This window comes from Crinia signifera, chromosome 2 (assembly GCF_055691185.1).
Source record: "Crinia signifera chromosome 2, ASM5569118v1, whole genome shotgun sequence".
NCBI lineage: Eukaryota > Metazoa > Chordata > Amphibia > Anura > Myobatrachidae > Crinia > Crinia signifera.
In genome coordinates, this window is record NC_139218.1 from 185,201,399 (window position 1) to 185,262,346 (window position 60,948).

The 60,948-nt window shown below is 43.4% G+C and overlaps 1 protein-coding gene across 3 annotated transcripts; it reads right to left on the reverse strand.

The window, feature by feature from the left end:
• Positions 1 to 8,900: 8,900 nt before the first annotated feature.
• SYTL1 (synaptotagmin like 1) lies at positions 8,901 to 60,635 on the reverse strand. Of its 3 annotated transcripts, none has more exons than XR_014470408.1 (16): positions 60,493 to 60,635; positions 41,218 to 41,436; positions 37,546 to 37,694; positions 36,224 to 36,314; positions 35,018 to 35,063; positions 33,467 to 33,503; positions 32,725 to 32,813; positions 32,543 to 32,647; positions 29,967 to 30,133; positions 29,361 to 29,463; positions 26,457 to 26,618; positions 14,010 to 14,088; positions 13,728 to 13,827; positions 12,530 to 12,735; positions 10,248 to 11,294; positions 8,901 to 9,930 (listed from the first exon to the last, which is right to left on the reverse strand). XR_014470408.1 is itself a non-coding variant. In XM_083173317.1 (15 exons), exons 2-15 carry the CDS (start codon positions 41,340 to 41,342, stop codon positions 11,158 to 11,160), a joined length of 1,596 nt encoding a protein of 531 aa, XP_083029443.1. In that variant the 5' UTR covers positions 41,343 to 41,436; positions 60,493 to 60,635; the 3' UTR covers positions 8,901 to 11,157. The 3 variants fall into 3 exon arrangements, 1 of the variants encoding a protein (XP_083029443.1); XR_014470409.1 differs by having other exon boundaries at positions 60,460 to 60,495; XM_083173317.1 differs by having other exon boundaries at positions 8,901 to 11,294.
• Positions 60,636 to 60,948: the final 313 nt, after the last annotated feature.

The window sequence follows — 60,948 nt, forward strand, 5'->3', positions numbered from 1 at the left end:
AGATTCTAAATAAATAAGAAGTAGAAACTGATTGGTTGCTATAGGCAACATCCCATCTTCAATAGAACTCCCATCATAGTAAATGTATCCCTGTCTATCTACTTTATGGATCCTGTATGTTATATGCTTATATGGCCAATGAAAAGGGAAAGTATTACACCACGCTGAATATCACCTCTCTAAACATGACCAAAGAACTCCACATGAGAGGAAATGCTGTATATGGTCGCAGTCAGCAAGGGGATGGCGCATTTGGGTTTAATGTAAAGAGGAGTAGGTAATTTTCAAAAGCAGTAACCAAGGTTTTCTATTCCATATCAATATGTACTCAAATATCGAAGCATGGATCTACAGCCATAATAATGAGAAGGGGGAGGGATGACAACTCAATCTGTGGTCTTTGTGAAGCAGAAGGTAGGGGAAGTAATAATAATAATAATTTTATTTATATAGTGCATTTCCTGGGTGCCGGATGACTGACCGACAGTCGGGATTCAGACAGTCATTACACCAACGTCGGAATCCCGACTGTTAAAACCCCAACAGTTGGGATCCTGATGGGCAGTGACTATTCTCTCTACATAGGAAGAATGGAATAGATGGTGAGTGCAGCGAGCCACTGTGCCCAAAGCGTGGTGAGTGCAGCGAGCCCGCAAGGGGCTTCGTTGCGCTCGCCCCACTGTCTGAGTCCCGGCAGTTGGGATTCCGACTTCAGGGTAATGACTGTCGGAATCCCACCTGAAGATTACATGTGAGGTAGCCATCTTGGGCGCACTATATAGCATTATACAAAGTGGAATAGGTCTCACTTAGATTAGATTATGCAAAATGTGGTCCAGCATCCCAACGCTCACCGTAGGGTCCTAACACAACAGTCCATGGGTGAAATGTAATAGGATGAGAGATTCAGAAAGTGAGAGATTTGGTAAGAAATCTCCAGGGTTTTTTAAACCGGCAATCATTTACTCTGCACAGCCAGTTTGATTTTGAAGTGTAATCATTTACACTTCAAAATCAAACTGGCTGTGCAGAGTAAATGATTGCCGCTTTAAAAAACACCTGGAGATTTCTTACCAAATCTCTCACTTTCTGAATATCTCACCCTATTACATTTCACCCCATGTGTTTTTCATACCACGCACAAACCAGGTAAAGCAGCCAAGTTTTGGCACACTGCAAAGGTTACGCTGTAAGAGATAAACCAACAAGGAAAAGTCATATAGTATATGGGGGAAATTTACTAAGATGAATTTGTAGAAAAAAAAATTGTATTTGTATTGATGGAACAGTCGTATTTGTATTTACAAATACGAATGATTACACCATCGATAGAGTACAACAGGAATCACCATTCAAAAGAATAGTGATTCCTGATTTACTAAGCAGCCGTATCGAAAAAACTCTTGGTGTAAAACGGCCGTGAATGGCCAGGCGAATACAGCAAGAAAATACACTTCATTTTCCTGTTGTATTTGGCTTTAGCCTGCATGGATCAGTCAGATATATATATATATATATATATCAAACGTTGTAATGAGGCACTCGTCAGTCTTCTTAAATGTGAACAGGTATCTTTATTCCAACATGTTTCAGAAGATATACTTCCGTCGTCAGGGAATAAATGAAATACAGATTTGACACAACTTTATTGCAACAGAAAATTACACTTTCACCAATCACCGACGGCTATCCAATGCACACCCTCTTACCAACACACCTGTGTCCAGTCTAGTACAATCTACCCGACTGCAACACAGGTTAGTGGGAGGTCCTGTTCATTTAGCTATCAACTAAACCTAATAAAAACACTTACAAGACATGATTAAAAACAATAGCAAGGTCTGACTATGATTCATGATAATGGCAAATATAATTATGCACACATACGTTTCAACAATAATATTACTTAATGGTATATAGTCAACTTCTGCTACTATTGGACCAGTGAAGAGCCTGGTTGTTAGCCCATAACCTCATAAGAAGCAGTGCAATCCTGCCTTCTCATTTAACCCCTTTGGTGCCAATGAGTCTAATTTAATGATCCATTTGCTCTTAAGTTTCAATAACAGTCGACCCCTATCACCTCCCCTTCTCAGTGGGGGGATATGATCAATGATCCTAGTGCTTTGACTAGCGACAGTGTGTCCACAGGTCGGTCGCTGCCTGCTGTCAAAGCAGCTCAGATGGCCGACCTGTGGTTGGCTAGTCTCTCCTTTAAGGTGGTCACCGTCTTGCCCACGTATACCAGTCCGCAAGGACAGTAGATCGAATAGACTATAAATTTAGTGGTACACGTGAGTACATGATTTATCTTATACTTTTGGCCGCTATAAGGATGCCTAAAGTGATCACCACATAGCAGTGAACTGCATGTGGTGCAACCTAAGCACCTATAGCAACCATTAGGTTTTGACAAAAAATTTTAACATTAGCTTGTTTGGTTAAATCTGTAACGTGAAGTTTAACAAGTTGATCTTGCAAATTCCTTGCACGGCTGTATGCCGACATTAACCTAGTCTTGTGTCATGCTGTCAGTATTAATTATAGGCCACATTTCTTTCACAAACTTGCTGGTTTCCTTGCTGTTAACTTCATTCCCTGGATCAATAAATACTCAGTTATCAGTTCTGTCAACCCGTGTCGATTCAGTAAGACACTGCTGCCTAGATAACCTCAACACCTTGTTTTTAGAAGCAATCAGATCAGTCTTATGATCAATGAAGCGGTCCATCATATTGTCCAATGCCCGGACAATCTCCTCCGGGTCACTAGTTATACGAAGTACACGGAGCATTTTGGAAAATGGCAGTCCCCTCCGTAGGGGCAGTGGGTGGCAACTATTATGTAATAGGACAGAATTGCGATCCGTGTCCTTCACAAATAAATTATAAGCTTATAAATTTAGATTTCAGAAATGCATATCCATAGGCAATTCTGCAATATGCACTCAGTATGACCAGATTACAGCCTGATATAATGTAATGCACCACATAATCTTAGAAAATAAAACATAACAAAAGAATGTTGATAGTTCAAGTTTACTCTGGTGCAGTCCTGGATTATGACAGAAAGAGGTAAAGGGTTGTATTGATGGATAGAAGAAATGTATTAGATAAAAATATAACTTAAATTACAGTAACATACAGTTAAATATTACTACAGAGATTCCATTCAGCATAACAACAATAAGATAAAGATAACATCACTTTAAAAAAAACCTCCAATACCAAGGTCTGAATGTATAATTATAATGTGGAGTCACAAATAAAAAATATATTGCGCCAAGTAAATAGGTAAGAGAAGGGGGCAGGGAGGAGACAGTAGGACAGCTGTTTCCTGAGGAAGGCAAATGATTTTTCAGAGGCAAAATATTTGAGAGCTTTTCTTACTTCGATGAATCGCTATGGGTGGCAAGATGGTACATCTTGCCACCCATAGCGCTGATACTAATTCATACCTCCCAACTTTCATGATCATTGAAGAGGTAAACAGGTGCGCGCCCGAAATTACGCCAACATTTTGACGCTGTGAGGGGCTCTGTGAGCCTCTAACCATGCCCCCAGGGGTGCCGAGAGGGGGGGGAGGTACAGGTTACCCGGGACCGGGCCTGTCAGGGGGGCCCTGGTCTGGACATAGTTTTTTTCCTTTTTATTTGGTAGCGAGTGCGCCGGATTCAGCTGTTCAACAGCGGCACTGGGAGTGCGGATGTTGGTGGACGTGGGCCGGCGTGGGGGCAACAGCATCACAGAGGTCCTTCTGAGTGTCGTTCCACTCTCCGACTTCAGGGCGTAACTTGGGAGTTTACCGTGGCTCGGCGACAGGAGGATACTGAGGGTAGGTAGTCCCTGGGTGCCGGGAGGAATTGGGTCAGAGAGAGGCCACCTCCCGCTTTAGTACCAACCACTCCGCAGAATCCAGCCCGCCCCGCTCCCCACATTCCCACCCCAACCGCCACCACCAGCAGCAGGTGCCGGTGCCATATCTCTAGCCCAGAAGTCCCAGACCTGGTTCCCCAGCCATGTCCAGGTCACTGTGTTCCAAGGTGGAAGGTGGGTGGCTGGTTCCTCTGTGTCTGCTGCCTCCCTGCATGCTACTGGGGCTGAGATCCAACTCTGGAAGTCAGCATGTAACCAATGACAGAGCATGTACTGTAACTCCATGACAACGAGCATGTTAACCCCTGACAGAGAATATTAACCCCTGGCAGAGAATGTTAACCCCTGGCAGAGCAGATTAATCTCATGGCAAAGAGCATGTTGTCCCCTGGCAGAGAATATTAACCCCTGGCAGAGAATGTTAACCCCTGGCAGAGCAGATTAATCTCATGGAAAAGAGCATGTTGTCCCCTGGCAGAGAATATTAACCCCTGGCAGAGAATGTTAACCCCTGGCAGAGCAGGTTAATCCCATGGCAACGAGCATGTTAACCCCCTAATGTGAAACAAGCATTACGGTGTGTGGAATTAACGAGTAATGGGAATCATGGCATGTGGTAAAATATGTAATAGGTATTACGGTGTATGGCATAATGTGTACTTCCCACTACAATGTGTGGCATAATATGTAATGAGCATTATGGCATGTGGTATAATAAGTAATGGGGGCAGTGGCGTAACAACGGGTCCACAGAGCTATGTTCGTGGGGGCCCCAGGAAGTTGTTGTACCGGGGCCCAGGATTTCTCTTGGCGGCCCTGATGCCCCCAGCCCCTCTGGCTGTGGGAATAGACGCTGCACACAGCGTCTATTAATGTTGCTCAGCAGCTGACAGGGGGGACTCCCAACAGGCCTCCCCCTGCCGCGGGACACTGCCGGCCCCGGGCGGGATGCGGGAACGTCCCTGAAAACTAGGATGTTCCCATGGGAATTGGGACTGTTGGGAGGTATGCTAATTGCATATGTACTAGCATATGCAATTAGTAATGCAAAGGGCAGCTCTCCCGAAAAGAGCTACCCTCTACCATGCGCCAGTGCCAGCAGTGTTGCAAGTAAGGGGGTACGGCGTGGTACGGAGTACCTGTAAGAAATATGTTGCAGGTACGCAGTACCACCTACCCCTGATCCACTGTCATTTCTATTTTCATTTTAAGTCTAAATATAATGCATCCGCAGCCCACCCACCCAGCGTTATGATTGGTGCTGTATGCAGCTACCGGCTACTGTTGATTTAGCCTGTCACACTGACAGGCATCAGCAGCGCCGACAGCATGAAGAGCAGGCTCCACTATTGTAAGCACAAGCTGCCTGGCTCTCCCCCAAGCAAGAGCCAACCCACCCCCAGTCATTCCCTGTTTCTCATTCCCTGTCTCCTGTGTCCACGCCTCTATTGTCATTTAGTCACTCCTCTAGCTTTGTGTGACCACGCCCCCTGATGACAAATGACCATGCCCATTTTTGGTGGAGGCTATCAGTACCACCAAGAAAAAAATTCTACTTGCACCACTGAGTGCCAGTGACACATTTGGCCACAAGCAGCCTGGGAGAGATTCCACTGATCCCTCACACAGCCTTGTAGAAAGAAGCCCATAGGCTTCTATAGGGTAATGCCAGCTATAGCATTAGTTCATTCAGAAAAGCAGTAAAACCCAGAAAAAAACAGGTTTTACCTGCCTTAGTACATCCTGTCCACAGAGCTGGGGCACCGCTAGAGAAATCGGAACCATTTCTATGAATAGGAGGAAGCACAGAAAAAGCCATGTTATCACTGATAAAGGTTTTTCACTGTTCATGAACAGATCCCATTGTCTGCATATTTGTGTATCCATGTCCTTTACTGCCATCTAGTAGTGGAAGCTAGAACTGAAGCTGTTTTATTATCTATTTTTGACAATGGGTCTCATTTACAATGCATCGCTATGTAGAGAAATTGCAATCTGGCCGATTAGCAAATGACTGCATGCAGTTGCAGTTTGATTGACATGAAGCCAGCGTTTAAGGACAAGTACATTGTGTTTCCTTAGGCCCCGTACACACACGGGGGGAGATATATTGCTCAGGAATATATTGCTAGCAATATATTCCTGAGCAATATATTGCCCAGTGTCTCCTTTGCATCAGCGACCAGAGATGGTCGCTGATGAAAAGGAACCTCTGCTGGGGGAGCCGCAGAGGTAATTAGCTGGTCGCAGGAGCAAGCTCCTGCGACCAGCGATTACAATGGTGCAGAAAACGGGAGCGCGCACCCGGCGATTTATCGCTGGTGTGCACTCCAATCACTGGCAATATGGTCGCCTGCGACCATATTCCCAGCGATTATAGCCCCTATCGCCCCCGTGTGTACACAGCATAAGTGTGTTTGTCAAAACACAGATTTGTGGTAGCATTAGACATCCTCAGATGGAAAGTACTTTTCAATGTCCTAGTTTTTGTTACTGGATCTGTGAATGCATTGCAATTTTGTAATGGGCGACTTTCTTTCTCTGATCCATGCTGAATCAGGTCTAATATGTTTTACTATATTTTTGGGATTGTTGGGGGATCACAGTTCTTTAGGTTATTTCCTCTGCCAAGCTGTTTCACATTCTGGCTCTAGTGAACGTCTTGCAATTGTGGTGCTGCTCGCCTGCTCATGTCACATGTTAGGCCATATCTGGTATTACTGTAGTTGTTGCTTTCAATCTATTTCCCCTTTCACTCTTCTGTTGTATATTTCCCATGTTCCATTATATTAGCGTTTGTAATTACTTACTTGTTTTACCTGTCAGACTAATCATCTTCTAAATAGCTTTGTATAATCATATGTATATTGTTCCCTTTGTTATTTGGAATCCCCACCCTCTACACTGCACAGCATCTGGAGACCACCTCTCGCTTGGATTTGGCCTATCCCCCATACGATCTGTATGACTGATGTCAGACACCCAGGACCCTCTTATCTTCCTTACCCATGGGTCTGATGCTGCAGACAACAGTTTAATCTGCTTTCCCTATTCATTTTACCTTCTGTGTCCATTTAGTTCCCTGTACCTTTTCTTTCCTAGGGTTGCCAATTCAAGCTATAGGATACACTACTGTCTGCTTTCCTTGACTATTTAGATGCGTCTTAAAATACTCTAAAATGCAGTTGGTGGATTAGTATCAGAATCAGCTTTATTGGCCTTCTCGAGCACCGGACTGTGTAGCCAGTATGTCCTGCTGTATCCTCGCTGCCAGCGCGTTCCTTACTGTGTGCGTTATATTCAACATATGGGGCCGGCCGCATATTAGACCTATTTTGCATTGTTCAGTTGATGGACAGCTATTGGGAAGAAGCTTTTTGTAGTTCTAGTTTACTTTACAGGGAAGGACCTGTAGCAGCTGCCTGATGGAAGCGCTTCAAAAAGGCTGTGACCAGGGTGCAGCTTGTCCGTCGCGATTTTCAGCATGCTTCTCTTCCCTGGACAATACATGGGGAGGTCGGTCCCTATAATAATTTCTGCTGTCCTCACCACCTTTTGCAGGTTAGGTCTGTCACTCTTGTTGGCAGCTCCAAACCAGACTGTCAATGTGAATGTAAATTTTGGTTGTGCAAAAAACAAAATTTCTCTCTGAGGAAGCCGCTGAGGCTTACAGCAGGTGGGGAAACGCGTAAGAGATTTAAAAGAACATCCAATCCCTATGCATTGAGACTGAAATCTGGTATCTGCAGACATCCCATAATCTGTGCATACTCCGGATAAAGTTGCCAATCAAAGACATCTAGCGTCAGCAGATCCTGCAAGGTACCGTACAACTTCTGTCTGGCCAGACCTGAATATGATGACCCTGCAATAATGTAACCTTATGGTGTGATAATATCAATTTACATCCACCTGCCTAATACCAACACTAACCTGATGATCATGTCACGGCAGTGACGAAACATGACTGTGCATAAATATCAGCTTATTAACTAAGGACTAACTCACTAACATCCATATGCTCCACAAATAGGAGTACTAAGCTTACTAATAAGCAAAGCTTCTAATCCTCAGCAGTGTGGATATATACCCAAAAGGGCTTTTTAACTATATCAATGTGATTGTTACATTTTCTTTTATGTAATCTTGTTTTTATTGTTGTATAATTGTGGCCACAATTTAGAAGTATAGCTATATTTTTATATCAGTCAAACAATAATAAATTGATATACTGAACATTAATACTCCGATTCTGCGCAGTTTATTTTTCCCTATTTCTATCTCTTATCTGGGATTTCAGCAGTCCCAAAACAAACAGCAGTACTGATTGGAGTATTCTTACCATACAGTAACTAGCAATAGCACTGTTTTTAAATAGTGTCCTCAGATTTTTTGAGCGCCGGTGTATCGATAGTCTTTTGTCTTCATGTTTCATATTCTTCTCACAATGGAGATATGAATGCATCAAAAAGATATCCAGATGCGAGTGTCACTGAGTTTATTCATGTAAACCAGAGTGTGAGCATCATCTGTCAATATACATTTCCCCTTGTTAATGACGAACGACGAATGATGATGCGCATACCCGCCAGTTGTTCATCAAGATTGTTCGTCAACTGTGCATGCAGCTCAATTTGGATATCTTTCAAAAAGAGCCTATAAACTGTAGCTAGATCTTTTGTCTTTCGTCTGTCGACAATATATTTCGTCCAGGACCCTGGGTTCAAGGGAAATGTCTTTCAACGAAATTGGTCAAAAAAATTGTACAGTGTGTATGCACCTTTACACGTGGTGAAAGACGGGATTGAAAGATACCTTTATGGCTTTATATACACTGTGTTACATGTAAGGTTTGAATTAGTCCCTGCGTTAGGGACAGATTATGTGGCATTTCTAACACTGTCGACATAACATCACTGTCAACATGCTGGATGTTGCATTGTGACTGCCTAACACATATACCAAACCCTATATAGTTTGATTGTTAAGTGCCCAGTATTATCCACCAACCACTATACACAAATATACATCCAAGATTATGTTTTTAATCTGATTTTCAAATTGCTGGGGCAAAATAGAACAACTAAACATGGAATTTGTCACACTTATAAAAAGTTAATATTCTACATTCTGACACAATAGATTACTTGCAGCATAAGCATAGCATCATAGCTCACTGTGATTAAAAACATTTTACAAAACTGTGGTTCTAAACCATATAAAATGTATCTAATGTATTTGTTAACCAATTTCTCAAAACCAGAATTATTTTAATGCCTGTAAAAATAAAGTGTTTTAAAACATTTTCCAGACCACTTAGCTGGTGCACATTTTCACACGTGCGGTGCATTCATTCCTAAAGGCCCATACACACTGGCCGATTATGCCCAGCGTGTATGGAAAACAATGACCGCTGTCATTGCTGGGGGAAAGCCGCTCTGGACATACACACTCAGTTGCTTTACCCCTGCCTGGTGAGGTCAGCTGGGAGGCGGATGGCTTTGCATAGCGCAGTGCTGGGCTGTACACAGTGGGCGGCTTTGTGCTGAAAGCCGCTTAAAATTGGTGTTTTTAGCTCCAAATTGCCCAGTGTGAATGGGTCTTAACTGTTGCTAGATCTCGAGGACCAGTTTGGGCACCCCTGTGGTATCCAGATAGCTGACAAGGTCTAGGTAGCCAGTTAATCAGTGGACACCAAAAGGTGAAAAGGTCAAAAGGTCAACATGCTCAAGGTAAACATTGACAAAAAGCTGACATGCATTTCTTCACAATTGATTTTTCTTCTTAATTTTTTGTGGCTTTTTCATACTTTCCCATCCACGTGTACTCTGACTGGAAATGGTAAAGTGTGCCTTGCAGAGCAGGGCAGCTGGCCCGGTGTATGGAGAGTGACGTAAACCAATGCTGGGGGCACCGTACACAAACAGAGTCCACATACTCAGGCAACAACATTGATAACAATAAAACTTGAAAAGCCCATGTTGACCTTTTGCTTGTGTTGACCTTTTGGCAATTTGTGCATGTCAACCTTTTGCTTTTGAATGAAAGTCTTGACCTAGACCAGGGGTTCCCAAACTTTTTCGAATCACGGCACCCCGGAGCATCAGAATTTTTTTCACGGCACCCCTAGGCTAAAACTTTCTCATTGAGGAACTCAGAAACAAATATTAAGTTAAATAAATTGTGTTTATATCTCATCCTTAGGATCAGTTATGTGGTATTGGACAAAATTGACTTCTGTTTGTCCATGATTTGACTATTATATTGGACATAGATAACTTTAATTGGTCCTGGACCACCAACCCAGGGCACCCCTGCAAGTCCCCCAAGGCACCCCAGGGTGCCACGGCACACAGTTTGGGAACCACTGACCTAGACATTGTCTGTGAGCTATACAACACCCATCTTGTTTACCTAGCACAGGCATAGGCCACCTGTTGCTCTCCAGCTGTTGTAAAACTACAAGTCCCAGCATACTGTGCCACAGATTTAGCACTCCCTATTAGCAAAACTGTGGCAAAGCATGCTGGGACTTGTAGTTTTATAACAGCTGGAGAGCCACAGGCAGCCTATGCCTGGCCTAGCCATTTAAATGATTACTTATTCACAATTCTTTATATTTCTAAAACAGAGAACATCTCTTATAAAGTAGGTAGTGAGGTCCTGATTTAGGGGTGGACATAGTGGCAGTATTGGCTGCATCTGTATGGTAATGCTGGAGCTTATGGGCATCCTACTGTGATGCCCAGCTGCTGCACCATGAATCCACCGAACACAAAGATGCAATCGGACATCAACCACACCAACAGACATTACAGCAACTCTTTGGTTGCTCAGAATGTCTGACAGAACATGGAACTTCACCTTTTGACACAGTCCCTGATGCAGTTATCCAATCATCACCAAGGAACACCCTCCGAAATTCTGCACTCCCAGCGATAACCATCTGGACACATACGCATTGTGTCTTGGAGGCATGCGCCCAATATTTTAACTTCCACGTCTGAATCACCCCCTCAGTCTTCTAGTAACACAGTTTTTTCCCATGTGCATTGTCTCTGACCTAATAGTGAGTTATCGTTCTGTCTAGCAGACATATTTAGGTGACTCAATGGGGTTACATAATTTCAGAGTAATATAGTATTCCAAACTAAAAAATGACTTATTTTCCAGGATAATGCCCATTGTATAGAATCATATTTGACAATAGCCATATCAGTCGCTCAGTATTCGGCAAGATTTGTCTGCTGGCGACTAAGTGGGATCTGTAGACCCCTGGAGATCAGCGTGGGGTTAGATTCTGTCTTAATGGCAGTGTCACTTCTGTCCATTCTCCTGGATTTGTTATAACGGTCTCCCAGAATGTCTTTTCCTGTTCTGTAGAATCCATCCAGCTGACCGGAACATTATAACTGCTGCCTGCAATATTGAAGAACAGTTTAATCAAAGTTCAAAAAATCACTTGCCTTAGGTATAATACTGATAATTGAAGAAGAACATAGGCAGGCCACAATGCTGGGTACACACCTACAGATTTATCTATAAAATCCGTCTGGTGGGAACAAAAACCTGATAATGTACAATCAACCATTTGCTCCCAAATACTGGAAAATGCACAGAAACAATTATTGATAGATTTGTTAAATCAAATGGATTTAATGAATTTGTCTAAATGACCATTGTCTGTTTTCCTGAGTTTGGGAGCAAATGATTTATTGTCATATGCTCCCATACATTACCAGATTTTTGTTCTCACCAAATAGATTGGCCAGATAAATCTTTAGATGTATACCAAGCTTTAAACAGAGAGGTTGGGGCCGAATCAGCCTGATTGAGCAGGTCCGAATTTGTCCCTGTCCCCGATGGTGCGGGACTGCGCATGCGCATAAGCGATAATGTGCATGGGCAGACCCCCGCAGTGAGCAGATTCGGCAAAATGTTATTATCCACTGGGTCAGGGACATGCATTCAGGGGAGGCCCAACTTCCCCTGCAATTTTGTTTAAAATAATACAAAGAATATACCTATGACACATATTATGTGTCATAAGTATTTTCTTCATATTATTTTAGTAATTTGTACTCATTTAAAGTAGTTTGGGAGGCACCAATAAGTGTGCCTCCCAAACAAGCATAAGGAGACGAAGTGCCGGTGGGCGGGGCTAAACTGTAGGGTTAAAAAGCCCATTAAAAAATGGCAAAAGAGGCACTTCTAGAAGTGCTTCACTGACAGGGGCATGGTGGAGCCCTGGAGCAGGGAGTCCAAGGTGAGTGATTGTCAGCCAGGGCAGTAGTGGCAGACCTACCCCTGCACATTGGCCGGGGGGGGGGAGGGGTTAGTGTGTTAGCGGCGGCGATCAGGATGGGGGGGTATGTGGTGGTGGCTGTGACAGTGCCTCCCTGTACACAGCCACCACCGCACCTCACTGCACTGGGCCAAGCTCTGGAATGTATTGAATTCCAGAGCTTAATACATAATTGTACATACATTTTTGTAATTCAAAGCATTGTTTTTGTTTTGGCATTATGAGTGAATGTGTTTGCATTTGTTTGAGCTCATATCATTTTTTTACTATCATCGGAAATAAATAACTGGTATAGACTGGACAATTGTTGTAATGTCTTAAAGAAAGAAATCATATAGGTAGATTTTACCTCGGCCAGTGCTGAGACGAATTCCTCCCATTGGTCGACTAGACATAGTTCCCTGATCACAAACTCGGAATTCCACACAAGCTTCAGTCAGGTCCTCTATACGGAAACCATCATATACCATAGTGTGATTGTAGATAGGTCGTAAGCTACGTGGGATCACTCGTGTGCGCTGAATACTGGATGCACTGTCATCTGGGAGAACACAGCTAAGGAAAGGATATAAAGATGTGTCACATATAAAAATGTAGAGAAAAATAGGAGTAACACATATTAATGATTTAAAATGTACAGATGTGTCCACATGCATCTTGTCTCCTTGACAGGTGGGGCAGACTTTCAGCTTAAAAAGAGACAGTCAGACCACTTTGGGGTTCTCCGTTCGACGTTTCAGTTGGCTAGACTTTGTGTATGCCCAAAGTTCTTGATAAAAGTCTAGCCGACTGAAACGTCGAACGGAGAACCCCAAAGTGGTCTGACTGTCTCTTTTTAATCTGAAAGTTCTGGTGAGTGCCGCCGCATTGTCTCTCTATATCAAAAGGTTCTGCTGTTCCTCGGAAGGCACCCAGGCAAGTAATTATTTTCCTAAACAGTGGAGCGCCAGCCTGCTGAGATATATATATATATATATATATATATTTTATACACACGCACACACGCATGACTGGCAGTGGGGATGCCAGTGGTCAGACTACAGATTCTGGTATCCTGAAAGAGAGAATCTGGACATGGGTCAGGTAAGTATACTTACCCTAAAACTGCCACCCTCTTCCCCCACAGGCCTGACCCCAAGTCCCCACACTAGTGCCTAAACCTAACCCCCACATCCCGCCAGTTAAACCTAACCCTTCTGCAGCTGAACCCTATTATCCGTCGCCCCCTCCCCCCCCCCCCCCAGTGGCGCAAACGCAGGATTTCTAAAGGGGGTTTCCACACGGGGGTAATTGTTTGGGTGGGTGGGTGGGTGACGTTTACCTGTTCACTAGACTGCTAAAATACACAGCCTAGCAAACAGGTATAAATCAGGCCTATTATCTGTAAAGCGCTGCACTATATAAATAACTTGTAATAATAATATGAAGTAGCAGATGGAGGATAGATGTATAAAGACACATCAGTATGAAGAGACTAGAAGTAAGGATGGAAATGAAAAGTACGAGAGCACAAAATGCTGTAAAACAGATCCCTTCTGTCATTTTACCATTTTACATAAGAACTGACATTCCCAGCTTTATGGGGAACCAGCTGCTGAGCCTCCTTCACCCAAATGTGGAGCTCTCCTGAGGGTGGAAGCCCTAAACCTGCCAGAAAGGAGAGAGGATTATACAGTATATGGAGACATAAACATTGCCGGTGGAGGAAAACACACCGACTAACTGTATATTACTGTATACCTATTTGGGTTAATCAATAGATGAGACTAAGATAAAACTACTATTATGGAAGGCATGAAAACTACTACATAAAAACAACCAACACTTACCATCAGAACCCTGTGGCTTGAATTTGACAGCCAAATTGAGTCTTCCGCGACTATACAAAAAGTCTGGTGAAAGTGGAGTCTGTGGGAGACATAACAGATCAGAGAAGGTCACCAGCATGTTAACCAGTGGATCAAAATGTCTTCATACTGTATTATAGAGGAAAGTAAAACAAGTTGCAATAGATCAGAGTATTGCTGGGACTTGTAGTGCCTCAATCTCAATGGATTCAGTGTGACCTTTATCCATCTTTATGAGGGCAGAAACTTAACCAAGTTCAACATTCTCATGACTTCAACCCTTCTTTTGTATTTAGTGTGGAGCACACCGGACCTGGCAAAATTACCCATCTGAACGTTGTATCAGAGAGATAAGAATCTTATGTAGGTAGACACACACTCTGAAATAGGTTTATTATAGATATTTAATAAACCAGCTATCTACTCTATAAAGACAAATGTGACATGAATGAATCCACGCACAAATAATTAAAAAACTTCAATGTTTATATATTGTCATTTCGGAATGACCAGTCATGAATCACATATTAGAAACTATTACACATGGAATACATTTATATTTAAAAAAGAAAAATATTAAAGAAAAAGACAAAAAAAGATCATGAAAAATAATAATATATGTAAATGATGTTAATACTATAAGGGAGGTCTTAAAACTGACTCCGAGCAAAAGGCTTTGATATAGATGAATAATTTTACATATAGGGCTGTCCACAATAACATCCAAGCTAGAAGCACACCTATTAATGTGAGTACAATAGGTGTTTAACCACTTGTAATAGACAGGGGAAAAAGTAGTGGAGATGTTAGGGTGCCTACTGGTGCTTATTTTGCTATCCAACTGATTGTAACATGATCTTAAAATAGAACGTTTATTAGTATTTTACTAAAACAGATGTGAACAACACACCCTCTTCTTTAAAACAATACAAGAGTTATAGATGGGCAATAAAGTCAAGAAAGTTTTTGTTTTGTTTTTTAAAGGAGTGATTAGGATGCTCTGATGTGTATATGCTTTATCTTTTTATTATTAGGTACCCCTTATAATCTCTAATAGTTTAACCACTATCTGCCACAGCTATTGACACAGTCTATATACGTAATTGGAAGATAAATATCATCAATATTAGGACCAATATCCATCAAATATGACTGCACATATATATCTAAATGTCGAGCCAACTGTGTTTGTAATATATCTATCTATCTATATAAGGCTCCGCTATTGACACGGCAGGCACAAGTGAATCCCCAGGCAACCGTTGGGAACAGTGTACAGTAGGTGCCGTGTAATGGGTCCCAGCTGTTGAGATGGAGTGCCAGGGTGGGAACACGAGCTGTCCCTTTTTTTTCTCACCAACGGACTCCAAACAATTAGAGTTATGGTAGACTTCCCTTTGTTAATGCTATTTCTTTGAGGTTTATGGTTCCCTCAGGGATAGCATCTGGGTTGTAGGTGTATCCAGAGGACTGGGCACCAATCAACTCAGTTCTTGGGACTCCCAGAATGCATGGCTCCTCTCCCATATAACCCTGCCTCCATGCTTAGCTCATCAGTTATGTTAACCCATGGGCAGCAGGTAGCGGATAAGGAAGAAGACAGTTAATAACATACCAGTACATTCGCACATAATAAACAAGGTCACATATGTCACACATCAATAGACCACTAGAAATCATCAGGCCAACAATAGGGTGGGTGTCCCATGGGAACGATGAAGTTCGAAGTAAGAGAGTTAACAAAGGTAAGTCTACCATAACTCTAATTGTCTCCGTTTGGATTCATGGTCCCACAGGGATAACATCGGGGATGTCCCAAAACAGTACTCATGGAGGGGTACTTGCCAGAGAAACCAGAAGAATCTGGCAACCAAAAAAAGCAAAGAACAAGAGGGGGGGGGGGGGTGTCTGCACACAAAATTATTTACTTGCACTGTGGATTCACACCAATGGAACACTAAACTTAAAAACTTTTATTGATTCTTTGGTACTTGTTTCCTAGCACGGCGCCAGTCGTGGGTGATTGCATACCTTAAGTTAAGGTAATTTAAGGTATGCAAAGGACGCGATATTTGGCTATTTTTAGCCTTTATTGCCGGCACTTAGAAAATCACGTTGATCGCGTCCATCGCATGCCATTATAATGGCATGCGCTGCGACCGACGCGATTTTACATAGGGAAGATGTTAAATGGGCCAATGGCCCCAATTTTTGATTGTGTAGGCACCCTAATGGGTAATTTGTATGTTAAATGCCCCCCCCCCACCCCATTGTTAACGGCAACCCACGATTAACGCCATCCCGAAGCGTGGCGAGCGTAGCAAGCGCGCGAGGGGCGGCGGTACGCGTCCTACGACCTTTTCATACCCCCACTATCCACGTCGGCGTGGAGTTGAATTTATATAGTGTGGTGAGCACAGCGAGCCACCGTGCCCAAAGCGTGGCGAGCGCAGCAAGCCCCGCGAGGGGACGCGTAATACCTGTGAAGTCATGCGCGTGCGCTCGCCACACTATATAAAATCAACTCCACACCGACGTGGATAGTGGGGGTATGAAAAGGTCGGAGGATGCGTACCGCCGCCGCTCGCCACACTTCGGGTTGGCGTTGATCATGGGGTGGCGTTAACAATGGGCGGGGGGGCATTTCACCCATGAGGGTAGGTTTGCAATGAAAATTGGGGTCTGGGGGGCATTTTACATTGGGGCCAATGTAAAATCGGGTCTCAGGGACCATTTTACATTGATTCCAATGTAAAAAATTGCGTTGATCGCATCGCATGCGATTTGGTTGCATGCGATGCGATCGACACGATTTTTTGGGTCCCGATGGATGCAATTAAAATCGCTGGCGCCGTGCTAGGAAACAAATACAGATTCTTTTTCAAAATAAAGTAATGTATAGGACCGTAATGGAGGCTCCTCTATGCTAAGGTGAAATTTTTAGAGGTTAAAATGATGACATACACAACATATAAGGGGATTTTTTAAGAACTTGCCGTTTGAACCCCTTTCTCTGAGTCCATCCTGGTGACATAGCTAACCTTGGGATGTACAGATGGGTCTTGTCCCATCCTTGCTGGCGGGTCGCCATGGCGTCTGCGCTGGCGACCCGCCAGCAGCCACGCCAGCGAGGAGACTGAGACGCGCGTGCGTCTCACGCGCACGCGCGTCTCAGTCTCCGTCGCTAGCGCGACGGAAACCCTGTCCGTCTCCGCCTCAGGGAGACGGACAGGGTAAGGGGGGGGTTAGGGGGGGTGCGGGCAGTCGGCGGGGACCCCGGGTTACCGCCGGCAAGCCGGCGGGGACCCGGGGAAACGTATGGAAGCGCCGTCGGAAGGGGACGCGCGCGCCTCTCGTGCGCGCGCGTCCCCTTCTCACGATCGCCATGGCGCTGGCGGGGGATGGCGGCTGGCGACGCCAGCGCCATCCCCTGCCAAGATGGGAAAAGACCCATCTGTAGGAGGGTCCGCAGGAGCAAAGGCACCTATGCTGACTTCTTTTGATAGCAGGCTACTCCCTTCTGCATCCCAGGATACTTCAGATCAACTTCTAAAGCACACTAGGATACAAAACCTGAACACGCCTGAACAGGTGCAATGCCTGAACATCTTATATGCACAATCAATATAACCAATAACATGACAATACATGAACGGTATAACTTATTGAGCGTAACGGAGTGATCGCTGTGCCACCAGGATGGACTCAGAGAAAGGGGTTCGAACGGTAAGTTCTTACAAAAATTCCCTTTTCTCTTTTGTCCATCCTGTGACACAGCTAACCTTGGAACGTTCACAAGCTGGTCCTTTGGGAGGGTACGCTCAGACTTACAGTTCTCATTACTGCTTGTCCAAATGAAGCGTCCTCCGACGCGAACTCATGGAATCTATAGAATTTTGTAAAGGTATAAACAGAGGACCAGGTGGCAGCCCTGCACAACTGCTCTGCTGTAGCCCCATGACGTTCAGCCCAAGAGGAAAGCAACTGACCTGGTGGTGTGGGCATTTATCCGTGAAGGAATAGGTCTACCTACCTTAGGGCAATGACTGACCTCAACCATCTGGCAATGGTCTGCTTAGAAGCAGGCCACCCTCTCTTATGTACGTCATAAAGAATCAAAAGCAAATCAGTTTGCGGATATCATTTACTCTTTCAACATATATTCGCAAAGCGCGAACAACATCCAGACTTTTTAACTTGTCCCTATTTCTTGCCCCTTCCCGGAGGAGAAAACACCGGGAGCACAATCTCCTGGTTTAAATGAAAGGAAGACACTACCTTAGGTAGAAACTTAGGCACTGTTCGAAGCACAGCCCTATCTTCATGAAAAATCAAAAATGGTGACTTGCTCAACAAGGCTCCTAATTCCGAAACACACCTAGCCGAAGCAATAGCCAGAAAAAAAGTAAGTTTTCAAGAAACAAATTTAAGGTCATCTGACCTTAACGGTTCAAAAGGAGGATTCTGTAATACCGACAAAGTTTAATCCTCATGACTCCCTGGAAAAAAGTTTGAACTTCAGGTAACTGGGCTACCCTCTTCTGAAAAAAAATAGATAAAGCCGAGAGTTGTACTTTTAAGGACTGCAAACTGAGCCCTGAAGAGAATCCATCCTAGAGAAATTCCAACAGTCTTGATACCTTGAACCTAGAGGTGTGCACTCTCTGACACTCACACCACCTGATATAGATCTTCTAGACATGATGGTAGTTTGCTGTTGACACAGGCTTGCGAGCCCTGAGCATAGTCTGGATGACCACTTTCAAAAATCCCTTCTACCTTAATAGGGAGGTTTCATAAGCGGACCTTGTTTGAGTAAGTCCGGTCGAAGAGGAAGGCGTCAAGAGTCTGTTGACAACCTCAGTATGTCTGAATACCACAACCTCCTGGGCCAATCCGGTGTAATCAGAATGGTTTGCACCTTCTGGAACCTCACTCTCTTCAGTGCCCGTGGAATCATGGGGAACGGAGGAAACACGTAGGCAAGGTTGAAATGCCATGGAACGGTCATGGCATCCACTGCCCAAGCGGTCGGATCCCTGGTCCGAGAGCAGAACCTGGGAACCTGACAGTTGTTCCTGGACACCATCAGGTCTACTTCTGGGAGCCCCAAGCGAGACACTATCTCCTGAACGACTTCCCGATGAAGCGCCCACTCCCCCTCCAGAAGCTCTTCCCTGCTGAAAAAATCTGCCTCTATATTTTCCGGATCCCAGAAATAAACACGGCCGACAGAGCAGGAATGTTCATCTCTGCAATTTTATTTCTTCCCTGTTATCTGGGAGTGTAATAATTTCCTGGGATCTGTGCTGGAATGACATTGATCTATGTGCACTGGGGAATCTATTGTGTGTTGGGTACTTGTGTAGTTTCACGGCGCCACCGCGCGCACAGTGAAACTTTGAAACTTGGCAGTCTGCCAGACTCTGTGTTTACTGTGCGAGTGCCGCTCTAGCTGTTCTCAGCGCAGTGCGTGGCTGCTTTCCTTATGTAAGCTACGTTATCAGCATAGCGCTGGGCAGCAGCAGTGCACCCAGCGCTGACAGGTCACTGTGGTACTTGTAGTTCCACAGTGAAATAGGCAGTCCTGCGCACCGCTGACAACCCGGCAATTTAGAAGTCTAGATTTAGACGTCTAAATCCAGACTCCCTGCAGTCCTGCGCACCGCTGACAACCCGGCAATTTAGACTCCTCCGGCAATTTAGAAGTCTAGATTTAGACGTCTAAATCCAGACTCCCTGCAAACCGCTAAGATGGGGGCATCTAAATTTAGATGGTAAAGCGTCTAAATCTAGTAGGGTCTAGGGGTACACTATTAAACCTGTTCACAATGACACTAGTCGACGTAACAGCTGTCGACCTTGTTAATTCCACTATCCACGCCAACCCGAAGCATGACGAGCGCAGCGGGCTTCACAGGTATCCACGTGCGCTCGCCACGCTTCGGACTCGGTGGCTCGCTATGCTCACCACACTTTTTAAAATCACCTCCACGCCGACGTGGATAGTAGGGGTATGAAAAGGTCGTAGGACGCATACCGCCGCCCCTCGCGGGCTCGCTGCGCTCGCCACGCTTCAGGTTGGCGTGGATAGTGGAATTAACAAGGTCGACAGCTGTTACGTCGACTAGTGTCATTGTGAACAGGTTTAATAGTGTACCCCTAGACCCAACTAAATTTAGACGCTTTACCGTCTAAATTTAGATGCCCCCATCTTAGCGGTTTGCAGGGAGTCTGGATTTAGACGTCTAAATCTAGACTTCTAAATTGCCGGAGGAGTCTAAATTGCCGGGTTGTCAGCGGTGCGCAGGACTGCCTATTTCACTGTGGAACTACAAGTACCACAGTGACCTGTCAGCGCTGGGTGCACTGCTGCTGCCCAGCGCTATGCTGATAACGTAGCTTACATAAGGAAAGCAGCCACGCGCTGTGCTAGAGCGGCACGCGCACAGTAAACACAGAGTCTGGCATTCTGCCAAGTTTCAAAGTTTCACTGTGTGCGCGGTGGCGTCGTGAAACTACACAAGTACAGTGTGTTGCTTAGCTTTTACTGATTCCCTTATGTGATGTGTTGATGTGTTATGCAATCGGATTCGATGCAACATCTAAGTGCGATATCCATCGAATCCGATCACTTCTCATGATGCAAAACTGGCCCCCATTCAGCACCAGATGTTGCATGCTATCGTGCGATGGCACATTGGGTGCTGAAAGAGGGCAATGATGATGTCAAATGCCGATCATGTGGTCCAGGTGGTGCTGAGAAGGCAGAAGTAGACTCACCATAAGGGAGGCTAAATATACGCCGTTATTGGCTAAAACGCCACATCTGACACTGAAAAAGCAATCAGATAGGCAGTATGTAAATCAATAAGAGAGACACCCTGGGAGACAATCAGTTCGAAACACGTGTTGGCCAGCCTGTAGAGATGTCTCTTATGAAAGGAAATGCATTAATCTAAATTACATTTAATAATTGCAATTTATAATGGGGCTGATTCAAATGTCAGTAAGAATTTAGTTAGGGATCAAGCTGCAGCGAATGCACCAAATTGTATAGAAGATTAAACACTAGAGAGCATATGAAAGTGTGGACAGTGTAAATCACAGATCCCATGCATCATAGATTAACCTAATACCTATAAAAAGGATTATGAAACCACCCCACAGCACAAAATAGAGGGTGATTCGTAATAAATGTCACTCATAATCACCTTAGGAGAAAAATATACCAAATATTGTGATATGCATTAAAATAATGGGTATCTGATCCACAACACATCTCCTATTTGGACAACATAAGCTGCACACTATTCCCCTGATAACTGATCTAATTCATGACTGTCTAGAGATCACTTGATACATTGTATAACAAAGACACAACCTGTAGAATTAAAATGTATCAACCTAGCAGTTAAATTCCAGGGCAGACTGCCAGCAATACAGATGTGACTGTAATGCCCCTTTCAGACCACACTTAAAAACTGGTATTTTGCCGATTTTTAACCTTTTTAAAATGGTAATTGTGCGGTCTGAAAGGTGCAGGACCACTTAACCGTTTTACAAAAGCCGATTTTGTAAAACGGTTAAAATGGAGGCTCCTACCCATTTCAGACCAGGTATTTTGGCATCAAAATCGGGTCTGAAATGGTATTTAGGACCCAGCCAATAGGCTGGGTCCTAAATTCAGCGCAGTGAATATTTAATGAGCTCATTAAATATTCATTGCACTGGAGCCCCCCGCCACCGCCACCACCGCCGCCGCCCCCCCCCCCCCCCCCCCCCGCGCGCGGGTTAACATCTCCGCCCCCCCCCCCCCCCCCCGTGCAGATGGTACCTCCTGAGGATCCCGGCAGTATGGACGGCTGGCTGCGCTTATGAAAAAAAAAGGGACTTTCGGAAAATGGCTGCCCCATAGGAAAACTTGTTTAAAAAAAACTGTCTTTCGTATGGGGGCAGCCATTGGAAAATGGCTGCCCCCGTATGAAAGACAGTTTTTTTAAACAAGTTTTCCTATGGGGCAGCCATTTTCCGAAAGTCCCTTTTTTTCATAAACGCAGCCAGTCGTTCATACTGCCGGGATCCTCAGGAGGTACCGGCTGCACGGGAAGGGGGGGGGTGTGTTAACCCACGGGGGGGGGGTAAACACATTGGGGGGTTGTTAGTCCTAGGGGGGGTGTTAACACACGGGGGAGGGGTTAACGGGGAGGGTTGTTGTGTGTTAACCCGCGGGCGGGGGGGGTAGGGGGGGCGCGCTGAAGACTGGGTTTGACCCTGCATTTGGAAAGTTTCCAAAAACGGGTCTGCCAGTGTCCAAAAAAAACGCACTTAAACGGTAATATAAACGGTAATATCCCGGGGAGCTGCCGGGCGGCTCGGAGGAGAATTGGGTATGGGGGCCTTAACACCTGTGGTTACAGAGTGTAGGTAAGCAGAGTAGACATCAATAAGATATACTTAGAGCAGACAGCACAACCAAAACTAGCACAACAGTCATGGGCAGATTCATGGGTGGGACATGTTTTTTAATCTTTATGGTCAAAGCTGGCCACTCCTCTGACAGGGTCTGCACCAGACCGAAGGTCGAGAGGGATGTCCAGAGCTGCCCCTGCTTTGGGCCTGGTCATCGTGGCAGGCCTACACGCAGCTGCAAATCAGAAGGGGAGTGACCAGAGCTGCAGCAGCTGGGAGCCCAGTCATCAGGGCGAGAGTGACATGTGGTAGCGCAAGGAGAGCGGGGTCCAGAGATGCCGCAGAGGTGTCGATGTACAGGCAAAAGCAACCAGACCCTCTGGGACATGCAGCCATACCATCTGCTGGAAGCCAGACCCAGGCTCTGTGACACAATCTTCCTCCTTGGTCCTCCTATTAAGGTATGACCAAGACTCCTCCCACTGTGCCCGGCTGCAGCTGTTTACAGCCGGACCTGCGGCCACGCATAGAGAGCAGTGACCGGAGCTGCTGCAGTTGGGTGCCAGGATGCGCAAGCATGATAAAGATTTCCTGCACAGACCTTGCTGTGCAGAAGTGAAGAAGTGGGGGATCAAGTACAGTTGGAGAGTCTGTGGGGCAGGCAGTAAAAAGCAGATCAGTGTTTAAGCCTTCCCCTGCCCAGTGTCTCCCCACCACTACTGCTGCCCAGTGTCTCTGCCTTTCTTCTTCAACCAACCCTGATCACATCTCACTACTCCCCTCAGCCAGTGAACATACAGATGACCGGCAGTCATCCAGAGGGATGACTGCCCCACTAATCTTCCCTTCTAGGGAATGTGTGCTGTGTACACATGGTGTGATTCATTGTCACTATATAGTCCAAATCGAATAAAAAATGACCCTGAATTGCAGTTTTAGCATCCTCCCATCCTCCTGCCATCCCTCCCTCCTTCCTGGCCAATGCCGGGAACCCGCAGGGTCCCAACGACCATCGATATAAAATCGTTATCGACGGCTGCCGGGTCAGCCCTTAAGTAGAACCCATAACCCCATACCCTGCTGTCTAATCCTAACCCACACCAGCCCCACATCCTGACCATAAAACCCCTTTCATAACCCTCCCTCTCCATAGCCTAACCATAAACTTCACCTCCTTGCAGCTTAACTCTCCCCTCTTTGCAGCCTAAACCCTATATCTCCCCACTAGTGCATAAATGTACCCCACCCCCTATCCCCGGCTGACCTCTTCCTGCATACTCACTGATCAGGATTCTGTCTGTATCTTGATGCTTTTGATTATGACACAACAGTCTTCTGATGGCAGTTGTGATGCCAGCATCAGTATACTGACCACCACCATCCTGGCTTTATACCCCTAGTTAGTCCAGTTACATTGATCATATATTCCTATATAGGGTGGCAAACCCTGGGATCAGCATCAGCGGGATCCTGGGATTTGGCCCCAAAATGTCTGGGATTTCAGAATTAGGCTGCCACTGGCCACCTGACCATGTAAGTAAATGTGCCCGGCAGCCGGTGTGGGGACCGGGGGGACACCAGCTAAGTAGGGAACCAATCCCAGGAATCCCGGCATTGAGAATTTTTCAATCACATATCCTGGGATTGAAAAAATGCCCAGGGATTGCCATCCCTATTCCCATACAAGGGAGGCCAAGCACATTTTTATAGAGCATGTGTGCTTTCAGCACATGCTCAAGAACTCCTTCCTCTAAATTCCCTCTATGGTGAGCCCCTGTAATTTTTTTTCTAGATCTGCCCCAATGCAGAATATAGAAGTCCAATACTGGTAAAATGACTGCAAATGTATTCCATTCAACTACTGTGCTACTTAATGATCAAGTAGAATATGAATACTGTAAAAAACAATCAGAAGGGGAGACTAATTTAAAACACTCCTGGAGACTTGCTGCTGCTGCATGCTAAATCTGGCTGCATATGTATCTGAAAAAGGAGCAGGGTTTTCAATCCGCTTGAAGTCTAGACACCTTTGTTGAATCGATGCTCGAAGCCGGGGGAGGGAGCTACAGGCTGAAACAGCCTTCCCTTTATACTGGTCTTCCCCCACATGGTTCTAATGAGCCCTGTGCAAAATGATTGATTACACTCAGCCTGTGCTCAATGGACTGGTGGCAGCAGTGTCCACGACAGCCGCCGCAGGCCCTCTCCCAAACCTGCGGTGGGACAGCGATTTAAATGTTCTCACAGAGAGCTCTTACTTGCCCCTTGATGCTGGCTAGGGTTGCCAATCCTGGAGCACTTTTTCAATCCCATGACGGGTTCTGTGCAGCTGCTTGGCCTGCGCAGCGTGATCTCTGGCCTCGTCACGCTGTGCAGAGCCACACTGCCTGGGAAGGGAGAAGCCAGGCACACCCTCAGATGCTGCCCTGCATTAGACTGCGCATGCACAGTCTAATCCTGAGATCCCGGGATTGGAAACTCCAATCCCGGGATTGAAATCCCAGCGCTTTAGGGGTCAAATCCTGGGATTCCGCCGATCCCAGGATTGGCCACCCTAATGCTGGCCACGCTGTCCTTGGGGTTCAATGACCTGTGGTGCTAGCGTGCTGTGAAGTCCCTCAGCTGAAAGACCCACAACATGAAGCTGCATGCACATCAGTGTAAAAAAGAAAACAATTTAAAAACAAAAAAAAAAACTTATGGGTTTGCTCCAGCAATCCCTGCTAAATAACATGGTGCACCAGCTTTCTGCTGGCACCAACAAAAAAACTGATGAGCTGAGCATGGAGGCGGGGTTATATGGGAGAGGAGCCGTGCATCTTGGGAGTCCCAAGCAGATTTGGAGCAGTTTTTTACACAAAACAATCCTTTTAATAAGGGCTGCCACCAGAAATTTTGGGGCCGAGGACTGATTTCTAGTCTGGGGTCTGGGTTCTGGGTTCTGGATTCTGCCCCCCCCCCCCCCCCCCCCACACACACACAGCCCGGCTCCCCCATCCACTGTGTTACCTGCGCTGCTCAGTATGATAGCTCGGATTGGCTCACCACCTAGTGCCACATATTAATTGGCTGCCAGCATCCTCCAGGAGCAGGGCTTTGTTCAGCCACTGAGCAGTGCAGGCAGCACAGCGGAGGAGGGCGCGTTGGGCAAAATGAGTGGCCCGAGCTCTTATCTCTCTCTCAGAGAGTCTGGGCCTGGGACAGCTATACCCAGAGCACCCCCATAATGGCGGCACAGCTTTTAATACATTTCAGTGCCACTAAAATAATGTGAAGAGGGTGTGAAAATTAAATTTTCCCATTACTTTTGTAAAAATAATGTTGATAAATCTGTACCACAGTGCGAAGGATGATTCATTTTTCCATTTAGCTCTCATTCGGAGTGCCAACAGTAATTTGTTTACCCAGGAGTTTCCTATATGTTTGGGTTCAGGCTCAGACACTCAGGAAAGCAGACTTTACTATTTTTCTTTCATTTCAGTCAAAGACTTCTCCCAGATTAAGTACACTTATACCCCTTTTAATCAGTCATTCACTGTTATCTAAACAGACGGCTGATCAACTTTTATGCCACCAGCATTTCCAAACCAGGATACTTGCTCCATTAACCGGTATTGATCAACAGAGTCAAGAGCTCATGTACAGGCAGCCTCTCTGATCGGCTAAAGGTACAAGCGATCTGATTGGCTCAAAAGCAGGTGCAGTGTTTTAATTGGCTGCCAGTGTCCTGCATTGAAGAAGCCTGTGCTTCGTTCAGTGCACCGAGCAGACCAGTGGAGGCAGTCGGGATGGTTACGGTGAGCCAAATTAGCTGCCCGGGCCCTTCCAGAGGGCACCCCCCCTAGCTCTTGCCATATTTTGGCATGTCACATTAAAATGTGTTATTGAGTACTTTCCTCAAACTGCACCATTCAAATAAACTTTTACCTATAGTACAGTGTAGGTAGTTTATTGAATTTGGGACAAGTGAAATAAGACCATTCCAAGGACAGATATTGCTTTTATGATGATACTCACCCGTGGCTGTAGGTTGTGCCAGGCTGGCTGAATTTGACTCCAATCCCATACTGCAAGGTCCAGTTCTACTTCTCCCAAGAAAATGTTTTTTGCAAGTGATCCCCGATGCCACACGGACAGGTTTAGAAAACGGCTTTGTAGCTCTGATCTCTCAAGCTTGTACTATGATGAAGGAAGAGACAAGGTTACAGATACCAGCACCTACAGTAACCTAAATGCTACATTACAGAAAGCTTGCTTGTAGTCAGAATTTAGTGCAGCATATTGTGGCTAAGGGAACCAGTAAAGATGTTGCCTCTAGCAACCAATTAGCTTCTACCTATAATTTTATAGAATGTAAATGTACTAAGCGAGCTAGAATATAATTGTTTGATATGGGTAACTATATACTTATCCTCTATTTAGAAGATTTCTTGCATTTCCCCCATATAATATTTCTACAGCTCAGTGTGTCCAGGTTTCTGCTTATAGAAATCTGTAACCAGGAATGCTTATTTACTAGAATTCTGGCTGCTGATACATTTAAGCATGACCATCATGACCCAGAGGGATTGCGGGGTAGCCAATCACATTTGTCATTAGTAGCCATTGGACGCTTTAAGACAGTGACAGCACCGCAGCCCCCTGAGCCAAGACTGAGGGCACTGATCTTAAATTCAATAGTTTTTATTAAGTTTTACATAATAAAACATAGAACAACAAACCAAAAATAAAGCAGCTAAGGTACACATAGGACACAATGTAATATGCATTAACGTATACTGTACATATTAGAAGAGCATATATTTTTTGACTCCTATAACATAATTGTACTATCACAATTACCCAAAGGTGCAATTCAGGTTTGACCATACAAAGGTATTTAGGAGTGTATAGTATACTGAAATAGTATTTGTATATTAAGGTATTCAAAACCCACATATTTATTATTTATTTATTTATTAAAAGTTTCTTATATAGTACTGTGCATACATATTCCGCAGCGCTTTACAAAGCATAGTTATGAGCAAAAACACATAACGAATTACAGGACAACACAGTTTAGGACAAGTACATGGTAAATACGGATAGTTGCATCAGGGGACAGGACACTGAAGCAATCATCAGGGTGGCAGAGGTTTATATATTCTAAGAAAGGCACATGAGGAGAGAGGGCCCTGCTCATGAGAGCTTACATTCTAAAGGGGAGGGTTATACAGACAGGGGTGACACAGAAGGGAAAGAAGTGGGCATAAACATTAACGTTAGGATGACAGATGGTAAGGTTTTATACAATTTGTAACAGAATTTTTGGGGAAGGTATAAATATTGCGCTGTGAGGTGTAAGGGGGGGCAGAGTTTACAGAACCTCAGAGATAATCCTTACTCTTAGTGAGGGAGAGTGGAAAATGCAAAGAAGAGATCAGGGGATGCAGTGGTTTATTGGGGGGGACCACCCAAAGTAATACTTTTGTACAAATGTATGTACCTCAACTAAAATTACCAGAGTATAAAAAGATATGATTTATTCAGAATTTATACATTTTAAGAACAATCAGTACATGAAGATGATTCTCCAAGTAAGTTCAGAATCAATATTTTTCCATAATCACAGGTAAGTACCATACAATTTCATATCAGATGACGCTGAATATACAAAAACATAACGCGTTTCGTCTTATGACTTCCTCTGGGTGACCAATGACGGATAATAATAATAATAATGAGAAGGATCTGGATGTATGATTTCAAATACAATTATTCAAAATCACATACACAGAGAAGCATGGATGAGGCCATGAAACATAAATGGTCTTAAGGATTTATTGACCACTGTGTCCTGTATGACAATCTCCTTATCTTGCTCATCAAAAATATGTGAAACTCACAAATTGCTAGAATGGAATATAACATTTTATGGCAGATACTGGGCGTTTCAGGAAAACATCATCAGGTCTATCATGATGTGATAAGGTAAACGGAGTTAAACCATAGTTAAACCATAGAAAGACAAACTCAGTCCATATGCGCTTAAAGAAAATGTTCCAAACCAATGTTCTCCACTCTTTCTTTCCACATCAATGGCTCGAGTATATGAAAAGAAGAAGAGAACACACAATTGTAATGTAATGACAATACTGAAGTTCTCCTCCAAACGTGCAGGGGAATATTTTAGAAGATGGTGCTCCCAGAGTTCCCAGCTGATCCAAGGGTCATCAAAAATGGGTCACCACACTCTTGTGAGTATAAGCAAATGCTTACATGTATGCTTACATGAATATACTTAGGTCAACTCATATAAAGGTATCTTTATAGGGTATGGAGTCTCACAGACATCTTCCAGATATAAAAAGGTTTTATTCCAATAAAACACGGTGTAGGCCACAATCTTTAACAGCAGAAATCACCACACTAGTTGGAACCCGGGTAACATGTGAGTAATACACCGTGTTTTATTGGAATAAAACCTTTTTATATCTGGAAGATGTCTGTGAGACTCCATACCCTATAAAGATACCTTTATATGAGTTGACCTAAGTATATTCATGTAAGCATACATGTAAGCATTTGCTTATACTCACAAGAGTGTGGTGACCCATTTTTGATGACCCTTGGATCAGCTGGGAACTCTGGGAGCACCATCTTCTAAAATATTCCCCCGCACGTTTGGAGGAGAACTTCAGTATTGTTATTACATTACAATTGTGTGTTCTCTTCTTCTTTTCATATACTCGAGCCATTGATGTGGAAAGAAAGAGTGGAGAACATTGGTTTGGAACATTTTCTTTAAGCGCATATGGACTGAGTTTGTCTTTCTATTGTATATTTGGATGGTCCGGTGACCATTATCTGAGTCTTTTGCTGCATCAAGATTACAGCGCCAGTGGTGAAATTATTTCTTTTTTGTTACATAGTTAAACCAACCTTAAGAGTTTCGTTGAAGAGAGGATCCAAAGTCTTTTTTTTCACCTTTGTTTTCCTCTTGCCTTGCACCGATTTATCAGGGAGTAAATAACATTTCATGTACCTGGGAGTGTGGGGAAGAAAACTTAAGAGAATTGTCCCTCTTCTGCTAATATTAAGACTGACTTTAAGTGTACTATAATTTATGTTATATCCCTCTGACACTGTAAGTATCTCTGGGCCTGTTCTGTTAGCAAGGCTGCAATTTATGAAGATGGACAAAACTATGCTGCACTGCAGGTGGGGCAGATGTAACATGTGCAGAGAGAGTTAGATTTGGGTGAGGTATTTTGTTTCTGTGCAGGGTAAATACTCGTTGCTTTATTCTTACACTTCAATTTAGATTTCAGTTTGAACCAACCTCCCCTATACTGTATCTAACCCTCTGTACTGTAACTGTTACATTTCCCTCATCTGCAGGGCAGCATGGTTTTGTCCATCTGCACAAATTGTAGCCATACTCACATGTCTGCATCGTGCCCTCTATCTCTTCAATATATACATATTCTCCGTAGCACTGCCCACTTACTTCCAGCTATTTCTCTCCACACCCCCCCTCTTACTCACGGGTTAGAAGTCAGGTTATGTGCTGCTGTTAGGTCCCTGCATTGTATAATCAGAACTCTCAGCTCCTTTTTGGGTGCATCATATTGAAGTGAAAACTGGATCCAGCCTTGGACCTCTAGTGAGCGGAAATCCCCTGCACTGAACAGGCTCATCATGCTGCCCGAGAGCTGTATAAAGAAGCAGGGATTTGACAATCTGATCATCGTTAATAAATAAACAATGGTTATAACATAGTGATGACAGAACATTTGGTGTTGTTTGACAGTAGCAACAATGCACAGAGAGACAAAGTAGTGAACAATCCCCCAATATTTATGGTCTTCATTGATTGTAAGCATCACAATCTTATTGCTCAAGTCCTAAGGTACCTTAGTGATGCCATTCAAAATGAGGTTTTAGTTGCATAGTGATTGACAGTTAGGGACCGTTTGGGGAGGTAACAGGGTGTGGCCGGAAAAAAAATAGGCATGTCATGACCATTTTGATGTGTGTCTCAGTTTACAACTGCTATCTCTTATGCAGAAAACTAGGCCCGATGTATTAAATCCTGCGACATTCTTCAAAATCATACGAGCAGGAGAGTCGATTATCGAAAGATCTGTAACCACTACTGAATATGCCGTTTCTTGGATAAATATTTCATAAACAAATTCACAGCTGGGAATGCATTAGCTTCCATCTGTAAATCAGACCCACTGTCAGTAATTACTAGAATTGTCAAAGCACCTATAACAAACTGTCATTATTACTCTACACTTTAAGTTACTAACTGCTCCAGGTATATAATGAATTGTGACACTAAATAAAATGGTGGCACAATAGCGGCTACTGCTTATAAGTGATAACCATTATATATATATATATATATATATATATATATATATATGTCTCAACTGTGCAGTATGCCGCTCACTTAGCACTGGCGCAGATTTCCCACACCCACATACGGGTGTTAGGATCCCGATTAAACGTCGAGTCACATGTACGACCAAGTACATTGTGTATCTCATTACATGCCCCTGTGGACTCGGATACGTCGGTAAAACCGACCGTACCTTGAGGGAACGTATAGCAGGCCATAAATCCACTCTCAGAGCAGCATTTGCCAGCGGCAGGAGTGATCAGCCTGTCACTAGGCATTTTGTCAACAATGGGCACAACATATCCATGCTCAAATACATGATCATTGATCATGAACCTGATAACTTGCGTAGAGGTGACCGTTCGCTCCGCCTCCTGCAGAGAGAAGCCAGGTGGATACACCGGCTTGGTACTTTGTCCCCTAAAGGCTTAAATGAAGCTACAGGCTTCCACTGCTTTTTGTGATTTTGCACTGCATAGCACATGTATCATTTTATACCGTGATGCTCTCTGACATCAGCTTCTAGCCCCATATATCCTCGGTTCTTTACATATATATATACATGTATTCTCGCAGTGTTTACTTAAGCAGTAATATGCTTTAACATTATAATACTATTTCATCATTTATGCTTTCCGTTTGTATGCATTATATTCTGTTTTTATTCCTGTTCATTTATGTTTACCACACGTATTTTGTTTACAACAGGTCTCCTTGGTTACCGGGAGGGTGGTGCGCGCCTATGGGCTAGATGTGAAGATGACGCAGCAGGAAGTAGGCGACACAGCACTGGCATTGCGTTGTCCTAGCAATCAGCGCTGTTAGATCGCGTCATCACCTGGGCGTGCTGGACCTGACCGGAAGCCGATGACCGTGTGCACGGAGGGGTGAGTTGTATGTTTGTCTGTCTATATATACATGTATTGTACATCACTCTTTATCCTGATGAAGATGCATTAAAGCATCGAAAACATTTGATCACCATTGAGTTTCTCTAAAGTTCGTTCAGCCTCCGTGGGTATATATATATATATATATATATATATATATATATATATATATATATATATATATATATATATATATATATATACACATACATACATATACATAAAAAAGGGACTACAGGAAAGACATTCATTAATGGAGCACCTCATCTCCATCACCTGGAAATCTAACATTCTAAGAAGAATCCAAATAACAAAAGATATGCAATAAAAAGCATTAACTATTAACACGTTCTATATCTGCACCCAAGTGACACAAGATAATGTATGAGGTATAATCCTTTACACCAGTAAAATTATTTTGTGTCACTTGGGTGCATATGGAATGTGTTTATTAGGAAATGCTTTTCATGGCATATCTTTTATTATCTGGGTGTTATTTTGGTGTTTTGGATGTACACCTATTTAATACAACTATTAGCTGCACTCTTTTTATTGTGCAGTAGTCTAAGGTACTTTCAGCTTACATGTAACTAATAGAGATTCTGAATACTTATATATATGTGTGCCATGAATAACAAACACCCCATAAGTAGAGTCCAGGACCTCTACAGTGATACAATTACACTTTTTCTGGATAACAGAAAGCATTGGCCTAGTTGTCAGTACTCAATGGGTTCCAGTCTTTCCATAGTTACTTACTACAGTGATACAACACAATAAAAGGAAAAAGATAATAGTGTAAAGACAAGATTCCATTTTCTTACAGATTTATTGCCCAGAGTTGGCACTGATGGGCTGTTGTTGAGACTCCTATGTCCTTTACCTCCAGGGCCATTCATGATCGCCAGGTCATTACCAGTAGGATTTACCTGAAGAAAGTAAATGTCAAACACAGGACAGTACCATATGTGCTGTATGGAATCTCCTACAGATGCTGGTACCTCACCTCTCCTGTAAGAGCGACTGGTGATAAGTTTATCTCTTCCATGTCCATTTCTCCAATACTAGGGATACGACGGCGGACAGGAATAAGGTCTAGTCGTACATGGTGACAAGGTGTAAAGAGAAAATTACAAAGGCCTTGCAAACATGTAGTACTGCAGAAGTAACTGTTAAGGGTTTTTCAGTATCAGAATCTTTCCTCCATTACCACATAATAATGCACCTAAACAAAGGAACTTTTAATAGATGCCAATGAGAATTGCAAAGCAGGGCTGCAACTATGGGGTGGGCTGGGGGCTGGCATGCCCTGGGTGCTGGATATGAAAACATGGAGCAAAGCCAAATGACTGCATTACCCCAGGTGACGAAGATCATAGCTGCAGCCCTACTTTGCCTTCAGATGGAGGATTATGTGTTACTGAACGGAGCATGACAGAAAAGTTATTGTTATCAGAGATGTTAGGATTCAGCCTTAGATGGAATATAAGTAAAATAATGTGTGTCAGGCTTAAGACAGAAACAGGGGGGCAGATTTACAGTATTTAGCCTGGTGAAGTGATAACGTTGCTGGCGATAACACAGAGGTCATTCTGTTCCTAACTGTCAAGTTACAAACTGGTTTTGTAAAATGTCAGTTAGGAGTTTAATGGCTGGTGTGTTATCATCACACTCCACTTTATCACTTCTCCAAGCTTAAAGAATCTGCCACGGATTGACAAGATGAATAGCACAGCATGGTTACTAACCTGGTGTGTGTTCCTCTTTTGAAGAACTGTAACCATCCTGCAGGGGAAAAGAGATGCTGACATTAACCACAAAGCCTCTCAGAGATGGGCACATGCTATCAATAGGATATAATGGGCCTCATTCTGAGTTGAGCACAATGTCGATGTTCTCTTAGCTGAGCGATGTTTTTTTTATCTGCACATGCGCCTAAGAAATGGAAAAGTCCCACAATCACTTTGTGGCAGAAGATGCCCACACTTACTAAAGGCAAATGGCTTCGCCTAGACCCACCTACCCCTTAAAGTTAAACAATGCACTTTAATGATAGTTTATTGAAATATTGGCCCTTCAGGCTCACTGGAAAGTTACCTTTCAGAATAACTGAGGTCTGTCTGTGTCATAGGAAGAGGCCCAGACACAGATTGTTGGAGGTCATCTTGCAACCATAATTACCAACAATTCTACAGGTCACTTTGGTGGCGGCAGCTCAATATTACAGCCAATATTCCATGGTGTGGCCGGCATATATAATAAACACACAAACTCCTAATGATTGAAGTATTTACAGTAACCTGACATATTTTAGTATTTTTGGTTTGTGCTTGGCGATAGGTAAAAGTACATTTAAACAGTACTAATAGCAAACATACTGTACTATTTGAAGAGTATAATATAACTGCATATGATTTACTACTCCCCACCCACTCACAAAATCATAAAGCAAGAGGCAAGGCTAGAAATTATGTAATTCAAGGCAAACTACACCATAATACCCCTGCTAGCTTCCCAGGGGGTAGTAAATGCAGGGCCTGATTAAAGGTTCCAGGTGCCCAAGGCAAATACACATGTACAGTGGCTGCCCTTGTAATGCTGCTAACACATGTGTATGGCTGCTGGGAATCGCCAGGCATACTGCCCATATGTATGTAACAACGGTCATACAGCTGGGATCTAATGCTTGTGGTGTGTGAAAGAGACTTTGGCTTTAGGCTGACCTACTGGTGCTGGAGCAAAATGTACATAAAGTAATGGTTCCATCAGTAAGTTACATTGACAACGCCATCTAGCAGTCCCCTTTACCCCTCCCCCCCACAGTACACCAGGATAGGTGATAGCTAACAAGCATAGAATGGTTTTAACTTTATTCCTCGGCTGTCATCTGCAAGTCGACAAAAATTGTCTAGTGTGTATGCACCAAAACAGATCTGCCAGATTGTGCAAATGTGCGGGCATATCTATGATGGGTGCAGACATTTAATTATACTCACCTCTCCATCGGTCCAGCGACAGCAAAAATTCACTAGGAAAATTTTCCTGTGATGCACACATGCATAATAGAGGTGTCCCCTGGAATGCGCCATGGGTGCCATGTTCCTGGAGACCTGCACATGCGCAGTATACTCTGGCACAATGCTGGAGCCTAGTGCACTGCAGGAGAGAAAGGGGCCCGATTGGAGCGCCTCTGTGCACCCATTCTTTTTTACCCCTTGAGCCAGTCCATGGTTCTTATAATCTAACACTGTATACTGTATGTGATGTGGTCAAAATCAGTTTATTATGTATACACATACCTGTACGTCATCATCAGATTGTTGTGGTGTTAGGTTGCTGGATAACCTTTGACAAATGTCATAAAGAAAACAACAAAAAAAGATACTTTGTTATATAATTGAAAATGTACAATGTGAATATACAGTATGTACAGTATTAATTAAAAAAAAAAGCAATGTATTCCCAGGTCATCTGTGTTCACACAGGACCTGGATCTTCCGGTGATCTGGGTCTTCCATCTAACAGTGGATACTTGGACATAAAGGTGAGCTCAGGGAGGACAAATGTCCCATGGAGCAGAAGGTTAAGTGGTGAGTTTGACTGGGGCAGGACACTTGTCACACCATGATGTTGGTGTGAGAAGGAGAGCTCAGGAAGGGCAGACAACTCCCATGGAGCATACGGGTCATCTCCAAGTGCTACTGAGCCCACCAATAGGCTACTTTTAGGCATGAGTCATCATGATCCAGGTCAGGCCTTCACAGATGAGAAATAGGAATAACCCTGGTAGCGGCCGGGGTTGAGGCCCCAGCAATTAAGACCTGGTAGAACCCCAGTATTATCCAAGGTTTTTCACTCACTGTGAAAAGGGGGAATTCACAGGATGAAGCCTTATATTGCTTTGCCCAAATATTTTTATGATTAGCACATTTCTTAACAGATTGCAAATTCTTTATTCCAGAAAAGCAGAGAAATATTGTATTATTAAGAAATTAATATATGTGCAGCTAAATAACCTGAGAATATGTCATAAGCGCAGGGGCCTGATTCAGAGATGTTGTATGCTGTGGAGATCATTATTGCCACTGCGCATGTGTATAAGTCACACTGCGCATGTGTCACAATGGTCTTTCTGAGGCGGTCACAATGTGAGTGAGGGAGTTTTTGTGGGAGGTATCACGGAAGTAACCACTCAAACACTTGCATGTCATACCATTCCACAGCTTACGCCTGAGATCCAATGCGCAGTTACCATGCTATTGGCATCTTACGATGTAGATTATTTACCGAAGTGTACCTGATGTCTTCGTCTTCTTACCCACAAACCCGATCTCAGATGCCTGAATTCAGCATCCCAGTGGCTGGAATATTTACATATTTTCTCTGAGCTGCTGCACATTGAATCAAGGCTGTGGTGTTGTTTGTGGTCTCTGAATCAGGCCCAGTTTTCCATCCTGTTCCTGTCATTGTATCTAACTTTAAATTCCTATTCCTTCATGCTTTACCTTAGTACCGACTCGTCCTCATCAGTTTCGTCACTGTCATAATCCCCGTTTAGTTCAGATTCATCCAGACCCCAATTCTGGTCCCATTCACCTTTTGAAACAAGTGTGTACAAAGCTGTAATCTTTTTCTTCATATATTATTATTAATTTATTAACAGTTTCTTATATAGCGCACACAGATTCCGCAGCGCTTTACAGAGTATAGTTGAACATTCACATCTGTCCCTGCCCCAGGGGAGCTTACAATCTATATTCCCTACCACATGTACACGCGCACAGACATTCTAGGGTTCATTTGTTGGGAGCCAATTAAACTACCAGTTTATTTTTGGATTGTGGGAGGAAACCGGAGAACCCGGAGGAAACCCACGCAAGTACAGGGAGAATATACAAACTCCGCACAGTTAGGGTCATGGTGCAAATAGAACCCATGACATTATTTACAGCTCTTGCATGTTTTTTCACTGCATATGCTTAATAATAAATCTGTACACATGTCAGTGGCTGCATGAGCATAAAAGGATAGCATTGGGAAATCCATAGTTTGATTTCAGACTGATCTCTTGTATTAGGGTTGGTGCACTGATAATGGGAGCATTGGATGGGAGCATTGCAGTCACATAGATATGTAGAACTCTGTATATGGCTAAATGCAGGCCTGATACTAGGAATTTCGGCACCCGGGGCATGCGACCCCTTAGCGCTCCTAGCTGCAGTCCTGGTAAACATGTAAATTTAGTCCTCTGCACAAAAGGGGGCATTCAGGTTGCACCTGTGCCCTTCCTCGCAAAGTACTGATTTTGCACTTTTGGGAATGTGCAGGACCCAGTCAGGACCCCAGCGCAGGATGCAGATCTGCATCTAATGGTCATTGATTATCAGTCTGATGCCATTTCAGGAGTGAAGATGGAGTGGTACCAGGCTTTGTTTGGAAAAAACCGGGGGGTCGCCATCATTCAAGGGGTGGGAAGGATTTAGGGATATCATTTGTAGAATGGAGATTTCCTGGCTTTGTCGACAGGCAGCTTAAACGGCACCATGGGTGCCAAAAGTTGCCCGATGGTGGGTGATTTGATCTGATGCTGCATACTATTACAGAAGTCAGATCACTAATGCAGCAGCAGGCATCTACTTTTAATAAATGCCTCCTGCTGCCTTACCATACAGCACTCCCAGGGAAGCAGCAGTGATTGCAACTTAAACCGCACCTGAGTGACCCTCACAATGTAGATACCACTGTGGCCATCTTGCATGCAACTGTGAATTGGCCTCAATAAATGAAAGTAACTGAAAGGTAATAGATATAAAGAACTATGACCTACCTCTGGTCTTCTTTTTCCTCCTGATTGATGCCCTCACAATATCAACCCCACCTACTTGACCCCAGGGACGTGTGGTCCTTACATCATTAAACCAATCCCCAGAAAATCGTTTAAGTTCACGAGGATCTGAAAGAGATGTCCGTAGCTTCCTGCAATAAAAGTAAGAAATAAACCATTTATTAATTTCTTACATTTACCTACAATTAAAATGTAAAGACCAGATTGAGGGGAGTATGCAATCTGGGATCACAGCTGTCGATCTCTGCTGACAGCCATGATCCTGGCCCGTTTGTGGTCAGATCGATCGCATAACGACAGACAGGATTCAATGTCCCATCTGCCGATGGGCGCAAAGGTGGAGTGGCCGCGAAATAGCCCGTGGATTGTCGATCTTTCAGGTCACACCTAATTACTGGGTTCATGCCGGTTTGTTGGCAGTTCGACCCGTTAATAGGTGCTGTGAGGAGACCTGGAAAACATGCACTGTGTGGGGTCCTGAGGATGACTTTTAAATCCTGTGGTCTAGACCTGGGGTAGCCAACTCTAGTCCTCGAGAGCTACCAACAGTTAATGTTTTCCAGATCTCCTCACAGAATTACAAGTGAAGTAATTAGCTCCACCTGTGGATCTTTGAAAATGTTCCAGCTAGTAATGAGTGCACCTGTGCAGCAGCTAGGTTGTCTGGAAAATGTGAACTGTTGGTAGCTCTCGAGGACCTTAGTTGGCCAACAGTGGTCTAGACTGACTGAATGTCTATAGAAAATCGCATTCTGTCCAGAACATCTTTGCATTCTCTAAATATAAAATGCATATGCGGCAGGCTTACCTACTCTATCACATTCAGCGGGAGGCTCCCAACTTTTGCATGAGCCTCCCGCTGCCCTGCAAACCCCCTCAGACCTCCCTTACCAGCTAAATTAGATAATCTAATCTCCATTTGTTCAAAACTTGATCTCCAATATCGGGAGCGACAGTCAGAGAAAAATCGGGAGATCGTGATAAAAAGGAGATTAATAAACAACCAACCAATCAGCTCTTGTCTGACATTTTTCAAACACAGTCTGTGACATGGCTGGCTGATTGGCTGACTGTTTATCGCTCTCCATTTTATATCTTTTTGAAGTTTAGTGTATCTGTCCCCCAATGCCTAAATGTAGCTCATTACTACAATGGGTAAAGCGTGGCAAAATGGGCATTTTCACAGTTCCAACAGAAACCTATTTTAGAGCAAAAGGAAGGGGCCAAAGCTCAAATTAGCAGTTTTTGGAGGACATATGTTTGGGCTTAATAAATAGTCCCATCGCTTTATATTTATTATATGCAAGTAGTTTCCAAGCAGGGCCTGAAGCAATTTAATTGAGAGGTAAAACTAGCTTACAGTATCAATTAAAGCCACTACTTCAACATCAAATATGGAATGATTCTCTCAAACGTACAGTGGCTGTAAGATCAAACTAGTTCTGCCTGAGGCTGAGCCTTTAATTCTGTTTACTTTGCTATACAGTACTTTTAACGCAGTGCAGTCTGAAAAGTCTCAGCCTGAAAAGACAAAATAACCTCAATAATCCATTACTGATTCCATGCACTCATCCATTGTGGCCCTGACTACATTTCTGTCCTGATCTTGAGCCTGTCATATAATCATTGCTGTCCTGACAGGACATTGCATCATCAATGAAAGGGGGTTATTTATTTATTATCATTTTCTTATATAGCGCACACATATTCCACAGCACTTCACAGAGAATATTTGAACATTCACAACAGTTCCCAGTGGAGCTTACAGTCTATATTCCCTACCACATGTACACGGACACACACAGACATTCTAGGGTTAAATTTTTTGCTAGGAGTATATTTTTGGAATGTGGGGGAAACCGGAGTACCCAGAGGAAACCCACACAGGTACGGGGAGAATATACAAACTCGGCACAGTTAGGGCCATGGTGGAAATGGAACCCATGACCTCAGCGCTGTGAGGCAGTAATGCTAACCATTACACCATCCGTACCGACCACATATTGCACACTGTCGAATACGACCATATATAGGTTTTAGTATGTAGCATTTATACAACCAACATAGGTCAATCGGACCCTATACTACAGGTAATGTCATGTGTAGGGGTGCTCTCATGAGTCAAAACAGGCAGTATTGCCAAACTACAAAGGAAGACTCTAGTGTTTGGGCACTCCTACATATAACTAAAGAAATGTTTATTTGTATGCATTGAATTAAAGTATCAATCTTTTTGTTAGACCAATCGGTAACGATACATAAACATGTATAGCGTGCTGAGCGATCTGAGCGATCTAGCATTGCTCAGAACGCCGCTTAGCATCTCCCCTCGGGTAGGCCCCTTAACCCTTACCTTCTAGAAGATAACAGCTAGAAAACAATTTGTTTCTATGGGCAACTTCTTTACTTCCAATAACCCACACATTAGTATATAATACATGCCCCAATGGGAGGGGGCATGGCCACGTCTCAGTAAAAAAACTGAGGGCGACGATGTCCTAAACAAGCAGGCAGGCAGTAGAGTGCGGTTGGAATCCCTCAAAGAGAGAGAGGACAGGAGAGGACAGGATGCTGCTGCAGCTGCCTCTCTCCCCAGGTCAGCATACAGCACTGAGCAGCATGTGCTGGGATAGGGAGAGAGGCTGCTGCAGAGGCAGTTAGCTCTCTCTCTCCCTGTGGCCACACCTTTCCAATGGGACATATTGATAGTGGGCCCCGGCCCAGTTAGAGAGTACCTGTCCCCTTCTAGATGTCACTGGTTATACACAAAATGGAACACTTCTTACATATCAACAGTTTTCTGTGTTATGTGTTTTTGAATTTGAATGGAATGTAATAAACATTGTGTTAACTGTTAATTTTTAAGACGTACCCCAGCAAAAATACTTTTGTTCTCTCTCTCTATGCTATTAAATATTAAAACCACCCAAGACATTACCTTGGTCTGAAAAGGGATGGGTTCTTGAGGATTGGAGGCGAAGCTATGCAGCACCCCATTCACATCACTGTAGCACTGCTATGTTTCCCCCAACTGCTACTGAATGTGGGACAGTTGGGAGGTATGTAATAATTCTAATTGTGTATGACCATTCTTTCCTTTTAGATAAACTCATATATACTGTATATTGTGCAGTAGTTGAGCAATATGCACTGTCCCACTTTAGCTGCAAGATATGTCACTGCACTGATTCTCACCACACACTGCTTTACTGTAAGCATTATGGTCTCTTTTCTAAGTCCACTATAATTATGCAGATCTATTGCCTTTCACCCTTTCATTAACATAAAGGTGGGTACATACTTGCCAAAGTCAGGCCTTTCATTGTGCATGTCATAGATAGCACCTTCCCAATGCATGGCCAACAGGGGATGTCGTTAGCAACCTGCAGAAGCTTGTATATTATGGGTACCCACTATATGATGGAACAAAGTAACCCCTTATATTATATTATTATAATGTACAGCAATGAAAATGATTCATATTTAAATGTGGTCACTGCTCATTTCCTTCCTGCGCACTTTTTAAATTAAAATGAATAGAATGAGAACAGGTCATAAGGAATCCATTGACAAACTGCTGTTCAGTAAAACCCTGTTCAATAGCATTTAAAAAAATGTTTGTAAACATACTGCAAGCATTTCTTTATCACTTACCTCACCCGCTGTTCATCTTTCTCCTTTAGCTCTGTGTCCCGCTCTAGAACCTGAATGATGACTCTTTGCTCCTCCCCTGTCAAGAAACTGAGATCCAGAAGGTCCCCACTCTCGTCCATTTCCATGCTTTGCCCACATTGGTACCCCCACCAGATAGGGGCACAAGTCACATACACAGGTGAAGATTCTGAGTAGATATCCTTCAGTATAACCACTTATCTAGAGAAGATAAGACAGGAATGGACATGTGTTGTATGGCACATTAAGCATAGAATAGTATGACAGTAACCATTATATTACCTGTACATGGTGCAAAAGATTAGCCTAGAAACAAGTGTATTACACTTCTATCCAACCCTACATAGCCTGCTAAAGCGTCGACACCCTCTCTCTGAACTCTGGAAATATGAGAAGGCCCCTAAATAACGCTATCTGCTGATCTCCGATGTGGGGGCAGGGCTAAAGTGTCATAACGCGTAATTTGGGCTTAATGACATCACACTCAAGCCCCCCCCCCCCCCGAAGTCCTACTGAAAGTCTCTTCTCCGGGCTTCTCCCGGAGAGGAGACTACAAAAGTTCAGCAACCCTGAAATATCCTAAAGTGCTCCCAAACTCGCTTAACAGTGGGTGTGGCACCCCACAGCTGTGGACTTACATCTCCCAGCATGTCAGTGAATGGAAATCACTGGAAATATTAAGCTTACACCATATGGACTTTGCCACACAAACTGCATGGACAACAGGGGTTAACTAAGCGAAGGACAATACATTGTTGCAAGCTACTAGCTCCAGAGGCTCACCTGATTGGAGGGCCAGGAACATTACTCCCTGGTTATAGAATCTTGACCTGGTTGAGAAGTGGGGATACCCAGGGTGGGGAAAAGAGGCAGTGAGGAGTGCTACAGTCAAGTGCAGAGCCAGTGAAGAGATCCAGTGTGGCTGCTCTGGAATATGGAGAGTGCTAGCTAGCCAGAAGGGACAGCCACAGAGACAGAGGCTACAGATTCCAGCAGCCTGGTGTGTGTGCAGTGGCATAACTATACATTTTGCACCCCCCCTGCCGAAATGTTTGTGGTGGCCCAATCTGACAATCGATCTGTAGATGTATGGTCACCTTTAGATTTGTGTGAGTTATTTTGTTTCTGTGCAAGGTAAATACCGGCTGCATTATTTTTACACTGCAATTTAGATTTCAGTTTCAACACACCCCACCCAAATGTAACTCTCTCAGCACGTTACATCTGCCCCGCCTGCAATTCAGCATTTGTTTTGACCATTATGAGAACAAATTTGTACTGCGATCAAGTCTGATTAAGGGCAATTATGTAGTGTTATATTTCACACAGTGTCACTGAAATTCCATTTAGAGTATTTGTGCTTCTTCTATTATAAACACGTCATAGTTCAGGCGGGAGAAAAAATCCCTAATAATAATAATAATAAAACACACAATATTCACAATTGTGACCATGAAAATGGGTCAATTATTAGGGATTTTTTCTCCCGCCAAAGTCAGTCACTTTGCACTAGGACAAGCTCGTACTCTCTTTTACGAAGCTAAAGTATATTAATAAACCACTCTAAGACATCATGACATAATTATAACTAGATCGGAGCATCTTCATAGGTTTCGTTATTTTCACCTAAAAAGTGAAACTTTAGGCCTCTTGCCAGAACAGAAGATGTTGACTCAGATCAAAAAGCTTTTGCACATTTCTTATTCAGGTCAAGTCACAACTTTTCCACACTAGCCGATTTTGACTTTCTCAATTTCAGTTTTTTCACTCCGCCCTAATTGGCATCCCTCCCGCATCAATGCACTCATCCCAGGACCCAGCTGTCAGAAGCTGACTGTCTCCTTCATTCCGGCCATAGGTAGCAGTGCCCCCCCCCCTTCCACAGGCAAGTAGGGGCCACCGCTGTGGGTTAATAATATGGTATGGATTGTATCTGATATACCAACTAATAAACATTTATGCTAGTGTTCTGTACTCTATTTGTGCTAAATGTAACCAGCAAGGCTAAAGCTGTTATTTTACATTTATTGACCAGTAATGCTCACACAATATCACTGCTCCTACTGATGCTTCAGATGTCCACAGTATAAGCCGTAATAACAAAGGGAAAACGCTGTACACTTTATATCAATGCATCAAGTTTTACATGCTACGTATGTGACTGCTAAAGATCCCTTCCTTTTATAGAAGCAACTTGTATCTTAGGTTAAAGATCATCAGTACCAGAGGGGTAATGAGGCTAGGGAGTTTACCTGTGAACTGGGGTGTGCACTTCAGCTCGGAACTCTTATAGCACCCCACCCATAAAGAAAATAGTGACTGAGAAAGAGAAGGGTAATGTGGTTGCTGCCTTTACGTAGCATAAAGAGGAGAGTTATCTCACAGGTCTTGTTACCTCTAAATACAGTAAGGCAGGAGACTTCCCCTTTGTAAGTGCACGGCTACCTTAGAACTCTATACAGTAGTCATTATTCCTAGGTCAATTTTTTAGAACCTTTGATTTATCCGATATGTCACGAAAGTCACACCCTCACTGCATTAGACAGCTTCAGCACCTTGAGAACACTTACACAAGTTTGTTTTTTCTATACAAATGTTGGCAGAGCAACAGTTCTGCTCAATAAAAATGTTTTTTAAGATAATAAAGAAAATGAAACAAAAACAGGCCAGACTTATCCCACGACATTAATTATATAATGTAGTTATGTCTGTAAGAAATTGCATCACTTGCATGGCTGTATGAAAGAAGAAACAATACTGCATTAGAGCACTGATATTTGAATGTATGGTTTGGTTGCTGAGACAAACAAGTTATTTACCTTAAGCACTTCTATATAAATCTCCCTATTCTGATAGTCATGTGTGATCACCAAAACAACTGGACTGTCCCATTGACTGCGGAACAGTTGGGAAGTATGCATAATATGGGCTACAGAAGCAGAAGACCTGTCCATTGTAAATCCGAATCCGAGTAAATTCCTCCACTTTCTTCAGGAACCCATTGAACAGTAAATATTTGGAAATTGGGCATTAGGGCTGAAGAAACACATTTTCTGTTACATAATGCAGATGGTGGAGTTATGATACAAAGAAAACAGCACAAAAGCATGGATCCTTATGGAACCACTACAATCAAACCATGGATCATATGGGTTAATATCAAGTGATCCTGATAATATGGCCACTCAATGTATAAAAGTGTCAAAATACAAATGAAGAATAAAAAAATGGAAAATGTACAAACACCCCCCCCCCCATATAATTATACAATACCAAAAACAGCACAAAAGCATGGATCCTTCTGGAACCACTACAATCAAACCATGGATCATATGGGTTAATATCAAGTGATCCTGATAATATGGCCACTCAATGTATAAAAGTGTCAAAATACAAATGAAGAGTAAAAAAATGGAAAATGTACAAACACCCCCCCCATATAATTATACAATACCAATGAGTAAAATGTACGTAATTCACTGTGCACATCCATAGTTATGCAGAATACCACTGGTCAGTGACAGATCAAAATTTAAATAGGGGAGCAACTCAACTGTCAGGGAGTCAATTTGGGATGGCAGTTGCTGTACCCTTATTTGAATTGGTACTTGTGTAGTTTCACGGCGCGGTGTGGCGAGTGTGTCTGAGTCCGCTTGCGGGGCTCGCTTCGCTCACCCACGCTGCGGGCTCGGTGGCTCGCTACGCTCGCCACGCTACTTAAAATCAACTCCATGCCAACATGGATAGTGGAGGTATGAACTATCCATGTTGGCATGGAGTTAAGTTACTTTTTTGGACATATTCGTGGCGAGCGTACACCCGGAAGTAGCACGGCGCCATGCTGGCGCCGTGAAACTACACAAGTACCTTTGAATTTTGCACTACGCTGCAGCCTCAACTCTAGAGCCTCCCCTGCCACTGGTACCACCTTGAATAAACACGGACAATTTCCCTCATGTATAATATATAATAGAATGACTGTTTGCCTATTCTCTGCATCACATGAGATTAATCTCCCCACACTGCTCAGTCACCATTTTACATATGTACATTCATAAACAGTGTTGGATCAAGGAAAATATGGCAGAGGGTGGAAAAGCACAATATTTTATTTGTTTTGCTTTGGGGGGGAGGGGGGGAGTTGTGGCCAAGTTTGTAAGGGGATATCCACAAGTCTGCTGTGAATATAGGGTCTGCCCGCAGCAGCGTTGCACTACTGCAGGGAGTAAGGTCCTTCGCAGCTCATCACATTGACGGTTGAAAGTTGTGATAATTTAAAACAGAACACTTCACTTGCTACATTTGAATAATGTTGATTTTTTTTTGTAAATAGCTAAAACGATATTGTAACAATAGAGATAAAACTAAATTAATGCAGTAAGAAAAAGTTTCCCTCTGTACCTCTAATACAACCATCATGTGTGACATACTGCTATACAAAACACAGACAATCTCAGTGACCAACATACAAACACAGAGTATTCCAGTGACCGCCATATCGCACATGAGCATCCCAGTGGCTGCCATACTGCACAGACAGCATCTATGTGACCAACAAATCGCAGACAGCATCCAAGCAATTGCTATATTGCACAGACAGCTTTCCAGTGACCACTATATCACACAGACAGCAGCTCAGTATCTTTCAAACAGTACAGACAGCATCCTAGTCACCTCCATAAAGCACACAGACTTACATTTACCACCATTATTCTATTTTTAACAGTAATGTCACTTAATCAACTTCACTACTTGAAAATTCTACAAGCTGCAAAAATGTTTTACTTTTTCTTTGTCAGAAACTTGAAAACTGAAATAGATGTGCCAGCAGCCCAGCACTGTCACAATCCCATCTGAAACAGTAATACAGTATTATTAATACTGTAATAATAATTTGTCTTTGGGCAGCATGTTAAGAGAGTGATTAGCTCTCTCATCATAGTGCAGAGACATAGGTTACATTGCAACCAAGGAACTATTCCTGTGAGATGGATGTTCTTCTGTTTTATTAGTTTGTGCCAGTTCCCTCCTGCACTCTTATACCAACCAGTATGTTAATTGGCTTTGAGCAAATTGACCCTAGTACAGAGGCAGGGCAGGTTCCTTAGCAAAATAAAATGGAAAGCACTGCAATAGTGACCCCTGCAGTGCCGATTATATAACTGAGTGGTGCATGGCAGGGAATTTATACCGTAAGTTCCAGGGAAGGAGCTAAGGGGGGGGGATTCTGTGTGGGATCCAATCCCATGGTTGACCGTGAGTATGTCAACAGTCATAATGTTGACACAACAATGTCAATACTTGAATGTCACCATGGATCAACATGTTTACACTCAGGCACCACGTTGAAATGCTCAGATGTGGACAAGTTCACAATGCCATCATGTGCAATGTTGCAATTATCGGAATGCCAATGATTAGGGTTAGGCCCTGCCGGGAGATTTCGGATTAGGCTATGGGGTGATGGTTAGTAATAAGGAAAATGAAATCACTTGAACTGCCGCTTGGCACAGGTCACTGCCGTAAGTGCTGGTCACAAATAGTGCTTGGACCCGGAATAATACCCTTTAAGTCCCCCATACACTAGGCTGAATGTCCTAAAGATAATTTGGAGGCATGGAGAGAGCACCTCTCATGTCCGCCGCTTCCATGCTCTGCAGATAAGTGTGTTCCAGCTGTGCGGCACCGCTGGCACACACCTACAGACCTGATAAGAGGCCAGGTAAACGGTCATCTTTTCAGCCACCGTTTATGCTACGGAATTTACGTAGCACAAATGTCCCCTCGTGATCTCGCTTCACTCGCCACAATTTTACTAAAGGTAATAGATGGTGGTGGGGTGGACAAAGGAGGGTGGCATGGACACAGGAGGGTGGGATAGTTCCTCGTCGAAAATCCTTGCGTAGCGGCTAACGTAACTGGCCACAAAAATGAAGTACTGCTAGATGCACTAACCTTCAAAAGTGATAAATAACCAACCAATCAGCTCCTCTCTGCCATTTTTCTGTGACATGGCAATTAGGAGCTGATTGGTTGGTTGTTACTAACTCTCCATTTTATCACTTTTGAAGGTTAGTGCATCTGGCCCCCTCGATGTGCTTCTATTGGCTGTACATACAATTTATCTTATTTGTAACATGTCCGACTTCGGTCCGATGCTCACAGTACCGCGCATCATATTTGAGACGATTTCACCAGATTTCTTGGCCCGTTCCACTGGAATCAGGTTAAATCAGGCCCAAATTGCATAGTGTATAGTGTATGGGGGCCTTAAGTTTCAGAATCCACCAGGTGAGCAGCTGTTGATATAATGCATATTGATAAATGCATGTGAACCTAACAACCACACTCCATTAAATGTCGGTCTTAGTGGTGAGTTGTGGTGGTGGATATTTGTCTATTAAAGTAATTCAGTAATCCAAAAAGCAGCTGTCCCCACAATCAATAACATTGCTGCAGAACTTAAGTAACAGTGATACTTAGGGTATGGGTCATTGGGTCAACATGCATTGTGACTACCACAGAAGGTCGACAAGGCTTAGATACGTTCACTAAGTTGACCCTATTTAGGTCCACAGGGCTAAGGACGACAACTGAAATAGGTGGCCTTGGCTAATGTCGATTGTGAAAAGATCAACATGAGTTTAAAAAAAAATTAGTCGACATGGCTTGGTGCACTCGGCACACTATTATATTCTCTTACCATGCCGTAGTGGATGGTATGGCATGAAATACGGTCTGTCGGCACATGTCGGCTCCAAAACAAAAGTGAAAAACAGATGTCGACATTGTGACCGTCAACCTTCCCATTGTCAACCTTCTAACCATGTTGACCTTAGCCATGTCGACATATTTCAGGTGTCGATCTATGCCCTGTTGATCCTATGCATGTCAACCTAAATAGGGTTGACCTAGTGACCGTATCGGGATATTTATCAGTCAGGCAATATGTGCCCTAACTTCAGCTGCATTGCACTCAGTAAGTGATTCTAACTGACTTGCTAGGCAGTGAGCCTCGTAAGAATATTATGGTGTGCCTTGGTTTTTGGGGTGCTGCAGAAATGGAGGACAAGTCCAATCCAAGGTAATCCAACAGTAAATAAACTCTGCACTCTCCTGATGGAAATATACTGTGTAATAAATTAAGGATGAAGACAATATGTTAATTAAATTTAACTTTTATTTATACTAATGATTTCTTCATAAATTGTCTGTGATCTTAAAGATCTATGACAAGTCCTGCACAGTCTGCTACGGTCACCTGTATCTGACCATAGGTTCCAGGTCAGGACCCTATGGTAAGGGGAGTTCCTCAAAGATATCCACAGCACAGACTGATACTGCACTGGACTTGTCATAGATCTTTCAGATCACAGATTTACACAGAGTGATAAATAGCCAGCCAATCAGCTCCTACTTTCCATGTCACATACTGTGTTTGAAAAATGTCAGGCAGGAGCTGATTGGTTGGTTATCACTTCTGAAGCTTAGTGCATCTGGCCGACATAGAGGTGGAGGAGAGAGTGATAGCAAGAGCCTAGGGGGGAGGGGAGATTGGAGAAAACAGAGGGAGTGAGAGAGAGAGAGAGGCAGGGGGATTGAAAGAGGTGGGCGAGAGGTGAGAGCTGGTAAAGCGAGGAGGGGGATCAGTGGTTTCAAAGAGTTTACAAGGCAGCATCACGTTTTATCTTCCCTAGCCATGCAGTCACTAGGTCAATACATGAAATAGGTCGCCATGGTCATTAGATCGACATGAAAAAGGTCAACATGAGTTTTTCATTTATTTATTTTTTACAAAAAAAAAGGTGTTTTTTCATACTATCCAAGTGAGTGTAGCGAGGCACTGTGCCGGATGCATGGTGAGCGAAGCGAGGAGACGCGTTACTCTTATATGATGTCCATGTGTAGGTCGACATAGACACCAAAATAACCATGAAAAACTCACATTGACCATTTTCATGTCGATCTAATGACCATATCGACCTAATTTTATGTGTCGATCTAATGACTGACGACCTAAGTTCTGTTGACCCTATTACCCATACCCGTACTGAATAACAGCAGGATTTCCACAGGAGCAGATCATAAGATGCAGGGACGGTGCAAGCCTTCTCAGCACCCTAGGCAAAACTTCAACCTATTGCACCCCCCCCCCCCATACTGCCACCAATACACACTTTCCAACCCCTTAAGGCATACTTGCCTAACATTCCAGAGTGCCAGGGAGGCTCACAAAAATGTGGTGGTCCTACCAGCACCCCCAGGAATGTGGGCAAGTCCCCTGTTTTCCCAGGAGGCCTTCCTTTGCCAGCCACAATAGAGTACAACAAGGATCCTCATAGACATCAATGATTTTTTTGATAGGCATACTTTATGGCGCCCCCCCAGCTCCTGGCGTCCTAGGCAGCTGCCTAAAGCTGCCTAATGGTAGAGCCAGACCTGATAAGATGCAGCTACAACGGAGACATCATTGCACTGGCACGCACGGAGCAGCGGTCATACCATCACACCTGCACGTGCCTGTACCATCATGGCCACGAGAAAGACACAGAGGACAGGGTAAGATAGGGACAGTAAACAGCTGGCTACTTCCATCCCATATACATTGTCCCCAAAAGGGTGTAAACATTATACTAATTTTTTTCTCATAGTCTAAATTCCATCTCACCTTTTTTTTCTTTTTTACTTTTTATTTGCTCAAATATCCACTTCTACATTTAACCTCAGCGCTCTTTTAATTACCTCATCAACTATTCTTTCCATAAGAGCTGCTTAATTTAGCGCAATTTCCGTTACAAAACCAAAACTAAATTAGGGTAGTCAAGTAAACTTGGGACACTACTTAGGGGAAAAGAAAGAAAAAAATAGGAAAAAAGGAGAGGAGGGGAGGAATGTAGAGAGAAAAGGGAATTTTTCTCTTCTTTTTTTTTCTCTCCATCTTTGTATGGATACATTTCTTAATAAATCCCAATCCTCACAGCCACAGAGGTCATCAAATAGGAATATGGTAAAACCTAATAAGAACCTGGCGAAGCAGGGTATTAACCCACCCTCTCCTAATGTAACACCTTCCAAGATGGCTAGTGACCAGTCTATGGATGGATCTAAGCCTCTTAACAATGAGATGGTAAATTTTATTCTTAATACTATTATGCCAAAGATAGAGGAGAAATTTGAAACTCATGCCTAGGATTGATGAAAAATTACAGACTTTCTTACCTAAAATAGAAGAAAAATTTGATCAACTAATACCAAAACTTAACAAAAGGTTGGATAAATTACAGACCTCTATTGATTCAGCATTAGACCGCCTACGTATCTGACCACACTGATAGATTGGAGGCAGTGGAGCAGAGGGTTAGTGACATGGAAGATAATTTATTATGTGCTACAATCATCCTGTACATCCTGTAGTGCCTCATATCAGGTCTTAGCAGAAAAAGTAGATGATTTGGAAAATCGCCGTATACGGAATAACCTCCGCTTTATAGGTATTCCAGAACTGGTAAGAGGCCAAGTTTTAGCTGAGTACATAACTAAAAGATTTTTAGTAGCTCTTAATCTAGAGGAGGAAATGGAAACCCCAGTTATGGAAAGGGTTCACAGAGTGGGACCAGAGCGGGAGGGACCAGATGCGAGGCCTCACCCAGTTATAGCAAAGTTTCTGAACTACCGCGACAATCCTACAAGCTTTTAAACGTCAGAGAGATCTAACTTTAGATGAAAAGCGTATTCTTATTTTCCAGGATTTTTCAGTCGCGGTGGCACAGAAACGTAAAGAATTTTCCCCACTTTGCAAATACTTGGTAGAGAATAATAAACATTTTGCATTAATGTATCCAGCAAAGTTATAGATCACGGAAAGTGGGCGTACCTATGTGTTTGATAAAGTGGAAGATACACGTAACCATTTTTACAAGAAGAGGGGCCAAGTAGTGCATATGTTCGAAAACATACTTTAACACAAGGTACCCCAAGCAATGTTCCAACACACACACACACACACACACACAAGCTGGATCACCTCATAAAATAGGAGCTACATAGAGCGGTCTTTCCACTCGACTTTAGTCTTAAGTTTATCTTCTTTTTTTGGGGGGGGGGGGGGGGGGGGCGGTTAAGGATACTATTTCACAGAATTTCATTTTGGTAGATATAATTGAATGTATAATCTTAATCGAAGCTTTGATTAGGAGTATTCTAAATTTACTTTGTGTGATAAATACGCTAATACGTATTTTGACTAATGCGCCTGTTTCCAGGATAATCCTTGGAAACCGGTTATGTTTGATTTTGGAATGGAAAAAATGTGAAAATGTATTGAAGCAGATTTATTGGTTATGGAAATGTACATGTTATGTATTGCATAGTCCGGAGATTTATAGATTGGATTTGGTGGATGAGAATGCCCCTGCTTGCTGGGACGGGGGCAATGTCATTGATGGGGATTATTGGTTTAGGTTATTTTTTCCTTTGACGGGTGTGAGATGACCCCCTCTTCGTTTAATAAAGGAGGTGGCATATCATGCACCTCATGCTTGATCAAATTAACATCATGGAATGTAGGGGGATTGAACACACCTGTTAAACGTAAGAAGGTTTCCACTTCTCTTAAAAAGCATAAATCGGACATAGTATTTATCCAATAGATGCACTGGAAACAAGGGGAAGGAAGTTCTATGCAAGATATTTGGATTAATGAATGTGTATCTGCATGTCATCAATCTAAATCTCGAGGGGTAGCAATACTTTTTTCAAAACGATTATCAATATGGTTGCTGACCCTGAAGGTAGATTTTTATTGCTTGATGTCCAGATTTATAATGTGTATTATACTTTACTTAATTTATACGCCCCTAACAATGACAAGAAGGCCTTTTTCCAGAAAATGTCCCAGCTTTTATCTAGCAGACCCACATATGATTTAATTATAGGCAGATACTTTAATAGAGTTTCTGATCCTTTACTGGATAAATCCTCTTCACCCTTAAATTCGGCTAGGCGCCAATGGAATATCATCCCTGATATGCTTATAGAACATTGGAAATATAGGAGAACAAATAGTCTTAACTAGAGGTACAATACAGGGATGTCCACTATCCCCTTTACTTTTTAATCTGGCCCTTGATCCTATGCTTTGGGTATTACAGAATTGATCGTTATTCCAAGGGATTAAATTGGGTAATGAGGAATTGAAATGATCTGCTTTTGCACGCAACGTTTTGTTATTTATATCATCCCCTAGACAAACTTTAAGACCATTAATAGCCCGTATTGAGGAATTTGGAACTGCCTCAGGATTTGAAGTTATTTTTGGGAAATCAACAGCCCTCTATTTAAAACCAGGCTATATACCGCCTTCAGGGTATGTTGAAATACCCATCCAATGGGCTAAGAATAAGATCACTTACCTGGGTATCCAAATTCCAAAAGATATGGGCAAATTATATGATCTCAATATGAGTAATATTATTAACCGTATGAAAAAGGATATAGACAGTTGGAAACATTTAAAACTATCATATTTAGGCCGAGGTAATCTAGTTAAAATGGTTCTTTTTCCGAGACTCTTATATCCCCTTCAGTCGCTTCCGATTTTATTAACAAAACGAGAAATCATTAAGATCATGCGTATGTTCATATGGAATGGCAAAAGAGCGAGGATTGGCTTGATAAAGCTACAACAGACTAGATCAAATGGTGGTATTAACCTTCCTAATATATGACGCCCACTTGAGATACCTTCAGGACTGACTACATGGCAAGGACATGGAACTACTTTGGAAACTACTTTTCTTAATGGGGATAATTTAATAGTTGTTTTACATAGACATGATGGGGAACTACACCCCTTGATACGGAATAACCCATTACTTTTGACTACTCGCAGAGTTTGGCATTTGTTATGCCACAAACAGGTATTGAACCAATATACTTCTCTTCATCTCCCCCTGGTGTCTAATCCGCAGTTTCAGCAAGGCATGGCCCAAAATCCGTTTACTTTGTGGCAAAGACTGGGAATCACTAAAGTGGGCCATTTAATCAATATCATCTAACAAACCACTAACGATTACACAAGCGGTAGATAAGTTTCCATTTTTACAATCCTTTCCACTAGCATTTTACCAAGCTCAGCATTATGTGGCTGGTCTCGATAAGGTGCTAGCTCCTAAGGACTATACTAACCCATTGGATAAACTGTTGACATGAGAAAATAGCCCCTCTAAGTCGATATCTGCCCATTACTTATTGCTGCATAATCCCCTACAACATGAGGAGATACGTACCGGGATGGCGCAGTGGAGAGACCATATGCCTACGCTGACTACAAAAAAACTATTGAAAGCTTTAGAACCTTCCATAAAACTGGTGCCAGCTGCCTCATATGTAGGACTCTTTCTTAATGTGGTGCACAGAACATATTTGTCACCACATCGTTGGTATTTGATGGGATCACTTGCTAACCATTTATGTCTTTGATGTGGGACAAAGGATGCAGAGTTATATCACTGTATATGGAAATGTCCTGTGATAAGAGGTTTCTGGGTCCAGATATGGACATATACCACACAGTATTTAGTTTCGGCTTTAAGCCTGACTGCAGAATGGGCTATTTTGGAATTATGCCTGTATGTACACGTATAACACAGTGAGTATGTAAACTTCTAATTATTATATCAGCAATAGCTTAGAAATGCATCTTACAAAACTGGTTACAGCCTATAGCTCCTCCATTTTCTCTTTTTCAGGATAAATTACATTACGTATTTAAGATGGAGTGGTTAGAAGCATCTCTGAGAAAAGATATAGCTACTGGGAAATTGGTACTTGTTTCCTAGCACGGCCACAACGATCATGATCGTGGGCATCGTAAGGAAAAATCGGGGGCATCGCGGCCATCGCAAGCACTAAAAAATCGGGTGCGATGGCCGCGACGCGATGCCCGCGATTTCCCCATAGGGAACAATGTTAAATGCCTCAATTTAGCCGCGATGCCCCCGATTTCCCATAGGAAACAATGTTAAATGGGTCAATTTACCCAAATCATCATAGGGAACAATGTTAAATGGGCCATAAACCCCCCAAAACACCCCTGAACAGTGAAATGTCCCCCCAAAAGTATTTAACGCCACCCCACGATCAACGCGAACCCGAAGCGTGGCGAGCGCAGCGAGCCCGCGAGGGGCGGCGGTACGCGTCCTACCTGTGAAGCCCGCGAAGGGATGCGTTTACCTGTGAAGGTATCCGCGTCCGCTCGCCACGCTTCGGGCTCAGTGGCTCGCTGCGCTCACCACACTATTCTATTCTCAACTCCACGCCAACGTGGATAGTGGGGGTATGAAAAGGTCGGAGGACGCGTACCGCCGCCGCTCGCCACGCTTAGGGTTCGCGTTGATCGTGGGGGGTTTTGGGGGGACATTTCACTGTTCTGGGGTTTTTTGGGGGCTTTCTGGCCCATTTACCATTGATCCCTATGATGATTTGGTGAAATTGAGGTATTTAACATTGTTCCCTATGAGAAATCGGGGGCATCGCGGGTACATTGAGCCATTTAACATTGTTTCCTATGGGGAAATCGTAGGCATCGCGTCTGGACCATTTAAGCCTTTTTTAGCCGCATACGACGCGACCGACGCGATTTTGACTTTTTTCAATGGGAAAATCGGGGGCATCGCGTCGGTCGCGTCGTATACCACTAAAAATGACACCCGATGCCCGCGATTGTGGCCGTGCTAGGAAACAAGTACCGGGAAATTTTTCAAACACATGGGGAGGTTATATTAATATCCAACCCAATATTCTAAAAGATCAGGTTTGGAAATGCTTCCGGAACACACCTTGGTATGAAACACGTATGAATGCACAAGATCCACCGATCCTTTTTGGGTGAATATTAAATAATACCAATAGTGTAGAGCTTCAATTGGGATTATGAAACAATGGAGATATTGATTGGAAATGTATAACCGGACCCCTCATGCCATATAGTGATACATGATATTTCATTTTGGTTTTGTATATGGATTTTGGAATGCATGTAAAAAGTAACTAATGATTTGTTCTAATGTGCTTCAATAATATATATATATATATATATATATATATATATATATATATATATATATATATATATATATATATATATATATATATATATATATATATATATAAAAACTCAAATTGACCATTTTCATGTCGATCTAATGACCATATCAACCTAATGCATTTCAACCTAATTTTATGTGTCGATCTAATGACTGAGGACCTAAGTTCTGTCGACCTTATTACCCATACCCGTACAGAATAACAGCAGGATTTCCACAGGAGCAGATCATAAGATGCAACTACAATGGAGACATCATTGCACTGGCAGATTGGTAGTCAGAATTTGAGGTTCTGGGTAGGCTTTGAAAAGTGACAAAGATAGCCACGCCCATTTCTGAGGAATGGAAAGAATCCCGGCATTGCTGGGTCCTGTAAACATGGTGGTGACTCTGGTGAGAGCGGGCATTGCAAAGCTCTGTGTGGACCAAGTTCTTGCAATGGAGGAGAGCATGCCAAGGTGTCAAGATGATCGCTGCTTGATGACCGTGGGTCGCCCCGGACAGAAACCAGTTTTCCCGCTGAATGAAAATCGCGATGGAGTCCCTTGGACGCGTACCGCAGAGCAAGCTTAGGAGACACTTTAGTGGTAAAAACAGTATTTCCAATACTTTGGATCATGACACAAACAAGCAGGCTAATCATTATTCCAGGGGAAAAAGAAGTCCCTAGAAGCATTTTTCTCAAAGAAAAAGAAATTCCATGTACAGAAAAACCCCTTAAAGGGCATGCACACTGGGCGTTTTTGCCCAGTATGTATGAAGAGTGATCATGTGAAAGTCTCTAGCCGTAAAAGCGCTCATTGCATACACACTAAGTGATTAGCACCCAGCGGATTTCACAGTAGGAGACTGTAGCAAGTGGTTCACTCGGCTGGTTATATAGCCCGATGGACGATGGCAGCCAGCGACGATGCAGGAGTGCGCAGCAGCGCTCACTAGCTGGCCATACACACTAGCAGATTTTCAGCTCAAATGTGCCTAGGGCTGGGGTAGCCAACCCTAGTCCTCGAGAGCTACCAACAGTGCATGTTTTGCAGGTCTCCTCACAGAATCACAAGTGAGCTAATTAGCTCCATCTGTGGATCTTTTAAAATGTGTCAGTGATTAATGAGTGCAGCTGTGCAGTAGCTAGGTTGTCTGGAAAATGTGAACTGTTGGTAGCTCTCGAGGGCTAGGGTTGGCTACCACTGGCCAGTGGCGGATTCAGGGGGGGGGCACCCGGGCATGTGCCCCCCTGTCATTTATTTTGTAGCTGAGGACCAGGGCTTTCCAACAAGCCCAGCCCCGTGTCTCTAGCCCCCCGGGAACCGGAGATATCGCCTGGCAAACCTGTAACGTTTTTTTCCCATAGGATAATATGGGATCCGTCAATTCCGACCCCCACCCGGTTCCGACGGCTGCCAGTTCCCGCCCTGGCATCACAGAAGCTTGTGGTTGATATCATTCAATTTTAAATCGCTGGGCCTTCAATATGATACCAGGTCCAAATCGGTCAATCGGTTCCAGAGATATTGCGTGTAAACCAATTTTTTTATATTTGAAATGTAATTTCATGGCTGTTCATGATTTTGAGGGCAGATTACTCTGGAACCAAACGTTCCAGCTTCACTGGACCAAAATCATTCACAGCCCACTCAAAAGTTCTTCAATATAATACTTGTCTCATGTAAATGGGTCAGTTGGTTCCGAAGATATAGCCGGTTAAATGAGATAACTGGTTAAAGGGAGGAGGAGTGGTTTTCTCTCCCCCTCACACCAGAAAATGCAGGGACTAGGCTGGTGTAAAAGGGGCCAACCTGGGAATGCATTTTCTGGTGTGAAAGGGGTATTATTTCAAATAGCCAGGACCTGCAGTGCTCTGAATACAGCCAGGCTCTGCCACTGTCAGTGGCTATCACTTCTGCCTGGCAGCGGCTGTCCCCCATTTACCACGAGCATGTATTCCCCCTTGGCAATGAGCATGTAATCCCACATTGCAGTTTTCTTTAAATACCTGCGCACTGAAAGATTTTGATGGCGATGAGCTGCAATCACACTGCGGGATCTGACTATATCCCAAGGTACAATAACATATATTCTTTGGGGTTAGTGCTGCGCTCAATCTTATGTGCTGGTGTTAAATAAAATAAATAAATGATGAATGTAACACAGTGTTTTAATCTAAACACAAATTTTACTTGGAATTTAGTCCATTGATACAATGATGCACACAGTGTAGGAAATCTGTCACGCTGCGTGTACTGGCCTTGGCCTCTGTACACGCTCTGTGTGTGAGGTCTCACTGTGTGTGTGCTTACACGGTTCAATATGTCCAATCCTGGCTGCCCAAATTGCAGCGTTTATACAAGTCTCAGTCTCTGCCTATAATCTGTGTACGGCGTCCCGTTACACAGGTGTTATAGAAATACAAGTGAGTCTTCGGGTACCCCTTTAGATATATTCCGTTTTCTGCGGATTTTCGGAGGAGGGGGGGACTGGTGCAGCTTAGGCGGTAAGCTGAAACGCGTTGGAGACGAGGCAGTGCTGACGGCGGCGTTGCCACCCGATACACTGATCCCCGCAACTCCGAGTCCCTGCAGCGAACGGGTGTCAGCGACGTGTGACGCATTGAGTGCACTATCACTCACGCGGCACCTCTGCAAACCCTAGTAGCAGCAGTGAACCGGCACCCTAAGCTGCACCAGTCCCCCCCTCCTCCGAAAATCCGCAGAAAACGGAATATATCTAAAGGGGTACCCGAAGACTCACTTGTATTTCTATAACACCTGTGTAACGGGACGCCGTACACAGATTATAGGCAGAGACTGAGACTTGTATAAACGCTGCAATTTGGGCAGCCAGGATTGGACATATTGAACCGTGTAAGCACACACACAGTGAGACCTCACACACAGAGCGTGTACAGAGGCCAAGGCCAGTACACGCAGCGTGACAGATTTCCTACACTGTGTGCATCATTGTATCAATGGACTAAATTCCAAGTAAAATTTGTGTTTAGATTAAAACACTGTGTTACATTCATCATTTATTTATTTTATTTAACACCAGCACATAAGATTGAGCGCAGCACTAACCCCAAAGAATATATGTAATCCCACATGGCAACGAGCATGGAACCTCTGGCAATGAGCATGGAACCCTTGGCAATGAGCATGTAGAGAAGCAGCACTTCTCTGCTCTTATGTAGCATAATTTTTAATAGGCATTATGGTGTTTGGCATAACACATAATGGACATAATGGCGTGTAACTTAACGTGTAATGGACATTATGGTGTAAATGTTTAATGCGCGCCTATGGTAGACAATGTCCCTGTTTATGAAGTGTATTGTGAATTTTGGCTCAATCCATGTGGCATTATGAGAATTTTGGCTCAATCCGTGTGGCATTATGTGAATTTTTTCCCAATCTGTGTGGCATTATGTAAATTTTGGCTCAATTCGTGTGGCATTATGTAAATGTTGGCTCAATCCGTGTGGCATTATGTGAATTTTGGCTCAATCCATGTGGCATTATGTGAATTTTGGCTTAATCCGTGTGGCATTATGTGAATTTTGACACAATCCTTGTGGCATTATGTCAATTTTGGCTCATTCCATTTGGCATCATGTGTAAGGGGCAAGTATAATGGGGTCTAGTATTTTGTTGCATAATGTGTAGAAGTTGTATATGGTGTTGACACGCCCCCTGTTGAGTGGCCACACACCCTTTTCTGGAGCGCGCTTTTGGCGCGCGCACAACTACATCCTTCACTTTTGTCGCCATGGTGGGCCTGCGTACTTTAAATGCCAGGGCCTATTTTTAATTCCATTCCCACCCTCTCCTGCCGCTCTCTTAGCATGTACACTGGCACCACTAACACCGCCCCTCCCCTACCCAAACCCTTTTTTATCATGGTGCCCCCCCTGTCATTTTATCCTGGATCCGCCCCTGCCACTGGCCTAGGGTGTATGGGCCTTTATAGTTGTATTATCTGTATAGATTTGTGACAGAAACCATAGATGTCTAAGATGAACCTTGTGTGAACCTGCTCTCAAAAATGAACTTGAACTAGAGTGGAACAAGCAGCCTTCAGCAATCCTAAGGGCCCAATTCAGATTTGCTCGGGCTGATTGCGGCCCCATTTTGATGGTGGGGGGTCTGCCCATGCGCTTATTTGCACATGTGCAGACCCCCAGTGCGAACACCTTTGGCGAGTTTGTCGGGGCGTTTGTTCATCAGGGCAGCACTCACAAACTCTCTAGCAAGTGGGTCTGAATTGGGCCCTAAATTCACACAAAAGAGTTTGGCTGATGATGGCATAGGCCTCGACAAACAGCGATGTCAAAATATACAACAGTTACCGGATGAATTTGAAGCTGCCTTAACTTTCGGATGCATTGCTGCATTTCACAACATTCACTTTATTTAGGGCAATTTATCACCTGACGGTGCATGAAAATGATGGTGTTTTAGTTCATTATTTGAGCAATGAGCGGTTGCATATCAAGACGCTGTCTGCCATCTGTGTTCCGAACACAAGTAAACACACAAGCAATAGGGTCCACACACTAAAAAAGTATATAATATTTGGGTGCAACATGTTGGGAAAGACTAGGCACATTTTCTGTTGCAGACAGTGAAGAATTGGGGGGGTCAAATGATTAGGTCAAATAACAACTAACAAATACAAATATTTGTGTTATAAGAATGCAGAAAACAATATTCTACCCCACCCCCTCCTACACACACACACACACACACACACACACACACACAAACATTCGCACATACACAAACACAGACACACTCGATTTGTTTGCCCTGAACACAGTAAAGGAATGCCTTCCACCTGTTAGCGTATCACATAAACAGGAAAAGGGTTCGCTCAAGCTGTCAATATCAGACACACATAGCCATAGGCAATCAAGAATGTTCCTGCACAAGAAGCCAAAGAACATGAGTCAAAAGTAAAAGAACATGATTTTGGTATTCTTGAAGTGTCGAGGTAATGTTATTGATTGTGGAGACAAACGAATCATTATAGTTACTATTCCCAAAATATAGGATTCAGACAAGCAATACAGTATGCGATGACAAGCTCTCCTCTATAAATCCAGCCTGTTCTGCTTTGTCCCTACCTTTGTTTGCAGATTTCCATTAGAGTTCCTTACCTGTGTGCGACTGCACAGATCCTGTCCAGGTGTACAAGCAATTTGTGTATTGGCTCAGGTATGTGAGTGTGCATACAGAAGGCATAGCACTGAGTCACTGCAGAACACTCCACCCACCAGGTAGACACACCTCTCACTGAGGGTTTGCATAGATCAGATACAAAATACTATTAACTAGTTTGTGTGCACCGGCAGAGTGCTGATTTCCAGGCACAGTCAATACTTTTATTTGAAGTTCTTCGAAACATAACTTCTTGAGAATGTTTGACATTTGATTTGATTTGTGCATTTTCTTTCTACGCATTTTGTATATTGTTAGGGTTCACTAAGTATTTACATAATTATGTGACCATGTCTAATTATCCTGTAATGGGGATACTTACAGATAACCCAGTGGTGGAACTTGTGGGTGGTGAGCCCAGGTGCAAATATATCATTTGGGTCCCGCTCCTCCAC

What these genes read in the sequence shown, in the direction of transcription:
- SYTL1 (XM_083173317.1), bottom strand. Translation starts at nt 41,342, where the DNA reads ATGGAAATGGACGAGAGTGGGGACCTTCTGGATCTCAGTTTCTTGACA. An exon ending in AAAAGAGGAACACACACCAG is followed by an intron (nt 32,814 to 33,466) that starts GTTAGTAACCAT and finishes ATGTACGACTAG; the next exon opens with ACCTTATTCCTGTCCGCCGT. An exon ending in CATAACCTGACTTCTAACCC is followed by an intron (nt 29,464 to 29,966) that starts GTGAGTAAGAGG and finishes CCACACTCCCAG; the next exon opens with GTACATGAAATGTTATTTAC.